Here is a 71,830-nt window from a genome sequence, read left to right as displayed (position 1 = left end):
TTACCCAACCCAAACCATTTAATTTGGTTTGAGTTTGGATAAACCCATGGGTTGTGGGTTTATGCCCACCCCTACTTTTGACTATACCAAAATAATAATAATTATAACACTTCTCACTCTTTAAGGATAATGGGAAACAAAAACATAATACTAAATTAAAGGCTCTAAGAGACTCTCCAAATAAGATTATTAAAATGAGATAAATGAGTACAATCTTATTTGAAGAATTTTTTAAAACTCTTTTTGTTGAGGTAGTTCTTCAAATAAATAGTAGGGTCTCATTTAAAAAGCTTTTTAATCACGCTTTTAAGTTTATAAAAGATTCGTCAGCATCTAAAGAACAAATCTTTGATGTTCAAATTATTTCTCCTCCTTTATACAAACTTAGCTACCTTACAAAAAGAGCATCTCCTTCAAAATTTGAATTACATTGTCTTCTCAAACGTTAACTTAAATTTTAAAACGTTATGTGATGACTAAGAATAGCAGCAGCAGCAGCAAGTTCTGAATTTTAGTTTCCACTTTAGAGAGTGGAGTCCCCCAAAATTAGAAAGAGTGAAGAATAGAGACTATAGAGAACAAAGGAATTGTATTTTTAATTTAAGGGAGCTGTGCTTTTCTTATTCATTCATTTATTTAAATACTCTTTCAAGAGAGTTACAGACAAATTCTAAAAACGGCTAAAAATATCATCTCTAACAAACTTGACAACACAGCAAAACAAAATTACAATAATAAGTAAATAACAAATTCAACACAATATCTTTAGAATATCTAAGTGTTGTAATTAGTTGCACCATCAGTCACGAACAAAATCTTGAAGTTTGAAGGGCATTTTAGGCTGTCTCTTGGGCGTAGCATGAGCAACCAGCTGTGCAATGATTGTATCATTATGTGTGAATCTTATGACTAAAATTTTGAAATCCTGAAACTATCATAGAAACTATAAAATAATATGTTGTAGTTTACAAACAAACATTTCAATTTGAAAATGACTATTGAAATTGTTTACAGTCTCATAACAATCAAGGTCGGGTACCCTTCATTTGGACATCGAAACTACTAGAGACTGTTGAAATTGCTGCTTCGCCTTGCGTCTAGATCTTGAAATCATGATGTTAAGTGTTAGCCTAGTTGGACTTTTTAATTTGTCTCGTTTGTCGAATCTGTCAATAGTCAGAAACTGTGTACTGCTTTACTTCTCATTCGGGTTCTGATGTTACAGGTACGATATATCCATCTTATTGAATAAATCCACAGCTTGAATTTGCTGGGCCCATGTCAAGGGCATTGACATAATTTATCAACAAAATTACCAACGCGTGGATCATATTAATCCAACAAAGCATTAGGCACCAGAATGAACTACTCTAATTAATTATGAATACTAAATTAAAATTAACAGTTAATGGTGGCATACTTATCTGTTTAGAAGATAAAACAAGGAATATTGACCATCATTTACACCTTAGGCCTAAAGCAAATAATGATTGACAATTTATTTGATATGGGTCCTCAAGAATCCCCTTTAAAAATTAAATAACCTTCCAAAATTGTTACACTTTATGTGTCTTTAGAGATTTTGGAATGAAACTTTTAGAGTTTTTGACTCAACAATCACGTGTAATCGATGGATATGGCATGTTTGAAGATTCAAAGAGCCCCAATTATTTGTGTTCTAGTGATGAAACTTCTAGAATTATATACATATAATATACACACGTGTGTTGGGTGGTGTTATCCATTTTTGAAGAACCATAAATACTTGAAGTGTTGAAAATTGAAAACTCATTGATCTAGAACGGATGTGTTCTAGTGAATATATATATATATATGTTACAACATTTGAAACAATACAACATCTGAAATAATGATACTCTGACATCTAATTCCATCGGTCTATATCTATTACTCACAACTAGAAGATTATTATTGTAGTCTCAAAAGCCATATTTATTGAGAGCCATAAACTAATTAGATGATAAACTGTCTGTCTCTTTTTTCATATACATGATAAGTTTTCGAATGCACCGTGTGCATTGGCAGGAGAAGAGTTTCTTCCCAAGAATTTTTTTTTTTCCGAATCAAGTATTACTCATAAATTTTTAAATAATAATAATTAAACATAATTTCAAAAATAACAATTCAGATGATTAGCAATCTTCCATCCAAATATAAGATCCATAAAAATAAAATGTAACTTGTAAGATTTTCTTCACAAGATTAGAACTAGATGAAACTCGCTATGGACACGTATATTTGAGTTATAGCATAGTACAATTAACCTAAATGATCGCAACATATTTACCAGGGCCAGCTTTAGAGTTTTTGGAGGCTTAGGCGAATTTCTTTTATAGGGCCTTTTTTTATTTTGAAACTTAATACTCAAAGCAACATAAAATATCTCAAAGTTCGGTCCACACTTAGTTCTTGAATTTCAAAAATAATTAAAAAGATCTTAAAATTTTGTAAAAACAAAACCTAAAAAATTAGTGAAGAAGATATCTTTTTTACTTCCATTAGAACCATTACAAATATATATATATATATATTATTTTAAAATAGAATATCTAGAATTGTATCACATAGAGAGTTGAGAAAATAAATTAATAATAAAATAATGGATATGGACTTTATATTTCAAGAATCTAATTTTTTCTTTTTTAAATGAACTAATGAATGTAATGATTTTCTTTGTAAATAAGACGTTAAGGAATTGTTTCATCTATTGATTTTTGAGGTAATAAGGTAGTAGAAATTAAAAGGAATACTAAAGTTAAAGATTCCAATGTTAAATAATTAAGTTTTCTTAGAAAACTGAAAAGGTAAAGAATTTAATTTTTTTTCTTAGAAAGACTAATAATGAATGAATTAATGGTTAGACAATATTATTAATTATGTCTCTTTAACACTAAGATTAGCAAATATGAATAGGCTTTCCTACGTAAAAAACACTTCATTAATTAAAGAATTATTAAGGATATACTCAAAAGATGAGGCCTTCCCAAAATATGAGGTTTTAAACAACTGTCTTGTTCGTCACTTAAAGCCACCACTGATATTTATTGTAAAATATAAAGATCAATGAATTTGTAAAATATAAATTTTGAAGAAATAAGAGGGATTCAGTTTCCCCTAGTTGCAAATTTGGTTAGTTTTTTTTTTATTTTGACCACGAGGTATCCTGGAGAGAGCCCCAACTGTGGGAGGCACCTTTAAGCCCGTACCACAATTCAGACTAGAAGTCCTCGCTCGAACCGAGAGGCACAGGTTCTTCCAACAAAAGCGACTTCCCTGCGACTCGAACTGGGGAACAAACCCAATCAAGCCACTTAAGGGGACTCCATTACCAGTGGAGCCAACACTTTGTTAAGTTTTTTTTTTTCATAGAAGTATTATATTGGTGTAAATTTTCTCCGTTGGAATTAAAATAGACGTAATTATTTCTACAAAAGTAGTATAAATAAATAAAGGAGTAAAGGCTCGATTGAGGGTCACATGTGGTCAGGTGGATGAAAGTCAGAGTAGCCATTCCATAATTGCGTTTCGAATATGCGAATCTCTTTTTAATTTTTTGCCTTATGATTATTATATACCTATAGAATTATTTTTCTGAATATTTTTTAATACTTTTACGTTATTCTTATATCTTTGTTTTTTCATGCTTTTTTTCGTTTAATTAGAGTATGACCATTCAACTTGCATCAGATCAACCGATTGATAGAAGTTGTCGGTACCTAAATTGATTGACTGAGTGGAGCATTTTTTTTTTAATTTAATAACCAAATTGAATATCATAATATAATGGTGACTATGACATCACTTATATATTATATTTCCTGGTTTTTTACACCGTTAAATAGTTAAATTTTATTGACTTTTTAATTATTTAACGATACTTAAACTGTGATTATTTGACGGCGTTTAAACTGCACGGTATGGTAAAATACCTTTTGGTCGATACATTTATAATTCAATAAATAAATTTATATGTTGTAATTTGTAAATCAATTATTAATTTCTCTTCTCTAAAACCTCCCAATTCGATTCTTGCACTCCTTTTCTTTCCCTTCCGGTCAGTATTCTAAATTGCCCGTAACTTATTTTTAAATTTGATATAACTGAAATCATATACAAGCTTGTTATAAACAGAGAATTAATACGATTAACACTAACAAGTTGAAAAAAGTTATTTTCTATAAGAAGATTATTAACAAGAAAACCCCAACTCAGTTTAATATTCAAACTAAACTATTGTAATTATTCAAAATAAGTTATGGTAAACATTTATAATAAGTTTATCATACGTGCATTTATAGTAATATACGTTTAAAATTTAATTACATATTAAACTCGGCAATGAATTCTACTTCCACACGTGGAGGTACGATACGAGCTAGTAGTCGATTAACCAAGCATTTCTTTAGAAAAATCAAGCAATTATTGTAAAATTATTTTGGTTACCAAGCAAATGTGCCGTGTAACACAAGACAAAAATCAGCATATTGTATTCCTGATTAATATTCACCATTTACGCAACATTTACAAAAATCGATTTCGATTATATAATCCTAAAAAATAAACGCCCCAAATTTGCCAATTTTCTTTCCATTTTCCCATTAGCCAAACAGATTTAAGAATCATAAATATTCAGAAATTAAAAAAAATCGAATATTTGGTAACATTACTTAAATTTATGTTCAATAACTAATTAGCCGTATGAATATCAACATATTGATCTGTATCGGTATAAAAAGTCAATAATAGCACCCAAAAGAAAATAAAAACCGCTCTAAGTATCAACAAATTAGTAAAACCACGCGGCGCGTGGTTCACAAACTCTATCCCGCACGCGCGCACGCAGAAAACGTTAGGTCTAACAAACTACTTTTGACCGGACCGGGTTAAACAAAATAATTATCATCCCCCTTTTTACCACTTCTACACCGGCACAAAGAAAGACGCCTTTATAGGCGCCGACTCGTAGCAAAACGGCGCCGCAGGGTGCTGCCACTTCTTGAACACCACCGGCTTGTCGCCTTCCGCCGACCGTTGCTCCTGCCGTGACTCCACTCTCATCGTCAGATCTTTATTGTTGGTGGTCGTCGGCGAGGTGGCCAGCGGCGATAGAAGCGGAATCGCCACGTTCCAGGATGAAGCCGGACTGATTTGGAGAGAAGCCGGCCGGCGCCGCTGCAGCCGGCTCGGCTGGTGCCGTGAACCGGAGTTATCATTTCTCGATGAATCAGCCATATACAACAGAGAATTGATGAGATTTCCTTTGAACGGAAACTTTTGTTTTTATTTGTTTAAGATTTTGGAAAGCTGAGGAATATAAGAGCGGATATTTTTTTGTAATTTTTGGCCGGGTGAACAGAAATAGGGAGGGAAGAGAGAGGGAAAGAGTATATATAGGGGGCGAGGGGCATGTGGCTAACACGTTGGGTGAGTCCAGAAAGAGTTGAGAAGGGAATGAGCTGTCACACGGCTCGACTTTTTAGCCGATTGATTTTGGATTTAATTTTGACTGAATTATGACTCGAATCTCACCCTTTTTTTTTTTTTGAAAAAAAATATTTTTCTAAATTAATTAATTTAGTTACTGTAAGCCTTTTTTTTTCTGACAGAAGGGGAAACATTTTTTGAAGTCAGAAAAGGTTGTTACACAATAAGTTAAGACAAGTAATTATGGGAGTTAATAAACGTCTCTGTTTTTATTTTATTTTGTGTTTTCATTTAATTAATTATTATTTTTTTTCATTTTTCTAGCATGCAAACCACGCTCAATTATCATTAAGCGTTTGTTTCCGAAACTTCTTATATTATTTTAAAGAGATATTACAAGAATAAGAGAAATCGAATTGATAAACTATGTGAACTTATGTGAAACTTTAAATTAGTCATATTCACAATAAGAAGTCTATTAAATAAGAATAGATTAAATTTATTTTTAATAATTAAAAGAAAATCTTATCAACAATATGCATAAAACAATTCAAATCTTCAATTTTTTTTTTTAAAATCTGCCACTTAGGTTCCATTTTATACATTTTTTCAAGTATAAATTATGTAAATAGAGTTTTTACTTAAAAAAATTTAATTATTTGGTTGTCAATGAGATCATTTATTAATAATTTATGAAATTACATTAATAGATAAGTTTTTTAAAGTTATGTTATGAAAAGAATAAAATAAGATTATCAAATAAGTAGAGGATATCTTTTTAGGGTAATTTTTAAAAACCTCCCCTGAGGTTTGGGTTTGTTGCAAGTAGATGGCGAGAATTGATTTATTTGTAAAAAACCCCCTACCGTTAGTTAAGTTTAACATTGACCGTTAGTTGACCGTGCAAAGACAATATTACCCTTAACAATAGTTTATAAACGAAAATAACTAAAAAAAAAACTAAAATTATTAGCTATTTTACACTTTTTAAATTATTGATATTTTCTTAATGTTCTTATAAAAAATTAAAATTAAAAAATTAAAAAATCCTCTTTAAATTATTGATATTTCCTTAAAATTCCTACAAGAAAGATAAAATTAAAAATTTAAAAATGAAATAGTCATAATTTTTACCTATGATATTGTAAATTTTTAGAATTGACAAGGATAAAATTGTCAAAAAATAGGATTTGTGCTTTTTGCACCAATAATTTTGGTTTTTTTTTAGTTATTTTCGTTTACAAACTATTGTTAAGGGTAATATTGTCTTTGCACGGTCAACTAACGGTCAATGTTAAACTTAACTGACGGTAGGGAGTTTTTTATAAATAAATCAATTCTCGCCATCTACTTACAACAAACCCAAACCTCAGGGGAGGTTTTTAAAAATTACCCTATCTTTTTAACCTCTACTTCTAAAAATTTAAAATTTGAGCTTTTGTTAGTAGAGGTAACATATCTTAGTTAAATTTTAAAAGCGCTACTAAAAAAATAACCAAACAATAACAAAAATTATAAAAAGAGTTTGTGCAATTAAATAAGCACTTATAACCATTAAATAAGTCATACAAAATTAATACTTAGTAAAAAGTGGTTTTTAAAATTTTAGATTAAGATAAAAAAGAATCCCCAAAATTTGTATCTCATTTTAAACTGGAAACATAGATCCGGAAATTATAAAATAAACATGGGGTGGGTAAGTTTAGTTCAACATAACAAAAAGGCTATTCAAGTCAAGTTTGTTCTTCGAAGGAGTAATTGATTATTCGAGAACTTTCATTTATGAACAATATTTTATTTTATCGTATTTAGTGTATAAAATTATAATTTGTTTTTAAATATATTAACTAATTTGTTTGAAGCCAAGCCAAGTGAAACAAGTTGAGCAACCAAACAAACCAATGGCAGCCCAAAGGCAAAGAAGAAGAGCATATTCATGGTCAGAGGCTGAGCTGGGGGTGTGTTATTTGACCCTTTTATCTGAATCAACAACAATAATAAACAGCCACGTCACCATCACCTGGGTCCCACTGGCTAACAAAATTCTATGGCTCGCTTTCAACTTTTAGTAGCTCTTACACCACCGGGATCTCCATTTTGGACCCCACCCACGATTAAATGCTTTTAATCAACGTTATTTGATCAACGACATTTCAACCTCCAAACAACCACCGTCCGATTCTCTTAGTGCCCCATGGAATATCTGACGGTTGATGTCGCAGTTACGTGTTCGACTCTGGATTAGATATGTCGACACGTGTTTGGTCCGTATTAGTTGCTATCCTCATCGTCGTTTACGTTGAATATGCGCAGTATTGAAACAATAGCTATTAGCTAATTAATGACAGCCGTGTGTTTCTTTCGTCTGGACCTGGTGATGTCGACGGCCGGTGGGGTGACTGGTGAGTCGCTTTAGTCAAGGGTAGAACTGTAATTTCAGAAGCTTCCAAATTGTTGGTTGTCGTATAGTTGGACAAAGCCGTTACCAGTCAAGGATTTCCGTGTGCTTGTTGTTGCACGGTCTTTGTTGCAATCAAAAGCTGTGGACAAAACCACCGTCAGGGTAATCATGACGGAACGGAAAGGTATTGGGTGCCGTGTGTGTATTCTCTTCTGCCATGCTACAGTCTCCGAGATTCCTGTCCGAACAGGTTAAACCCGAAAACTACGTCGTTAAATAATTTATTATTGATTTTCCTATTCTCATACTTTTAAATTTTATGACTTCTGTAATTACTTTTCAAAAATTTGAAAATCTAGAAGAAAATCAAAATATATCTAATAATGTATATTGGTGATTACAAAATCTGGATGCAGATCTAGATCTATCCATGAAAAATCTTATTTACATGAAATTTAGAGACTATAAACTTTAATTATTGACTTCAAAAGTTGAAGAGATATGAACACCAAATGAAATATTTTTAAGAATAATTTGTGTTAAAAGTATATAAATAATAATGGAATATTATTATTTTATCATATAATATTTCCTAACATTTAACACAAAAGTTTTATGACAATTATTTTTTTCATTTTACTATCAAACCATTAAAGTCAATAGAATTTCATAATAAAAGTCTATTTTATCTCTAAATTATGTAAATTCTATTATTAGTTTATGACACGATCACAATAATTTAATGTCTTTAGTTAGTTTAGAACCTAAAAGTTTATATTCCTAAATCTTAAGATACATTAAGTTCGTGATTTGGTGGCAAACATACCGAAAACATGAGCGAATAAGTAGCCTAAAATTGCGAATTGCTAGTGATTATAATTTTTTATACGAATTTTTTAACCTCCAAACATCGGTTGAGCACTTATCTAAGTCACTTTGACACTCAAATCACTGTTTCACCATAAGAATATAAAGGAAAATCGGATAAAAAAGTGAGATGTATTTTTACAAGTGCTCCCCTGTGCAGCTAGCCGGCTGCTTATTAAGGGTAAATTAGTAATCCTAGCCATTTCGGGGGTCAAATCAATTTGTGCAATTTCAAAATTGGTCATTTTAAAATCCAATTGGAGGATAGAGAGCGCAAGTGGTAGTACTTTTTCAATCAAAAGAATCCTCATTAGCAATTCTTCTTAAAATAAATATAAGTCATGGTAGAAGAAAAATCAAACTTCATGGTTTCTTGTTAACCAACTATAAACTAAACCGGCTGGCATTGGCAAGGCTAGAAAAGTTAGGCCGTTCAAGATTTGTTTCAATAAAAATTGACATGCGTTTAACGAGCAACTTATTTTATTTCTTTGGATTAATTTATTTTCTTTAACTTTAAAAAATGTCAAATAAAGGGGACTAATTAAAATCTCATTCGTTCATTTTGATAGATCCCATCATCTAATCATTAGAGCTAGCTAACTGAAGACTAGTAGAGTGTCTTATATATATTTATATATATGTACAAAATAATTCTCTAACGAGATCATCTGTATTCTGATAAAATAAGGATTCCACTCATAGATAAAAAATTTAAATTTTAATATATTAATAGATAAAAAAGCACGCGTATACACACATAAATATAATGTTTGATTTTCAATAATTGATTTTTGAAAGATTTTAATATAATTTATCTCTTCATTTCTTTACTTCAATTTTCATACACATTACAAATACATTGTCATAAGTACTTTATATTAATGGGATGTTTGGTATCCAGAAGTGATGCAGAGTAAGAAATTAAAGAATTCTTAATTAGATTGAAAGTTATAATATTTAGATATTATAATTAACTTGTATTCTAGTTTAATTAGGTTTCCTATTTAGAGTTTTATTGTTTAGGAATAGCTTATGCAAGTTATATTTCTAATTTAAATATAAGTCTTACTGAAATATGTTTTCTCGTCAAATTAGGGAAATCATAGTTTGTATAAATAAGTATCTCTTGTAACTTTTACAGGAAGGCCTTGTTTATTTGTTATTGATTATTTCTTGGATAAGCTCTTGATTTGAGTTTTATTCTTATTATTTCTCAACATTATGCAGAATTAACGAGTTTTAACACCCTAGATTCGCTGGTATTCTTAGAATCAATGTGGATTTAAGTTATTTATTAATTATGATATTATAAGAACTAATGTAATATTGAAAACATCCTTATTCTTTTTATTTCTCAACATTCTGCAAGAATAATGTGTTTTAACACCCTAAATTCAAGGGTATTCTTAGAATTAACTTGGATTTAACTTATTTCTTTATTTTAGTGTCATAAAAAACCAACATAGTATTGAAAACATCCCTATCTATCGATCACGCTATATCTTTTATCCATCAGCTGCATTGATTTATCTTTTCGTTGCATTAGTTTCACTGTAGAGTGTTTTTGTTTTAGAACCACGTTGCATTAGTTTGGTATAAGAGCCAAAAGCCTAATTCTTAACCTTTTTCATCCACTTATCCTTCCCCCATGTTTAGCTTTACAAAAAATATACATCAGAAAAAACCAAAAGAGAAAACTTCAACCTTTATGTCAGCCACCATCCATGGCCACTAGGTGCAATTGTTGTCTTATTTTCGTTGATATCCTCCACCAATCGTGACGAAGAAAGCCAGTTATCAAACCCCATAGAAGGACCACTGCTAATTAGCCACAGATAGCCAAAAAATAGCCATCATAAACTGGATTTTCGATACCACCATCATCGATTTTCGCTGTAATTTATCCAATAACACCACTAGTAATCAACTCCTCTCCACCAGCACAACCTTTCTAACCATTTATAACCACCGATTGACGTACTGATCATTGGAATTAAAGCACTTAGAAACATCACCAGCTAAAACATTGACTTTTTGAATAAATTGTTGAGTACTAGAGAATACATATTCATAAAGGGCAAACTTATCGTTTTGCACTCTGAGTCTCACCCATATTTTTACTTTTATGTGTTTAAATCCTTTAAACTTTGATTTTGTGTGTTTTGTTATAATTTGAATATTTTATGTATTTAAAGGGTATTTTACTCATTTCATGATTAATAAAAATCAAACAACAGAATATATATCATTTTTTAGCTTAAAATAGCTGAAAATCTTAGGAAGGGAATATAGGGTAAAATTATAATTTTAAGATTCTGGTGGGACCCAAACGACATGGTGTTGACCAACTGACATACCATTGACCAACTGATGTGACATTGACCAGCTGATTTGGCATTGACTAATGACATGACAGCATCCTATTGAACCGAAAAATATTGATATGGTGTTGACAGATGTGGTGGCATTGACTAAGATGAGGTGGCATTGACCGATGACGTGACACCACATTATTTGACTGAAAAATTGACTTTTGTGTTGACTGTTGATGTGACAACTAGAGCTGGCAAAATTGGTCATCGGGTCGTGTTCGTGTCGTGTCAAATTTAGGTCGACCCAAACCCGACCCATTTAATAATCGTGTCAAAATATTGAGACACAAACCCGACACGGAAAAATAATCGGGTTACCCAATAACCCGCTTAATATCTATATATTAAACAAAAGTTACATCAAATATTTACACTTTGTCATACATATGTATGCACATACATACATACATACATACATCCATACATACATACATACATAATTTATCAATATTATAAAATATACATATCTACTAAAATATTACACACACTATAGAGGTTTTAATTATATATATATAAATAATATTATATATCAATATTATAAAATATACATGTCTACCAATATTTTATACATTTACACTATTAAAGCTCTAAATGTATTTAAAATTTTATAAATAAAATATTGTGTCTATATTCATCATTTTAAAGAATAAAAAATCCTAATATTTGAGTTTTGATGACAAGAATCTGTAAATTATTTTAAATAAAAAATATAATCGGGTCATTGATCGGGTAAATGGATCAAGAATTTTAACCCTAACCCGACACGGAAAAAAATCGTGTTGATCCGGACCCGACCCATTTAATAATCGTGTTAAATTTGACGACTCATACCCATTTATTGGTGTCGTGTTCGTGTCGGGTAATTGGGTCGTGTCAAATTTTGCCAGCTCTAGTGACAATATATTAGCGGACCGAAAAATGTGTGTATAGTATGTGTATATACACGAAATGATAGCCGTGATGATATGTTCCATTTGTTTCATCCAATTAGAGCTTGCCACATGACACAATACTAAGCATCCAAATTGTTTTTATTTAATGACCATGATTTACTCATTGTATCTATAAATAAAGAGTCATCCCTTAGTTCAACAGGTCTAAATCTAAATTTGACCTCAATTTTGTCTAAATCTTATTGTATCTTGTATTGTTATATGTATTTTTTTATAAAATTACTATTTTACTTGAAGTTCGAAATGAGTAGCTAATTTAAGTTCAAGTTGTGAAGCCTCAACATGATCCATAAGCTTAATTTAGTAAGTTTATTCACCATTTCTTTTTAATTTACATGGTTTTTTTAACCAATCGTTGACAAACAATAATACTTTTGTCTAAATTTTGCATGGTATAACGGCTCCTTAGTACAAGATTGTTATTTTTTAGCACGATGAGCTCTTTACATTATATTTATTAGAGAAAAACTCTCCTCTAGGATTTGTAGGTCGTCTTGACTTAGTGTTGACAGGGAATGCATCTAAGTTATTTAGCGGATAGTCTTACTACATTGTCAACAGTAAGATCGTTATCACTTGGCACAACGTGTACTTAGCATCACATTTAGCAGAAGATTATTTTCCCCCAGCACAATGAGTTCTTGATAATATATTTATTAAAGTTAGGCTTATAAAGAGTGGAAATATCCTATTATAAATTAATTGGAATTAAAAAGGAATATTAAGCTCACAGTGAAATGTTGAGTGCAAATCAGAGACTCAAGTGCTTCATTTGCATTGTTTCATTTTAATTCATTCCCATCATTTTATTTTAAATCTTAACATAAGTAAATTACATCCAACCAATTCACATATAAACTTAGAAAATTAACTCTACATATAATTAAATTTACTTCCTCATAGGATCGACACTCCTCACCATTAATCTATATTACAATAGATTCATACACTTGCGAGTATAATAAAATTTGTAAAACACAAACCACCATATCATCATACTCATTGACCTCAAATTTTCTAGATCCACTTATCTTTATCCTATTTTCTAATCACCGTTGCGGGTAACCCTATTTTTTACTTATTTACAGTTTTAACCCAGTACTATCTCTTATTTACAATATTACATTTAGATTTTTTGATCTCATAAAGAAATCCTTAATCAAAATCTGATAAAAAAAACCCCTAAACAAAAAAAAAAAAACTTTAGTCATGAAGCCACAATATCATTATAAATATTTCGTCTTCAAGGAATATGTTTTGGTTAGAGTGTGAGGATTTTGCGTTCGATTGCTCAAGATTTAGAGAAAGTTCAAGATAAAAAATTCTTTGCATATATAGCATAAATATGAATTTGACGAAGTTGTTCATGACAATACAAGTTATAAAGATAATGTTATTGAGGAAAACAATGACTATATATGCTTCCCTTGTCAATGTTACTCCATCCAAAGAGAATATTGATTGGCCATTAACATCAACCTTAACTTCTCCCGATCCTATCATCAATTTAGATCAATCGCCTAAATTTGATCACTTTATTGATGTTGTGGAACGAGATGAGACAACTGTTAATGACATCTTGTGATCTTGTGTAACAAAGATGAGGTATTTGTCGATATAACCTTATTTTGTTCTCTAGATGGTTTGCTTGAAGAAAATAAAGAAGATTGTTGCAATTTTTTCCAATGGTTAATAGATTATGAAAATAAATCATTTTCCTCAACTATGCTGAAATTCGTCATGAAGAATGCGAGAAGGCAATATCAGAGAAATTGTTGATAGAATAATTTATTTTACATTATTGCAGTGATTGGATGGACATAATGGCAAAAGTTGGAAATTTTAAAGTTTTTTGTCTACATCGAAGCTTTGTTTTGAAAAGTATTCCTCATACATGTAAGATGTTTTTGGAGATTACAAGAAGCAAAATTCCAAGACGAATTTTATCTACTCTAGAAGGAATGATGTAGAGTAAGAAATTAAGGAAATTCTAGGTAAATTGAAATTTATAATATTTAGAAATATTTTAATTAATTTTTATTCTAGTTTAATTTAGTTTCCTATTTAGGCATAACGTATTTAAGTTATATTCCTATTTTAGGTTTAAGTCTTATAAAAATAGGTTTTCTAGTCAAATTAAGATAAGTTGTAGTTAGTATCAATGAGTGTCTTTTGTAGCTTTCACAAGCGGATGCCATAATTGTTTGCTATTGATTATTTCTTGGAATGAACTCATGCTTTGAATTCTATTCTTGTTATTTCTTGGCATTCTATAGGATCAATGATTTTTAACACCCTAGATTCGTGGGTTTTCTTAGAATCAACATGCATTTAGCTCATTTCTTTATTTCGGTATTTTCAAGAATAACGGAGTATTGAAAACACCCCTATATATCGATCTCCCTATATCTTTATCCATCGACTGCATTAATTTATCCTTTCACTGCATCAGTTTCATTGCAGAGTGTTTTGTTTTAGAACCACGCTACATCTAGTTGTGACTTTTAATCCACATAGTTATCACATGGGCAACTGCTAAGTTACATATAATATAACTTACAGCAACCCTCTTCGAATCAACATGGATTTAGCTTATTTCTTTGTTTCGGTGTTTTAAAGAATCAATGGAGTATTGAAAACATCATTCTATTTTGATCACCTTATATCTTCTATCCATCCGCTGCATCAATTTATCCTTCCACTGCATCAGTTTCACTGCAAGGTGTTATGTTTTAGAACCACACTGCAGCAAGTTGTGACTTTTAATCCACATAGTTATCACATGGCTGATAAGTGCATATTTTTCATATATTTTGCTATTAATTTCTCCATCTTTTTCTTATTTTGGTCTTAAATATTCTAGTTATTTTAGTTAATTTTTAATTTAGTAAATTATATTTTTATTGTGTTAATTTTTATCTTAGTTTTTTTTTAATTTTGTTATTTTAGGTATTTTCTAGGATTAAAGAGAAATTAAATCGGAGCATTAAGGAAAGAAATCTGATTGAGAGAATCAAAATAGAAAAAGAATTGAAGATTGAGAGATAAAAGTGCACAAAAGATCAAGAATTGAAGAAATAAAGAATATTTTCCAATTAGAGCTTGTACAGGCCAAGCAAAATTAATTTTGCTCATGGAGCTAAAATTGGAAAAAGGGGATTGCCATCCAGCACGTGAGAGGAAGAAAAGAATAAGGCCTTTTGGCTTTAAGCATAGCCAATCAAAAGAGTTTGTGAATGAAGATGAAAAAGTAAGCAAATATTTTCCATGACAATTTAAATGGCAAGCACGTTATGAAAGTGGCGGTTTTGGCTTTGGATTTAATTCTTTCCATGCAAGGATTTAAAAGCCGCAATTGAAGCATTATAAAAGGGCCAAGCGGAAGCAACACAGGGGGGGTTTTCGGCAGCACACAAACTAAAAACAATTTGCAGCCGCAAAGGAGAAGAAAAAAATCAGCAGCCGAAAAGAATTGAAGAAAAAGGCAGTCGCTTGAATTGATCTCCATGATTGGTTTTATCAATTCTCTTCCCAGTTTAATTATGTTCACCTAGATTTTCTATTTGGTTGAGGGTGAATTTAAAACCCCAAACATGTCATATGATTAATTTTTAATTTCTACCATTCAATTTATTTAATTGAGATTGTTTATGTTCTTCTATAATTAATGTTTATGATTTTATTCTCGTCTTGTTTGAATGACCAATTAGATAGGACTTGAATAAATTCTATTACTAGATTAAAATTTTTGATCTATAATTGTCTTGATATTTTAATCATAAGTAGCAGGTTGGAATCAGTGATTTCAATTGGAGAACATAACATAGGTTAAAAAATCCGAGCTTGTGTGTTTATTGAATAAATCAACCTAATATCTTTCTCTATTTAATGCTTCCATTATCTTAAATTTAAAGAGCTTTTTTTAAATTATTTAATGGTTAGAGATTAGGTGAAGAGCTTGTTTTGTCTAACGACACACTAAGGAAAGATTGAGACTAACGGAGCTTGTTGTTGTTTACGATTGATAGTTTCAATATAAATTGATGATAGAATTGATATATTATGCGCATGTTTGGTGGTGGCGAATGATCCTTTAACCAAAGTTTTCATCATTATTATTTCTTTCTCCTTTAATTAGATTTTTTATTAAATTTTTGTTTTCATAGTTTAATTTCTTTATTTCTTGCTATTTAGTTAAAAATTCAAAAACTCCCCTTTTATTTATAATTGGCATTTTCTTTAGTTAGATTAATTTATATTAATTATTTCTATTATTATTTTATTTTAAGTATTGCTTTAGAGTTGATAATAAATATAACTAGCATATTCTCTGTGGGATCGATCATTACTCGTTCTGTACTAATTATTTATACTAGTAGTAAGATTTTAAATTTGATGCACCCTAACGACACTACCAATGGCCAAGTTGTGACTTTTAATCCACATAGTTATCGCATGGGCAACTGATAAGTTTCATATAATATAACTTATAGCAACCCAAAAGTCGTTACCCAATACCAAAAAATGATAACATTTAAAATAAGTGATAGGTCATGGGTAACTATTTTTGGGTTTATCATAAGTACATATGATGTAACTTATAGCAAGACCCTGTCACATAATAGTCATACTGACTCTTAAGATATAGCATACTATATGCTGTATATGCAATTACTTTAAGAAAGAAGAAAAATTGTTCTTTTGAATTGAAAGCTAATTGATCTTGATATTTCTCCCATAGTTTATTTTTTTATTCAACAATTTTGGAGGAATTTTGCCACATTGAAAGCATATTTCTTGACTAAGATGGTATGCTCTTTCTCACTCATTCTCTTTTCTTCTTTGTCGTCTACATGCAACGAAAATTTTCATCTTATTTTCTCCTTGCGGTGTTAAAATTACATTAGCACCCACTGAAGGCCAATTTCGCATGTGCCACCAGCTCATTACGTACATTGTTAAAATAAAATCATTTTGAATACTGGAGAAATGTGAATTCAGAGAATTTGAAGATAGAGGCTATAAAGTGGTATATTTTCATTAATTGTTGTAATTCAATTAAGCTGTGCCAAGGCCTTATTGTTTTTCTTCCTTTTCTATGATGGTATTAAGCCCAGCTCGTTATGGGTTCAAATTGACTAAGACCTCTTATAATAACATGAAAGATTTTTACCGACCATAAAATTAAAGGTTTGAATCAGAATTAAATAGTATATAGTAAGTACATCTTTATAAAATGTCTGATAACCTTGTTATAAAGACATAAATGTTATATACTAAGTATTTTACCGACTATGAGATTTTCTTCCTTTTTTTGTTTTGATTTATAAGGATATAAATTTCAGATAATTATGTTTAAGATGTCTTCTATTTATAAAAAAATAAATAAATAAGATGCCACTTATATTTAGCTATTTAAGAAAGAAAAATAAATATGTTTAGATCCATTCAGACCCATTCTAATTTCAGACCATAAAAAGAAAAAAAAAACGCTACCTAAATGTGGCCATTTTCGATACTTTGATTATGCAATATTTCTTTGTGTATAGAGAGGAGAGTTGTAAACTTTGTTGCAACTTTTGTACTAGACAACAACATTAAGACCCTATTTGGCGTTGAGATGCTATGAGTTTTAAGTTATAGTTGTTGTACAAAAAAAAAAGTCGTAAATATAAAATAAAAGTGATAATGTGTGGTAAACATAACTTTTAAATAACAATTTTAACAAAAATAGTAAATTTATCATAGATTTATTGTCCTGTAAGGATATGATCAAATCAATTTTGCTTCCAAATTTTAGTTTCTAAACTATTGTAGTACATGTTCACTAAATATAAATATATTAAGAGCTGTAACTTTTAAGAAATAATTGTCCAATCACACTACCAAATAGGGCCTTAATTAGTAAAATATTGATATATGTATTTTATAATTAGAGAATATGATCCAAACTCAGAGAAAAACTTTTATTTGATGAGGTGGTAGGGTCCCTGACCACTGAAAATGGGTTGTGTTTGCCAAATTCAAGTGTTGTTACAATATATGAAGAGTTCACATTGAGTATTTTGGATTAAGTGCGGGTAAGACAGGAATCTAGTAAAGGTAAAATGTGTCTATCTTCACTTACAAATACTATTTCGATCTGCTAATAATAAAATGTAATATTTTACGTACTATAATTAAATGAAACTCATGTTTGAGCCAAATCCTAAGAATATCCGAAAATTTTTTCATTTTCTTTTGTAGGAAAACAATGGTTCCTTCCCTAGTGAATGAGCATCTAGTGAATGACAGTTTAATTGCGTGGTAAAAGACTGAGCTTGAAATTTCTGATGCACTGTAACAAGAAATTCAGATACAACTTATTACAAGAGAACGGATTTATCAAAATTTTGATTGTTTAATAATTGGTAAAGATTTTTTCTTGATTATGTGCTTGATCTTAATTGTTCTTCATTGGCAAGAAACAAAAGTTATTTTGGGCTCTATTTGTCACAACGCAAGTAATGAGTTTTGTTGGATTTGTATACTGCAAAGACATAATTAAGGGTCCCTTGACCATAAGGTTGAAGATTCACTTCAACCTTGATTATTATTTTTGTTGTATATTTATGCCTGTGCATAGACTGGGATGGGGTTATGATGTGTTCACCAATATACATATAAGAGTTTTGAACATTAAAGTTAGATATATATAGACATAAATACAACAAAAATAATATTCAATCCATCATTGAATCCCAATTCCCACATGATGTACCTCACTCTGTTGAGCTTCTATTTGTATTTATTTTTGAGGTTTTTTAACTCTTTTTTTTTTTTTAACTTAAGTAGGGTTTAATGACCGATGATAAGAATTATAATATAAATGATGAAATATTGAAGTTAAAATTACTTAATATATAATAATAATTTATGGGTGACACATTATTTAAAATAAAAACTTTGTATCAAAATTTTACAAATAGAACATTAAGAACCAGCAAAACTAAACATGTTTCATCTTTTTCCATTATAATTTGAAAATTATTTTTATTTTCAATTAAACATAATTTTAGAGTTTTTTAAAAGAATTTTAAAAGTAATACAGATAAAAAGCATAGATCCTTGTTAAATCTAAAACATATTCGAATGACAATTTTTATCATGAATTTTTTTTTTCTCATATGTCAGTAAATGCACTATAGATTTGGAGATTGTGGATGTGCCTGTAAACATATATAAAGAAATCTTAGAAAGAAAAAGCATGAGTCATGTGACAAATAAATAAACGAGAAAGACCAAATTAAATGAAAGAAAACGAACAATTGGGATTAGATCAAGAATCTCCTTTAGTTGAAAGTTTTTACAAATAGAAATATTGAACTACTTAAAAAGGAGGGATATATGGAGAGAATCAACAGATTCTCTCTCTCACGAATGGAGAGAGAAACATTCTCCCGATTCAAGCTCCTTGATTTTTTTCTGTATTTTCTAAGAAATCAAATGGTGACTTGAAATTAGAGTGCCTTTTGTAGGTACCATATCATCGCTCGAAGTTTTGAAAGCTTAAAGATGAAGGATATAATTATCATTTTTAAGTATTGAAGGAAATTTGCTCCTTCACTAGCAAAGGTCAATGCAACCTGAATCTGAACGGACCCGCACAAGTCTAAATTACAATTGGTATTTTTGAAAATACTGCTATTAAAAATTATTTTTTAATTACTTATATAGTATACATTTAAGTATTTATTTTACTTTATTTTACCTAGTAACCACCAAAAAAAAAATCCTACTTCACTCAATTTTAAATTAGAAAAAGAAATATTGAGTTGTTATAAGGACTCGAAGCACCAGCCTAATACTTGGTAGCCGAGTGGAAGCTTACTTTTAAAAAAGAGAAAAATGTTTGTTTAGTTTATATTTTGAGTTACGTGACTGTTTAGCTTTTATATTTAAAAAACTATGTTCAAAACACCTTTATTAGTAAATATGTTACACTTCTATCATTTTGTTTTTTTTCCTTTTATAGTAATACACTTGCAATAAAATTCTTCGGAGTGTTAATTAAAAAAATGATAATTTATCAAATTTACCTTAAAATCAACACAAAAAATTACACATACTTTTATATTACTATTATTTTACTTATAGGATTAGTTTGTAATTTTTTGTAAAATAATTATTAGTAAAATTGTTGTAAAGATATTAAACATTACTTTAAATTGATTGAAATTAATTAATTTATAAATAATTATTAGAAAGATTATTGCACAGGTACAAAAAAAAATTAAATTTTTATATCGATATTTATTTATTAATTTACTAAATAATTTTTTTATAAATAAATATTTAATGTCAAAAATATTGTTGGAAGGATATTATTATAAAAGAAAATAAAAATAAAGATAAAAATATAACATATTTAATTATAAAATACTTTGAGATATTCTAAAAAATATAAAAATTAATCAGACACTTAAATCAAAAATAGAAAATACTTAAAAATCAAAAATAGAAAATACTTAACCCTTAACAATTAAAAAAAATTAGTTTAAAAAGCCTATGCGAGTAGACGGCTTCAATTTAACATCTTACAAAAACTCGTAACAAATATAAGATTAAAAAATGTGCACCTCAGAGAAACACGGCGACGTTTTTGTCCTGACCTTAACTGGTTCCTCCAACGTAGACGAACACCGGTTAGGTCCATCCGCTATCGACTCGATCCTCTCGGCTATCGCTCAAGCCAAAGCCGAAGCCACTCCCGGCTCCGCTTTTATCACCACTTCCCATGGCAAATTCTTCTCCAACGGCTTCGACCTCGCCTGGGCCCAAGCCGCTGGCTCCCGAACCGGCGCCCGGGAACGCGTCAACTACATGTTCAAATCCTTCAGGCCGCTTGTAGCCGCCATGATGGATCTACCTATGCCTACCGTGGCCGCCGTCAACGGCCACGCAGCCGCCGCGGGGTTCATTCTGGCTTTGAGCCATGATTACGTCGTCATGAGGCGTGATAAGGGCGTGCTGTACATGAGCGAGGTGGATATCGGGCTCACCTTGCCGGATTATTGTGCTGCTCTGTTTAGGGAAAAGGTCGGATCGGCTACGGCTCGGCGCGATGTGTTGTTGAGGGCTAAGAAGATCAAGGGAGAGGAGGCGTTGAGGATGGGTCTCGTGGAGGCAGCATACGATAGCGAGGAACGAGTGGCCGAGGCTAGTATGCGCCTGGGGAAGCAGTTGGCTGGTAGAAAGTGGGCTGGTGAGGTGTATGCGGAAATAAGGAAGAGTTTGTACCCGGACTTATGTGGCGTGCTGGGATTGGACATCAAGGCTGTTTTTTCCAATTCTAAACTTTGAATTTGATTAAGCGCGAAAATAACTACGAAGCTTAGAGTTGAATAATAATTATTCATGCCCAAGAATTTGGGATACGAAAGAATTTCAGAATTCGGAGATTCTTGTACAATAATAAAGAAAGATTTAAAGAGATAGAGTTATATTTTTCTTTTTGAAGAAAATAAGCTAACATTTCCTTTATTACAAGTGAAAATTAGTACATCTTCACATTTAGTACAAATATGAAAATTATACAAACAATCTCGATAGATATCTTTACAATTACACAATTGTTGAATTAATATATTTTTCACACTTAAGAACAAGTGAAAAAATCAGCACATTAAAGATACTTTAGTGAAGTAGCTATTCCGACGAAGGAGATGTACCCAACAGAAAGCCATTCACCAAATAAAGTTCTTTCATGGTACCCTGTCTTTAGAATTGATACTTCAACTAGTTCAGGAATAGATTTTCTGTCTTGATCCACTTGTTATAGCCATGAAAAAGATGTAAGATACACAGGAGAAACGGTGCCTGCAGCTCTCACAAGCTGATTCAATATATTTTCCGTTAGATTTTAATTGGTAGTATTTCGGATACATCAAAACAACTACAGCCTGGAAGATGTATGTAACACGGAAGATGTTAACATAATTTTTTATAGAAATTATAATAAAATCTACTTTGTTTAAATTAAAAAATACAAAATTAATTAGATATAAAGGAATAATATTTTTATCGATTGATTGTTTTATATCTTTAAAATAATTAATTGATAAAATTATATATTAACAGATAAAATTATAAATATATATGTATAAAATAATTCTATAATATGAGGATGCACTAAGAGATTAAAAAAATATAAAGTTCAATAACAGATAAATACACACACTTGTCCAATTTTCAATAATTTATTTTTGAAAGATTTTAATATAAGTTATCTCTTTATTTCTTTACTTCAATTTTCATACATATTCCAAGAACACTATCATAAGTACTTTATATTAATGGGATGTTTGATATTTAGAAGTTGTGACTTTTAATCTACATTGTTATACATTGTTATATAAGTAACCGTAATGTTACATATAATATAACTTACCGCAACTCAAAAGTAGTTACTCAATACCAAAAATTATAACATTTAAAATAAGTCGGAGGTCATAGGTAACTATTTTTAGATTTATTGTAAGTTACATGTGATGTAACTTTTAGCAAGATCCTATTACATATCAATAATATTGACTCTTGATATATAGTATACTATATGCTGTACACGCAATTACTTTAAGAAAGAAGAAATATTGTAATTTTGAATTGAAAGCTTATTGATCGTGATATTTCTCCCATAGTTTTTTTATTCAACAATTTGGAGGATCTTTGTTGCAATCAAAGCGTCTTTGTTGACCAAGATGGTATGCTCTCGCTTGCTCAGTGTCTCTTCTTCTTTGTGGTTTATATGCAACGAAAATTTTCATCTTATTTTCTCCTTGTGGTGTTAATATTACATTAACACCATTGAAGATAAATTTCACATATGCCACCAGCTCATTACCAGCTCATTACGTACGTCGTTAAGATAAAGTAATTTTCGCCACTTAGCCTTTACCCAAGTGGTGAGCCACTTTCCTCAAAGTTAAACATGACTATAAGGATAGTGGTTCGAGTCTCTATGGACTCAACCTCCCACAATTAAATATAATTGTGTAAAGTTTATTTATAAGTCTCCCTCCCTTGCGAAATGCGAATGGAGCAAAGATATCACTTCTCTGTGAGGGTTATATGTAGGGTTGGCAATTTAAGGGCCTGGGCTGGGCTTTGCCAAGCCCAGGACCAGGCCCATATAATGTTAAATAAGTCCCGGCCCTCTCAAAGCCCATCCAAGTTGGGCGGGCCGAGCCCGGGCTTTTACGAATTTTCAAAAAAATAAAACTATAAATTTTCAAAACATAATTCTCCAATACATAATACTACAATAGGCTAAAAACTTAAATATAATTCTCTAATACATAATTAGCCAACACAAAATATAAAAATACTAACAATACAAGTACCGTACATAACATACAAATCAACCACTAATATAAAAAAAACTAATAGAGATTTACCGATTTAGGAATTTTGACATTTTGTGACAAAACCTTTGCCCTTTCCCTTTGCCCGATTTTTTTATTGTTTTGTTTAATTTTTTTTCAATTTTATAATACATTATACATTTTTTTAAAATATATAATATATAAAGCTCTTATCCATAATATATAATATATATTATATATTATTTATTATAAAGCCTAGGCTTAAGCCCGAGCTTTTCATTTAGGCCCTTGACTGAGCCCATATGTTATGAGTTTTATTAATTATGAGCCCTTACCCATACTTTCAAGCCACGGGCCGGGCTTAAAGCCCGCGGGCCTGGGCCGGCCCGGACTTTTCTGCCAACCCTAGTTATATGTCTGAGCATGTATTTTATAAAATTTAATTTAATAATGTAAGTCTCAATTATATATCTAATTGTAAATATTAGTGTAACGATCTATTGATATAGCAGTTATAAATATCTGTATAATACAATAATCTAATGTGTAATCAGTATTTAAAAAAAAAGATAAAATAATTTTCAATATTTGCGGAGAGTGCATAGGAAAAATCTAAAATCGGAGAATGTGAAATTGTGGTATATTTTTATTAATTTTTGTAATTCAATTTAACTTGTGCCAGGGCCTATTATTTTTCTTCCTTTTCCGAGGTGGTACTAGGCCTAGCTAAGACCAAGACTTCTTGTAACATCCCGAAAGATATTTACCGACTATGATCTGAATAAGGACTAAATACTATATTATAAAAAAAAATTTATAAAATATATTTATTTCCTAAACTATAAAACTTAATTTTTTTATTTGATTTATAAGAACATAAATGTCAAATAATCATATTTAAGATTTTTTTATTTACAAAAACTAAGAAGATGTCACTTATATTCAGTTATTTAAAAGAGAAAAATGAACATTTCATTCAAATATTCATATTTGGACCTGTTTAGACTTTGAAAATTTTAAATTTATTTAGATTTCAGACAAAAATAATAATGCTATTTAACTGTGGCTATTTCTGGTACTTTGATTATGCAATATTTCTTTTTGTACAAAGAGGAGAGTTGCAAACTTTGTTGCAATGTTTGCATTAGACAGCATGGAGGTCTGTTTGATATTGAGATATTACGACTTTTAAGTTGTAGTTACTATTAAAAAAAAAGAAAATAAAATAAAAAAAGTTATAGTTATGAAACAAAAGTTAATAGTGTGTGGTAAATATAACTTTTAAATAATAATTTTTAAAAAATTGTAAAGATATCATAGTATTTTGTCCTACGAATGTATAATTAAATCAACTTACCTTCTAAAACTTAGTTTCTAAACTATAGCAATAAGTATTTACTAAACGTTAACACTTTAAGTATTATAACTTGTAAGATGCAATTGTCCAATCACACTACCAAATAAGGCATTTATTAATAAAATATTAACATTTGTATCTTATAATTAGAGAATATGATGCAAGGTTAGGAAAAAACTTTGATCTGCTGAGGTGATAGTGTCTTCGACCATTGAAAATGGGTTGTGTTTGCCAAATTCAAGTGTTGTGGTTACAGTATATAAAGAGTTGAGATTGAGCATTTTGGTCCTATTTGGTATTCAAGTACCATACCTTTTAAGTTACAGGTTACCATTTGCTGTAGAAAAAAATTATAATTATAAAATAAAAGTTAATAGTATGTAGTAAGTAAGAATTTTTAAATAACAATTTTGACAAGATTAATAAAAATATAATAAATTTTTCATCATATAAGTGTAAAGTCAAACCAACTTAATTTTCAAGATATAACAGCTAATGTTTACTAAACATGCACATTAGAGTTGTAGCTCTGTTCAGCCTCAATCACAAACAAGACCTTTGGATCAAGAACGGAGAATGCAAGAATCCAGTGAAGGGAACATATGTCTATCTTCACATCCCAATACAATTTCAATCTATTATTAAAATGTAATCTTTTACATACTATAATGAAATGAAACTTAAGATTGAGCCAAATCTAAATAATATCATAATATTTCTCCATTTTCTTTTGCAGGACTTAGTGAATGAGCAAAAGAATGGGTATCTTCCCTAGTGAATGAGCAAAAGAATGGGTATCCGGTGAATGACATTTGCATGGAAGAAGACTGAGATTGGAAATTCTCTTGGAATTTCTGAAGCACTATAACAAGAAATTAAGATTGACTTATTACACTTGTAATTGACTTATCAAAATTTTGATTGTTCCGACTTGATGAATGGTAATTGGTAAAGATTTTGCCTGATTATGTGCTTGATCTTGATTGTTTTTCACTGGAAAGAAACAAAAGTTATTTTGGGCTCTATTTGTCACAACGCAAGCACTGGGTTTTGTTGGATTGAATATTGCAAAGACATCCCTTAATTATAAGAGCAGCACTGTAATCATGGGTTAAGACTTATGTTGAGAAAGTTTGGGAAGATGCACCTTCACAACACCCCTAATAAGAAAAAATAAAAACAAAACCCAAAGCGAAAAAATCCCTACGAAAATAATCATATGCTTCATAATCTATATATATTTCATGTTTCTGTCTCTTCAACTTCAAGTCTTCAATGTTCAAAACTCTTATACATGTATTGGAAAACACACCCTAACCCTATCCCAGCCAACACACAAACATAAATACAACAAAAATGATATTCAATCCATCATTGAATCCCACATGATGAACCTCATTCTAGTGAGCTCTTGTTTTTATTTATTTTTGAGAATTTTTTAATTCTTTTTCGACCTAGGTAGGGTTTCATCTCAGGGGTTCAATGACGATTATAAGAATTACAATATAGACTATGAAATATTTAAGTTAAAATTACTTAATATATAACAATAGTTGATGGTGACATATTATTTAAAATAAAAAGTTTGCACCAAAATTTTGAAAATATAATATTTTATGAACCAGCAAAATTAAACATGTTTCATTTTTTTTTCTTATAATTTGAAAATTTATTTTATTTTCAATTGACTATAATTTTAGAAGTATTTGTTAAAAGGATTTTAAGAGTACAATACGAACAAAAAGCATAGATCCTTGATAAATCTAAAACATAATCAGATGACAAATTTTATCGTGATTTTTTTTTTCCGCATGTCAGTAAATGTGCTATAGATTTGGGATTATGGATGTGCACATTAAACTTATTAAACTTAAACAAATAAATATTAGAAAGCAAAAACATGTGAGTCACGTGATAAATAAATAAACAAGAAAGATCATATTAAATGAAAAAAGAAATGAACTACTGAGATTAGATCAGGAATGATCTAATGTTCCCTAGTCGAAAGTTCCTACAAATAGAAATATTGAACTATTTGAAAGGTGGGAGGGGACAAAGATTCTCATAAGAGAATTAACAGATTCTCTCTAGAGAAAGAAAAATATTCTCTAAACTGAAACTTCTCGAACCTCGTATTTTCTAAGGAACCAAATGCTGACTTGCTCGAAGCTTTGGAAGCTTGAAGATGAAGGACATAATCATCGTTTTCGGGTATTCAAGGAAATTTGCTCGTTTGCTAGCAAAGGTAGAAGCAACTTTGAGTTGGAAATTTGCTCTTTCTCTAGCCTAAATTACAATTGGTATTATTGTAATACGACAATTAAAAATTACTTTTACACACACACACAAATATTAAAAGTCTACTTATGTTTATATATGAAATTAGATAGATCAAATAAATTATGACAGTCTCAATTTCTACTTTCATAAATATTAAAACAAAAGTCTTTATTTTGCGTACTAACCACAGGAAAAAAAAACAAAAAAAACCTAACTTCCCTGAATTTTAAATTAGAAAAAGAAATGTTGAGTCTGTTAGCAGGACTCCAAGCATCCGCCTAATACCCAGGAGCCGAGTGGAAAATTACTTTTAAAATATTTTCCCAAACAAAAAATTACTTGAAGAAGCCTATTCGAGTAGACGGCTTCAACTTGACAATCTTACAATAACTCGTAACAAATATATGATTGAAAAATGTGCACTTTAGAGAAACACGGCGACGTTTTTGTCCTAACCTTAACCGGTTCCTCCGACGTTGACGAACACCGGTTCGGTCCTCCCGCAATCGACTCGATCCTCTCGGCTATTGCCAAAGCCAAAGCCGAAGCAACTCCCGGCTCCGCTCTTATTACCACTTCTCATGGCAAATTCTTCTCCAACGGCCTCGACCTCGCCTGGGCCCAAGCCGCCGGCTCACGAGCCGGCGCCCGGGAACGCCTCCTCTACATGGTCGAATCCTTCAGGCCGGTGGTAGCCGCCATGATGGATCTACCTATGCCTACCGTGGCGGCCGCCAACGGCCACGCAGCCGCCGCAGGGTTCACACTGGCTTTGAGCCATGATTACGTCATCATGAGGCGTGATAAGGGCGTGCTATACATGAGCGAGGTGGATATCGGGGCCACTCTGCCTGATTATTTTACTGCTCTGTTTCGGGCAAAGGTCGGATCGGCTACGGCTCGGCGCGATGTGTTGCTGAGGGCTAAGAAGATCAAGGGAGAGGAGGCGCTGAGGATGGGACTCGTGCAGGCAGCATACGATAGCGAGGAACAAGTGGCCGAGGCTAGCATGCGCCTGGCTAAGCAAATGGCCGGCAGGAAGTGGGCTGGTGAGGTGTATGCGGAAATAAGGAAGAGTCTGTACCCGGACTTATGTGGCGTGCTGGGATTGGACATCAGGGCCGTTGTTTCCAATTCTAAGCTTTGAATTTGATTGGACGAGAAAATAACTATAAACCAGTTGTGTTTTGTGTTAACTGTTATCGAAGTTTAGTGATGAATAATATTCATACGTCTAGTACAAACATAGCTCCACAGACATCTATTACAAGTACACAATTGTTGAACCAATCTATTTTTCATATTAAAGAACAAGAGAAAATTAGTGCATCAAAAATACTTTAATGAAGTTTTTCTTCCCACGAAGAAGATGCACTCAATAGAGAGCCATTCACCAAATATTCGTAGTGCCTATATTTAAATTTGGGAACAGATTTTCTGCCCCTAGATCCACTTATAATAGCATAAAAGAGATAGAAGTATCGTAAGATACATGGGAAATGGTGCCTACAGTCTCACAAGCTAGCCGATTCAAAATATTTTCCGTTAAATTTTAGTTTGAAGCATATCCGATATATCAACTTGAATTACGACCATAATAGAGCAGATAGAAATGATGAATAAGATTCAGCCAGTAAGAACATTCTTGCGGGAGTGTGTACCCATAGGCTATAGCTTAGCAATTTCAAGTTGACAATCTCATATATAAAGATCCAATAAAAAGAACAACTCATGTCTCTTATGTTGTGGAAATGAGACAGCAAAATAAATAAGATAATTGAAACATACAAATATGCAAACGTGCAGAATATCAACGAAGAGTTAGAAAGGTGACAAACTACTGCATGATACACGGTAGAAAACATACAAAAACCTACCAGCTGAAAGAATGCTACTTGTTACAGCTTCTGCAAGACCAATCTTCTCTTCCTTCTTTGGCTTAGTTGTCAAAACTATGGTAGCTCTCCCACGTTGGTAATCCAACATTAATCCCAGGATAGAAGTTATCCGATATGTCAGATCTTCTGGGGAAATCTGTATGCCATGTATCTTCTAGCATATCCTCATCATAGTCGTTAAACCTGATTAAATAAACCATTACAACAGCATCAAAGTTAAATAACTTGGCTACAGACATTTCACCATGCAAATAAATAAGCAACTGATGTAAATAACCAAGAACGAGGTGGTGGAGGATACACATCTGGAACCAAAAGCTTTGGGTAGAGCAAACCCATCGGAGGAACCTATTATTAGGATAAGAGTTCAGCTAAGCTAAAATTAATTCTAGAAGAGGAAAAAAAAAGAAAAAAGAAAAAGCCAAATAGATCTTCCTTTCAAGCAAAATACGTTAAGAGCGGTTAGCCTTGTGTTGAGCCTTGATCGAATTTAATCAACCAAGATTCCCCAAGACTGCTCTAAACACTCTGATGCTTGACTAAGAAACAAAATAAAAGATACACAGAAGAAGCTAAAGAACAGCAACAAACGAGAAAACAGTTTAAGTGGTTCAGCCTGGAGATGGCTTACATCCACTGAAGAACAGAGCAACAATCTTTATTCAATCACCAGGAACAAGATACAAGTTTTAAGATGAAATTACAAGCATCACACCGCCTGACTCCGTATCCCTTAAGTCTATATATACACGCTTAAGAGAGCCCAGAAAATCCCCCCACCAGTCAGCTCTCCTCTGTCAATAAGACCCAGATTTTCCCGCTCTTGTAACAGGACATAACGACCTCTGAGCCACGTGTTTGCTTCACGTTAAATGCAGGCTCTAAAACGGCACTCAGCAAAGTCGTATGGATAAGTGGAAGCATGTGATGGCCACGTGCTTCACTTACTCACAGATAGATGAATGAACATCTTGTCATACAGCTTTGAATGATCTTAACCGACCAGTCGTATTCCGTTCCAATCACGAACTGACATGTCGTATGGATTTCTGGAAATCAGTTTCAGAGCTCACATTTCAACAATCTCCACCTTGAGCTTGAAACCCTCATGAACCTGTTACTCTTCTCTTTAACTGTCTGTCACTTATTTTTGACAGATTCCTGCTAATTCTAAGCAAAGCTTGAACTTAGCAGTTGTCACTGGTTTAGTCAGTATATCTGCAACATTTTTATCTGTATGGATCTTCTGCAGCTTCACAGTTGCTCTTAACACTTCCAGCCTTATGAAATGCAACTTGATATCGATGTGCTTGGTCCTCTCATGGTGTGTCTGATTTTTGCTCAGACATATTGCACTTTGGCTATCACAGTTTATCACTATTGACCTTTGATCAATACCAAGTTCTTTAAGCATTCCTTTAAGCCAGATGGCTTCTTTAACTGCTTCTGCAGCAGCTGTGTATTCAGCTTCTGTGGTTGAAAGTGCCACAACACTCTGTAGTTGAGCTTTCCAATTGACAGTGCAGTTGTTGAGTGTGAAGAGATATCCTGTAAGTGATCTTCTTCTATCCAGATCCCCAGCATAATCTGAGTCCACATAACCAACAATCTGACTGTCATCTTGTCTTGGTCCTCCATACATTAACCCATATGTTGCTGTCCCATTTAGGTATCTGAGAATCCATTTTACAGCCCTCCAGTGTTCCTTCCCAGGGTTTGCCATATACCTGCTTACAACACTCACAGCATAGGATAAATCAGGCCTAGTTAAGACCATAGCATACATCAAGCAACCTACAGCACTTGCATAAGGTATATTTATCATGTCAGATATTTCAGCTTCTGTTTTTGGACACAACTGATCTGATAATCTGAAGTGAGGTGCTAAGGGTGTTTGAACTGGCTTTGAGTTTGCCATTCCAAACTTGTCAATTACCCTTCTGATGTATTCTTCCTGACTGAGAAACAAAGTACCAACTTTTCTATCCCTGTGTAGCTGCATTCCCAGAATTTTCTTTGCTGGACCAAGATCCTTCATGTCAAACTCTCCTTTAAGCTTCTGTTTCAGGTCTTCAATTAAGCTCATGCTCACACTGGCAATAAGCATGTCATCTACATACAATACCAGATAAACCATCATGCCTGAATCTTCTCTGAAGTAGACACAACAGTCCAAGTTACACCTCTGAAATTTCTGCTCTAACATAAAGCTGTCAAACCTGAGGTACCACTGCCTTGGGGACTGTTTGAGTCCATACAGAGACTTCTTCAGATGACAAACCCAGTCAGCCTTTGATTTGTCTGTGAATCCTTCAGGCTGAGCCATTACTATGTACTCTTGTAATTCCCCATGTAAGAATGCTGTTTTTACATCCATTTGTTCTAAATGCATGTTGTTTACAGCCACCAGTGACAGGATGATTCTTATAGAGGCATGCCTTACTACAGGTGAAAATACCTCAGTAAAGTCAATCCCCTCCTTTTGAGTGAAGCCCTTTGCAACAAGTCTGGCTTTGAATCTCACTGGTTCCACTCCTGTGATACCCTGCTTGAGTTTGTACACCCATTTGCATCCTACCACTTTTTTCTTGTCTGGTTTTTCCACAAGTGTCCAGGTGTCATTCTTATATAAAGAATCCATTTCTTCCTTCATGGCTTTCAACCACTGGTCTGCATTCTTCCCTGAAACAGCTTCCTTGTAGGTTTTAGGTTCATCATAATCCAGTTCATGGGCTGCTGTTAATGCATATGCAATTAGATCTGCATATGCATACTTCTTTGGTGCCCTTATCTCTCTCCTTTCTCTATCCCTGGCCAGCTGATAATCATGCAATGTTGTTTGTTTTTCTGAAATTCCATCAGGATCTTCTGCATCTCTTTCTTCATCCTCTGACGCCTCATATGAAGTTGTATCTCCAGATTTTCCAGTAAGCTCCACCTTAATCTGATCTCTCAGTACACCAGTGTCTTTGTCTGAGTTTTCAAGCTTCTGCACATAGCTCTTAAGCATTTCTTGCTCATTGAAAACCACATCTCTACTGACTATGCACCTAGGTGGTTTTAGATCAGTACACCAGAGCCTATAGCCCTTCACACCCTCTGGATATCCAAGAAAGACACATTTCAGAGCCCTGGGCTCAAGCTTTCCTTGCTTTATATGTGCAAATGCAGGGCAGCCAAATATCTTTAAATCAGAATAGTTAGCAGCTCTGCCTGACCACATTTCTACAGGTGTTTTAAAGTCTATGCCACTGGATGGACTTCTATTGACTAAATAGCAAGCTGTCATCAGTGTTTCAGCCCATAGGGACTGAGGAAGTTTAGAGTGAATTAGCAGACATCTTACTTTGTCCATGAGAGTTCTATTCATCCTCTCAGCAAGTCCATTTTGCTGTGGAGTGTGCCTTACTGTCTTGTGTCTTACAACTCCATTCTGAGCACAGAAATCATTAAACAATTGATTGCAAAATTCTAAACCATTATCAGTCCTTAGCCTCTTGACTTTTCTACATGTTTGTGTTTCTACCAGTGCTTTCCACTGCTTAAACTTCTCAAAGACTTCAGTCTTACTCTTTAAGATATACACCCAAACCATTCTAGAATAGTCATCAATCAAGGATAGGAAGTATTTAGCTCCACCTAAAGAAGTTGTCTGTGCTGGTCCCCACAGATCAGAGTGGATGTAATCTAAGGTTCCTTTGGTCTTATGCACTGCAGTTTTGAAGCTAGTTCTAGAGGATTTTCCTAGGACACATACCTCACAGAACTCAACAGGACCTATCTTATCATCCCCCAAGACTCCCTGTCTTTCTAATATCTTCATCCCTCTTTCACTCATATGCCCCAATCTCATGTGCCACATTAGTGTTTTGTTTGGATTCATGCTAGTTGAGATACTAACATCCCCTGTAATGGCTGTCCCTTGCAGCACATACAAGCCATTATTCTTAGCCCCTTTCATTATCACCATGGACCCTTTAATTATCTTCATAACCCCAGATTCCATTTTAATGATACAGCCTATTTGATCAAGGATCCCTAGGGATATTAAGTTCCTTTTTAGCTCAGGAACATGTCTTACTTCTCTTAATTCCCTAATCACCCCATCAAACATCTTAAGCCTAATGGTTCCAAGTCCAACTACTTTACAAAGTGAGTTGTTTCCCATCATGACTTCCCCACCATTAAAAACTCTATAACTGGAAAAAAGATTTTTATCAGGGCACATGTGATAAGTGCATCCAGAATCCAACACCCACTTACCATTGGTTTGAGTTCCAGTGACTAGAAGAACACCAGCTGAGTCATAGCCTTCATCATCCTTTTCATCTGATGCAACAGCAGCATCTCCATTCTTCTTGGGTCCATCTCTATCCTTGTTCTTTCTCTCTGGACAATCCTTCTTGAAATGTCCCTCCTTGTGGCACTGGAAACATTTCAGATTTTTATTCTTTGATTTAGATTTGCTGCGTTTTCTATTCTTGTTACTGTAATCCTTCTTCTCTGGTCTACCTCTTGCTGTTAAGCCTTCTCCATCTTTTACTTCTGACTTCCTTGTAACCTCTTTTGAGCTGAGAGAGTCTTTCACATCAGCCATGGTTATTGACTGCCTTCCATATAGCAGTGTGTCCACGAAATGTTCATAGGAGGGTGGGAGAGATGATAACAAGATTATTGCCTTGTCTTCATCTTCCAGTTTCACATTGATATCTTCAAGATCAAGAATGATCCTGTTGAAGTGATCAATGTGATTTGCCAGAGAGCTACCTTCCTCCATCTGCAATGTATACAGCCTCTTCTTGGTGCAAAGTCTCTTGGTTAGGGACTTCTTCGTATATAGATCTTCCAATTTCTTCCAGAGGCCTGCAGCAGTTGTTTGATCCCCCACTTCCCTCAGAACTCCATCTCCCAGACTCAAGATTAAGGTGCTATGAGCCTTGTCTAATGCCTCTTGCATTTCTTCTTCACTGAGCTTGCTAGGCTTCTTTTCAGATTTTGGATCACCCAATGTTTCTTCAAGCCCTTGGTGAACCAACAAAGCTCTCATCTTGAGTCTCCATAGATGGAAGTCATTCTCTCCAGTAAATTTTTCTACTTGAAACTTAGAGGTTGCCATTTCTTGGAACAAGAATCAGAGTTGTTGGGCTCTGATACCAATTTGTTGAGCCTTGATCGAATTTAATCAACCAAGATTCCCCAAGACTGCTCTAAACACTCTGATGCTTGACTAAGAAACAAAATAAAAGATACACAGAAGAAGCTAAAGAACAGCAACAAACGAGAAAACAGTTTAAGTGGTTCAGCCTGGAGATGGCTTACATCCACTGAAGAACAGAGCAACAATCTTTATTCAATCACCAGGAACAAGATACAAGTTTTAAGATGAAATTACAAGCATCACACCGCCTGACTCCGTATCCCTTAAGTCTATATATACACGCTTAAGAGAGCCCAGAAAATCCCCCCACCAGTCAGCTCTCCTCTGTCAATAAGACCCAGATTTTCCCGCTCTTGTAACAGGACATAACGACCTCTGAGCCACGTGTTTGCTTCACGTTAAATGCAGGCTCTAAAACGGCACTCAGCAAAGTCGTATGGATAAGTGGAAGCATGTGATGGCCACGTGCTTCACTTACTCACAGATAGATGAATGAACATCTTGTCATACAGCTTTGAATGATCTTAACCGACCAGTCGTATTCCGTTCCAATCACGAACTGACATGTCGTATGGATTTCTGGAAATCAGTTTCAGAGCTCACATTTCAACACCTTGTCTTATGAGATCCAGGTGGCATGCCATCTTTGTATGAATGAACTACTGCAACAGCATCAATTTCTCCTTGCCACAAACAGGAAATACGAAATGACAGAGCAGAAAAATATAAAAACAATAAATTTTTTTCCATTAAGAAAGGATAAAAACCTAGTCCAGGAGAAAGGTTAAAAATAGTTTATTAGCTACAACGAGCGAAGGAAACTCACTCTAATCTCACGATAGGATCCTTTTACTCGGTTAAGCATCAACATGTCCATAGGCTTTGTCACAATGTCAGTAAGAATTTGTGGCCACGTCTGGTATGCCTCTGAGTCCAGAGAAGGCATCTTGATGTATCCTGAAAAAGAATGTTAATAACTTAACATGAAATGAAAACTAATTAGCAACTGAAAATTAAAAACCACCAAGACAGTTAAATGATTCTTTTACTTCAATGTGAGAACATACTAGATGGACTACTTCAATGTGAGAAAATATTGGATGGACCCTGCTGAAGTAAACAGGTGAAAAACACAAGTAGCGGGCTAGCGGCATCAATTCAGAGGACTGACATTCAAGAGATAGTCATGCTCGTCTAAACAGTGAAGCAGTCAAGAAAACTTTTGAAAGTGCAAAATATCAGTCATAAAGAGCACAGAATATCATCTTATAACTCGTGCAAAAAAAGTTCAAAAGTGGAACATATAAACCAGAATCCACACCTCCGCACCAAACGACAAAGTCTTCTCTGTATTAGGTAGAGCTACTCCATCTCGGACACCAAAAATAAACACGTAGATTTTTGGAATAAGAGTGAAACTCTTACTTCATATAATGTAGGCAGCATCCATCCCTGCTAAAAGGGGAAATAAGAAACATTCGAGAAAATAAACGGCCAAAAGAGGGGCATGAAAAAATATTAGATAAGTGATGAGAAACGTTTTCTAGCCTTTTTTTTTTTTTTGATAATAGAGGGGCTCTACAACGAGCTAAGGTAAAACATATCGGGGAGTAAGCAAATCTCATACAAATCATTTGCAATAAAACTAATAACTCCGGAGGAGGAATAGAAAAAAGACAATTTTAATAAAAATAATAAAGATATCATAACTGTTTTGTTCTATATGTATATGATCAAATCAATTTATCTTTCGAAACTTAGTTTCTAAACTATATCAATAAGTGTTTATTAAACATAATACTTTAAATACTGTAGCTTTTAAGTTATAATTGTCCAATCACACTAGCAAATAGGACCTTAATTAATAAAATATTAATATTTTTATCTTATAATTGGAGAATATGATCCAAGTTTAGAGAAAAACTTCTATCTGTTGAGGTGGTAATCTTCTTACCACTTACCACTGAAACTGGATTGTGTTTGCCAAATTCGAATGTTGTTGTTATAGTACATAAAGAGTTCACATTGAGCATTATGGATCAAGTGTGGGCAAAGCAAGAATCTAGTGAAGGTAAAATGTGTCTATCTTCACTTACAAATACTATGTGGATCCACTAATAATAAAATATAAATTTTTACGTACCACAATGGAATGAAACTCAAGTTTGAGCCAAAATCTTAATAATATCAAAATATTTCTCTATTTTCTTTTGAAGGAAAACAATGGTTCCTTAGTGAATGAGCAAAAGAATGGGTACCTAGTGAATGACATTTGCATGGTAGAAGACAACGTTACTAAGCTTGGAACTTCCCAAGCATTGTATCAAGAAATTGAGAATAACTTATTACAAGAGAATTGATTTATCAAAATTTTGATTGTTCCGACTTGATTAATGGTAATTGGTAAAGATTTTTGCCCGATCGTGTGCTTGATCTTTATTGTTCTTGATTGGGAAGAAACAGAAGTTATTTTTTGATCTACTTTGTCACAACGCAAGCAATGAGTTCTGCTGCAATGAGTTCTGTTGGATTTGTATATTGCTAAGACATCACTAGAGATCCCTTGATTATAAGAGAAACACTATAATCATGGGTTTAGACTCGGGTTTCGGAAGATTTGAACTCTAATAAGAAAAAATTAAAACAAAACCCAAGGGGAATTGTGGTTGTGCACAATGAACATAAATAAAAAAAAAAAGCTCATAAATAAAAGCATGCGAGTCACGTGACAAAGAAATAAACTAGATATTATATTAAATGAAGAAAAGAAAAGGAACAACTGAGATTAGATCAAGAATGATCTAATCTTTTTTAGCTGAAAATTCCTAAAAATAAAAATATTGAACTACTTAAAAGGGAGGACATAAATTCTCAAGAGAGAACTAACATATTCTCTCTTATGAATGGAGGGAGAAAAACAATTTCCGCACTCAAGCTCCTTCAATTTGTTTTTTAAATTTTGTAAGAAATGTCGAGTCTGTCCAAACCAGTATCGTAATACTTAGCAGTCGAGTGGAAAATTACTTTAAAAAAAAAAGAAAAATACTCGTTTATTCCTTATATTTTGAGTTAAGTATTTATTTAGAGTATTACTAAAAAATTCTTCAAACAAAATTTTATTACTTATTTGGAAATCCACATCAACACTTAAAACTCCAAAAGACACTTTAATTAAAATTTTTTAAATAAAAATAATTATCTCTTTTTAAATTTGGAGAGTTGTTTTCTCCCTCTTCAATTTATATTTTATTATTTTTTATTAGAAAAAGAGAGAAAAATATTTTAATTGTTATTGACTTTTCTTTTTAAAAAATAATTATTTGATTAAAATATTATTAACTTATTTATATTTGAAGAGTATTTTAGAGAATAATATTTTTTTTACTCTTTTATTTGCCACATAGGTAAGCAAATAAATATTTAAAGAATAAAATTTATAAGAACTTTTAGAGATGCTCTCATATTTAAAAGTATAACTCAAAACACTTTTATTGTTAAATTTATTACACTTCTACCTTTACGTCTTCTTTCCTTTATAATAATACTCTTACAATAAAATTTTTAGAGATATTAATAAAATAATGATAATTTATCAAATTAATCTTAAAAGTAACATAAACATTTACAAAAACCTTTATATTATTATTATTATTATTTTACTTCTAAGATTAATTTGATAAATTATTTTTATAAAATAATTATTAGTAAAATTATTGTACAAGTATAAAAGAGTACCAATTCTTTTGCAATTATATTTATTTTTTAATTTATTAATAAATAATTATTTATTAATTAAATTATATATATATATATATATATTAATCAATGTCAAAAATATTATTAGAAGGATATTATTATAAAAAAATAAAAAGTAAGAGTAAAAAAATAAAATTTTAATTATAAGCATATTTTAAAAATATGGAGATTAATTGGACACTTCAAGTCAAAATACTTGCCCTTTAAAGAATTAAAAAAAAAATTACTTGAAAAAGCCTCTGCGAGTAAACGGTTCCATTGAAATCTCACAATGCCCTTTAAAGAATTTCGGGAAAAAAAAAATTACTTGAAGAAGCCTCTGCGAGTAAACGGTTCAATTGAAATCTTACAATAACTCGTAGCAAATATAACACCGAAAAATGTGCACTTTAGAGAAACACGGCGACGTTTTTGTCCTAACCTTAACCGGTTCCTCCGACGTTGACGAACACCGGTTCGGTCCTCCCGCAATCGACTCGATCCTCTCGGCTATCGCCAAAGCCAAAGCCGAAGCAACTCCCGGCTCCGCTCTTATAACCACTTCTCATGGCAAATTCTTCTCCAACGGCTTCGACCTCGCCTGGGCCCAAGCCGCCGGCTCACGAACCGGCGCCCGGGAACGCCTCCACTTCATGGTCGAATCCTTCAGGCCGGTGGTAGCAGCCATGATGGATCTACCTATGCCTACCGTGGCCGCCGTCAACGGCCACGCAGCGGCCGCAGGGTTGACGCTGGCTTTGAGCCATGATTACGTCATCATGAGGCGTGATAAGGGCGTGCTGTACATGAGCGAGGTGGATATCGGGCTCACTCTGCCGGATTATTTTGCTGCTCTGTTTCGGGCAAAGGTGGGATCGGCTACGGCTCGGCGCGATGTGTTGCTGAGGGCTAAGAAGATCAAGGGAGAGGAGGCGCTGAGGATGGGACTCGTGGAGGCAGCATACGATAGCGAGGAACAAGTGGCCGAGGCTAGCATGCGCCTGGCAAAGCAATTGGCCGGCAGGAAGTGGGCTGGTGAGGTGTATGCGGAAATAAGGAAGAGTCTGTACCCGGACTTATGTGGCGTGCTGGGATTGGACATCAGGGCCGTTGTTTCTAATGCTAAGCTTTGAATTTGATTGAACGAGAAAATAACTATAAACGAGTTGTGTTTTGTGTTATTGTTATCGAAGTTATCGAAGTTTAACGATGAATAATATTCATACCCAAGAACTTGGGACACGAAAGAATTTGAGAATTCAGAAATACTGGTATAATAATGAAAGATTTAAAGAGTGAGAAGAATCATTTTTTTTAAAAAATAAACTAACATTTCATTCACTATAAATTAAAATTAATACAATATCACATTTAGTACAAACATAAAATTATACAAATAATCTCAATTGATATTTATTACAAGTATATAATTGTTGAATCAATATATTTTTAGATAATTATTCACCGACCACATTTTTTTTAATTTTTTAAAAAATACAAATTTTTTTTTCAGCGCACTACCTGAAATTAATATTTTTTTCACTGGTCCACTTCTATTATAACACTGTTCAAACTTTGCTGACATCATAGCGTAAAATTATCATTTCATAACGATATTGTTTGAAGACAGAAGTGAACATATGCAAAATAATATAGCTTTAAGTAAAGTTCAGCAAAAAAGAAAAAATTTGTGTATTTTTCAAAATATGCGAAAAAAGTGGTCGGTGGATAATTGTTCTTTTATATTTGGGGGTAAAAAAGTTATTTGCATAATATTCTATTAATTCTCTTAACAATTTGAAGACGAAAGTAAACAAGTGCAAAATAATATAATTTCGAGTGAAGTTCAACAAAAAAAATTAAGAATTGTGCATTTTTAGAAAACTGCGAAAGAATAGATTGTCGGTAGATAATTGCCCTATATTTTTCATACCGAAGAACAAGAGAAAATAAATGGATTGAAAATACTTAGTGAAGCTTCAAAGGAAATGCACCCAATAAAAAGCCATTCACCAATGTTTATAATACCCTATCTCTAAATTTGAAAACCAATTTTCTATCTAAATCCACTTATTATAACATGAAAGAGATAGAAGTATCTTTTATTTACTCCTAAGATATCGAAAGAGACAGAAATATCTATGATACAAGAGTAATGGTAAAATCCACTTTGTAACGGTGCCTACAATCTCACAAGTTGATTTAAAATTCTTTCAATTAAATTTTAATTTGAAGCACTTCTAATGCGTCGAAATAATATACTAAATTTCGGATACACCGAAATAATTTAATAAAATATTCTATTTAGAGATGGAGGGTCGGCCAAGCGAGCCAACCCTTTGAGGTTCCACAAATTATGTCGGCCATATGTCTTGATTGCCATACGGCACTCACCAAACGCGGGCGAGTGAGGCATACTTAGCCAACCGACCCTTTTAAAATTCCAATGAGGGTCATAAACTTTATTTATAAGCAGTTCTTAATGTTTTCTATTTATCCCATTCACGATGTGGGATTTCTACCGTAGCATAAACTGACGCCGATCGCTCCTCCAGCTTATAACGTCTACAATACATTTTATATTGTATGGCATCTCTGTTTCGCCCTTTATAACTTCAATTAGCGGCAAAAACTTGTTTACAGTTTGTTATACAATAAAAGCAAGAGATGAGATGGAAAAGGAAAAAATTAAACAACGTTTAATTGACTGTTTGACTTCTAAGAAAAGCTGTAAAGCCTGCTCAGCTCCTGGATTAATGGTTCAACAACCCATTAAACTTCTGGTTCAGAGATTCAGTTATGGCGGTGGTATGTAAATCAGTCAAGGATAAAGGATCAAGAAAAATTCCGGCTGCTGTACATTTATTTCCTTGTTCAGCAAATTGAAGGCGGCCTTGGAGAACAGAAAATTACTAAAAGGATAATAAAAATGTAACAAACTTTGACACTTCAGACTAGAAATGTCGTATTGAAAGTTTCCAATAGAACAGGAAACTACAACCTGGAAGATGCAACATAAATTAGAGTGGAGTGGTACACCTTGTTTTTACCTTTCAAGAATTTATGTAACACATCGCTTGTGCTTGAAGGAAATAGGAGTCCTTGTATTTTCTGCCACTTCCAATGTGAATCCCATTGCGAATCCAGTCCTCACGATGAATCCAGGCATCCCTACCGAAGTCTAGAATTCCAAGGACCTGTTATGAAAAGACATGAGCTACATCAGTGATCAAAGAATTGAGACCAGTAAACGACATCTCTGACTGCAACAATTGCAGCCTCCAGCAGGTGTGAGCTAGCAAAAGAAAATTGTAAAATTAGTTCAACAAGATTATTGCAGCCCACAGACAACTGAATTCGCTCAACGACTGAATTATGACCATAATAGAGCAGATAGAAATGATGAATAAGATTCAGCAATCAAAGAACATTCCTGCAGGATTGAGTTTAGACAGTTGCAAATTGAAAATCTCATGCATCAAAGATACAATAAATGGTACAACTCACGTCTCTTATGTTGTGGAATGAGACAGCAAAAATAAATAAGATAATTCAAACATACAAATATTCACACGTGCAGAATATCAAATAGAAATAATCAGAAAAAGTCTGGTTAAACTATGAGACTGATCGTTCTTGGGTGGATCCCGCCCCTAAATCTGGATCCCGGGTAGGGAAAAGGATCTACTGAGCATTGTCCATTTATACTTCTTTCAAAAATACAAAATACTACATACGTATTCTATGGTGTCATATTTCTGTCAAAGCAGAAAAGTCATCAAACTAATCAAATAATACAGAACTCTATTGAAATATAAACACTTTATGGGATATGGCATAACATTACTATAATAAGGGATGATAACTTACAGCTCCGCCTTTCCAAGATACATAAGTTGGATTCGTTCTTGATTGCAATACCTATTTTGATACATGAAGGTTAAACAATGCCAACATACATATACAACTGACAAAAAGACCAAGAAATGAAGCAAATCATATAAGGTAAATGTAGAATCACCACTGACAGCCAATGCGAAATAATACCTACAAAGTAACAATTTTTTCTTCAATTTGTTGAGTATTGCATATTCATGTGAAATCATTGATGGCTGAACCAAATAATTTGTAAAGACCAACAATTTGGGAATTAGTTAGATCTATTACTTGTGTGCATGTACAATTTCCAATGGTTACAACCCAATAATTCGAGTAAAACAAAGAATTTATTATTCCATTGGTAACATTATTACTCTCCCATTTGCGCATCACAAGGAGCAATGATGTTTAAAATTCCCCTTTATAGAAATAAATCAATGCACCGGTTGAATTTTTTAAGCACCAAAGCATGAAATCAACTTTATCATGAAAAAGAACAGGTGTGAACTAACCTCAACCATATCAATTGCTTCATTTGAAGGTATCGCATGCAAAACTCTGCAAGAAGAAAAGACAATGTGATGTGCGTATAATTGTTGCATTGTTGGCATCAGCCATGGAACTAACAGATTCACTGTGTTTCAACAAAGAAAATCTACCATGCAACTGAACTGATTTACTGTGTTTCCACATAGAAGTAAAAAGATGTCTTTGTAGTTGTTTTGAACTCAAGTGATTTAGGACTAGAAAGATTCACATATTTATGATATTAACTGTGGAAAATATTCATTGCTTTCCATTTTAGTCAGCAATAATGCTTTAATTTCTCATATTTTGGAGGTTATGAAATAGGGTGGTGTGTCATTTGTATAGTGTTGTTAATGAAGAATAATGTGACAGAAAATCTGCCAACCCCTAAACAGGTAATTTAGCTCGGTATCAGTTGCCCTGTAAGCTAAAAATCAATACAAACCCCCCTCCCCCCAAAACAAAACAAAAGCACCCCAGGACAAAAGCAGAACAATCTTTAATGTGAAAACAAAGGATTAAACAAACCTTTCCTCCACAGCAGGAATGAGGCCACCAGTCAAAGCCACTCCACCAATCTAAAACAGAAACCATGTCATTCCTTGCATCATATGCAAAATATTTAAAATGGGACCACCCAGAATCTACTCTTGCAGCCAAAACTCACCAATTGTATGCTACAAAACAATTTTCTCTGGAGGTCAATACGACCTATACATGTAGCAACAAAGAGTTAGAAAGGTGACAAACTACTACATGATACACAGCAGAAAACATACAAAAACCTACCAGTTGAAAGAATGCTACTTGTTACAGCTTCTGCAAGACCAATCTTCTCTTCTTTCTTTGGCTTAGTTGTCAAAACTGGGTAGCTCTCCCACATTGGTAATCCAACATTAATCCCAGGATAGAAGTTATCTGATATGTCAGACCTCCTGGGGAAATCTGTATGCCACGTATCTTCTAGCATATCCTCATAGTCGTTAAACCTGATGAAGTAAACCATTACAACAGCGTCGAGGTTGCTCACTTGCCCATGGGCATTTCATCATGCAAAAAAATAAGTAACTGATATAACTAACCAAGAACGAGGGGGTGGAGGATACACATCTGGAACCAAAAGCTTCGGGTAGAACAAACCCATAGGAGGAACCTATTATTGGAAATAAGAGTTCAGCTAAGCTTAAATTAATTCTAGAAGAGAAAAGAAAAAACAAAATGCCAAATAGATTTTCCTTTCAAGTAAAATACATTAAGAGCGGTTAGCCTTGTTTTATGAGAGCCAGGTGGCATGCCATCTTCATACGAATGAACTACAGCAACAGCATCAATTTCCCCTTCCTGCATACAGGAAATACCAAATGACAGAACAGAAAAATATAAAAACAATAAATTTCTTTCTATTAAGAATAAAAACCGAGTACAAGAGAAAGGTTAAAAAAATTTTATTGGCTATAACAAGCAATGAAAACTCACTTTAATCTCACAATAGGATTCTTTTATTCGGTTAAGCATCAGCAAGTCCATAGCCTTTGTCAAAATGTCAGTACGAATTTGTGGCCATGTCTGGTGATGCCTCTGAGTCCAGAGAAGGCATCTTGATATATCCTGAAAAAGTATATTAATGACTTAACATGAAATGAAAACTAATTAGCAACTAAAAATTAAAAGCCACCAAGACAGTTAAATGATTCTTTTACTTCAATGTGAGAAAATATTAGATGGACCCCTTTCAGCTGAAGTAAACAGGTGAAAAACACAAGTGCCGACATCAATTCAGAAGTCAGACATTCAAGAGTTAGTCATGCTGGTCTAAACACTAAAGCAGTCAAGAAAACTTTTAAAAGTGTAAAATATCAGTCATAAAGAGTACAGAATATCATCTTATAACTCATGCAAAAAAAGTTCAAAAGTCGAGCATGTAAACCAGAATTTGCACCTCTCCACCAAACGGCAAAGTCTTCTCTGTATTAGGTAGAGCCACTCCATCCTGGACACCAAAATAATCACGTAGTTTATTAGAATAAGAGAGAAACTCTTTACTTCATATAATGTAGGCAGCATTCAGCACTGCTACACAGTGAAATAAGAAACATTCAAGAAAATAAAAGGGCAAAGGAGGGGCATGAAAAAGTATTAGAAAAGAAAAGAGAAACAATTTTTAGCTTCTTGCTGCATGCTAAACTTGAAAAGGGAAAAAAAGGCATTATGGTAAAAAGCAACATCAAAAAGCAATAATCATGTGTTGGGGTGGTATTTGTGAAGCGACGAAAGAGAAGCAGTAGCTATAAGTAAATACAGAGTGACTACAGTATTTTGGTTTCAATGGTGGTGGCAACATTCTACGTAATGAGGGGCAACAATGGTGATATTTCTGGAGGCAATAACGGGGCTGATGGAAGCCGAAAAACTAAGGCCAATGGAGATGAAGATGTCTGGTGATAATGATTATGGTTGTGAGGAGCCACCTTTGATACTGGCGATGGTAGTGATGGCACCAATAAAGGATGGCACTAGAGATAGTGATGCATTTATGTTTTAAAAATGGCAATCACACTATGAAACTGAAAATATCTGATTCTCAAGGACCATTTACCTGTTTTAATACTTTCGAACTTTTTCTCTCTATCCAAATTTGCATTCACCAAATAATAAAACAAAAAAGTAATGCGTATTTTGGTCTCCAAAAAATAATTAAGGTCTGAAATGAATATTGTTTTTGTCAGATATTTGACCACCGCAGGCAAAGGACTAAATATTCTAAGGGGGCCATTTGGATCTGCATTACCTCTACGCAAATGACTGATGTGACCTGAGCACCCATATTCACAACACATGCTGTTGACAATCCATTTCCAAAAACTGCAGCAAGACCTTCCTGACTCAACCAGTGCAGAAAAAGAACATCATTTAAGGACAGGTACATACCAAGTTTAAATGATACAGCCAACACAACTCCTACAGCTAATGTGGAAATCCAGAAAGGATAAATGCAAAGAAAAATCATGATGGCATTATCGCAGACTCTTTGAGTCATACAATGGCACAGAGAAGAAACTGAAAACAAAAAACCATGTTGAAGGAAGTGCTTCAAATGATAACTTTTTTCTGTCCATTAAAGCAAAGTTATGAAAATTTATCATGCATAAAACATTTATTATGAATATATAATAAATATTGAGTTAACACTAGATTCATTTTAGATAAGTAATAATTTTATTGAGACAATATAAGGTAGACAACACCCCCTCAACAGAATGCCTAATTCTAGACCATTTTAAAGGCAAATTGCTAACAAGATGATAGAATACACTCCAGTTTTGTAAATTGGTTGGGGTCAAAATAAATCAAGTTACTATTCTATTCACATAAAGTGTAATGCAAAAGCAAATCATGAAGCCAGAAGATCTAACATCAGTCAGCAAATTTTCAGTATATTCTGACCAAGTTATCCAGACGGCAAATTTGACAGCATGAATGAATAAAAAGGTTAAAATCAGCATCTATATTCCCTATAAAGAAAATTCTCACCTGGTGTACAACTGCTGAGGCAAAGCGCAGATCTCGCAACACAATAGATAGCATTTCCTTTATCTCTGCTTGGATCAAGTAAAAACAAAAATATAGAAATATTAAGATGATCTAATAACAATCCATTCAAATGTTTTTTTATTGACTTCATAAAAATTAATAAAAGCAAAGATGTATAAAAGAAACAGAAGGTGCCAGCATATGATATTATGCTCCATGAATAATTTAATTCTGTGTGATTGGCACAGAAATCTGTTAAAGAATCCATATATCAATCTGATAGTGCCGCATATAATTTATCAATGACATCAAGTTCTATAGACCTCAACCTTACACAACTCACATACAACTGTCAATTTACATGCAAGTTACCAAGGAGACAAATTAGAGACTAAATCATTATTATTATTATTTTTTAATCATGGACAACAAAGAGATCAAACTGATCAAGCTTCAATAGTGACTTGAATACAAAGATATAACAATCATTGGCATCATTGAAACCTATCAATGACTTTAGAGAGAAAAAAAAAAAAGGAACTAAATGAAACTCCACTTTCAGTATAAGACGATGCATGCCAATACAATATTAATATAACAAGCATGGAAAAATGGAGATGCCACCATATTTGAGGATTGGAAAAAAAGTTCAACATTTTTGTTAAAATGACATGCTTGAATCATAACAATTGGCTTCTTGAAAATATTGACAAAGAGGTTTTCTACTCCTGATGCTTTTCTGCTGTTTTTGATGAATAATTTTACTTTCATCCTTTTTTCCCCCACTTCAATTTTGCTTTTAATTAGATTTTTCCAGTTACCACACACCCGCACCCCAATCCATGCACAAACACAGTAAATTAAATCTCCTACAAGGCTGGTGTGAGGAAGATTGATCCCAAGACGAATCTTACCAGGTAGGCCATCCCCTCAGGGACTTTACTTCTGTTCATCTGTAGATTCAATTTCTTTCTTTTTTGTTTTTAAACTTCTTGCTGCATAATTTTTAATTAGTGATTGCCATCATGTGATAATTCAAACAATTACAGGGGAGACAAGACTAAACTTTTATACGGTTGAAGTACAAAAACACACATAAAAGCATTTCCATACAAACATTCCAACATTTTTGAAAAAAAGAAGAAATATTTAATTTCCCTTTCAAGAAAACACATCTGAATATAAGTACCTCGATTATCAAATGATTCTGGCAAGACAAGAATAGCAGAATACAAGTTTCTTTCAGAACGTGGAATATGCAATTTTTCTGTCAAAATCCAGTCCCATATTGCATATAGGTCTTCCAATACCTATAAAACAGGTAACATCTTATTGGAAGGCACAGTAGTTCAATTTGAAACAGAAAAACTTATTTATGCCAACAAAAAAATTTTGCATTATAGGAACAGCAGATGGTGAAGAGGACTGAATGGTATCACACTGAATGCTTAACATGAAGTAAATATACTTTGTCTCCAGCTGATGAAAAGAAAATACCATAAATAGCATATGACAATCATTTTGTTGGGCACAATACGATAGAACAACACATGAGGAGAATACCTGCTGCATTGGATAATGCTGCGAAATATTTAAGTGACCTCTACGAATAGGACGGTGTATGCAATATGGCTCTGTGGGTGACACTCTTAGCGCTTCCTCACCACAAATGAACTCTCTGAACTTACGTTCACTTGAATTAAGCTCCTTAATATCAGTATTTCTGTGCTGGCCCATTGACTCTTTAATAATACCATGATTCATTGATGATGAACTTTCTGCATAATCAATATACAAAGATATGCAAACGTAAGAGCAAAGGGATATTATTAAGTAAAATGCTATTATTTGACTGGACTATAATACGCGATCATCATGGACCCAGACTACCTTACACAATCTAACTTAATCTAAGCATGAGTGGAAGTGACTAATCGACCACTATGCTGAGGCCGTAGACATCCAACACGCACAAAGGGTAAATTTTGATTCAACTTGTGCAAGACAATAGAGAACTTAATAAGTTAAACAATTAACGACCACAATATAAAATGATGGCAGTATCTAATTTAGAAATATGTACAGGGAAAATATGTTCCCTAAGGCATCAGAAAAGAAAAGATAAGAAGTTGAAAAACAGATGTAAAAGACCATCAATATGAAACATGAGAAAGTGAACCATATAACAGAAACTTAAATATATTATATTAACCACTTCTGAATCTACAGCTGCAGTTAAACAAAAAAGAAAAAGATAATTATTAACTTTCACCTAATGCTGTAGATGGCGTAGGTTCCTTCTCATATACATTAGTCCAACTGAAGGCTACATCCTTCCTGCTATTTTGCTGATTAAATGCATCAACACGGCCCATCTGCAAAATTCCATAAACCATAAGCCAAGCCACTTTGAACATTAGCTCTGTTTTGTTTCATAATTAATGCAATTACTTTAATTATATTTCCAACAACATACATCTCCTAAATTAGTTTTTTGATTTATCCTCCAGCACTCGATGAATCCTTTTACGGTACAACAGACATTAGTCAATCATAACAGAGCAACTTAACGAGAATAAATTCTACCAAAATTCAATTACAGTAATCATTCACCCTACCTTCCTTGGGAAGGAATTGTTTGCAACCTCTTCATCAAGAAACGGAATCTTCATCAGCGACGCAATCTAATAATTAAAGAAAAAAATTAATCCAAAAACAAGTTAAAAAAATACATAAACATGCCAAACAAAATGCAAACTGACTCACAACATCATAAGCCCTCTCACGTTCCACATGCTGACTTGTGGTAACCTGAGAATTAAGCATCTAAAAACAAACAACATACAAATAAACATTAAAATTTCAAGCAAAAACATAAAAATATAATCACAAACATAAAACATCAAACAATTAAAAGAAAATTAATAAACCTGATCTACGACATTTCGCTTAGGGACTTGGCTGGTACGACGAGCAATGCAATGAGGAATGTTCAACGGAGTGTCGTGCTGAGCGAGGCCGATTCTGATGTTTGCAGAACCTGGTCAAGTTTCGCGCCAAAATTAACAACCATAGCCAATTTAATTGAGCTAATAATAGGAGTTAGGGTTTTGAGTGAGTACCAGGATTGATCACGACTATATTGGAGCCTCGTTCAGCGATGAGTTGTGAAGGCACCACGGTTTTCAAGTAATCCTGCCATCATTAAAGCCAAACTCTGTGTGAATCTTTTATTAATTTAGAGAGACGTAAGAGCGAGGACTGGTGATGATGTTTGAATTTTACCATGGTAGTGAAAGATCACTGAAAATGGATGACTGATTTTGCCGCTTCTTTCTCCTCAGTTTCACTTCTTGCGCCTTTTAATTTAATTTTGTTTTATTTTTCCCGATTTCTCCGGTTTTCTAATTTTGTAATGATCCGGTTTAAACAGAAAACCGACACGCCGAAACTACGTCGTCTTGATCGAGACGAGATAGGGTCCAATTTTTTAATTCATTTCATCAGCTGAAAACTTGTTGAGTAATCAATACGGAAAATAATAATTCTGCTACAAGTTTTTTGTTATTAGACGTGATTTTAATACGGTCATATTTTAGTTTACGGTACTATTAAATAGTCAGATTTTATTAATTTTTAATCAAATAAAAAATCACGAGCTGCTAACTATGTTAGATGATCAAATTTTACTGATCTTTATAAATTTTTTGATCATTTAAAGATACACAAGATGATGTAGGATATGATATTCGTGCAATCGAATGTTGCAGCCAATATATTGTAAGACGTGACTCAACATTCAACTATGAACAATTGCCAAATCCCCTTATCCCATATTACTCATCAATAACCATCAACCGCGCGGCATGGATCGGGATGTGTAGAGATGCGCCCCGCTAGGCTTTGAAAATTTGCTTGCTGATTCATAAACATAGCCTTTGTAATATTTTAAAATTTTTTCAAAAATGCATGCCTTCCATAATTTTTATTTTCAAAATTGTTCCTTATGAGACTCAGTATTTCACTTGTATATTAACTCTCTCTAGCTCTCCCCTTTTTAGGGTTTCAACCATGAAACTAAACATCAAAAACTCGAGTTGGAAACTTGGAACATGAAGCAAAGCTGTATAAAATCCAAGACCCATGAAACAGCATTGAAAACCCTAATCTTTAGGCTCCATTCCCAAATACTTCTCCAACAAACAAATATATTGCGATCCATTCATCTTCCAAAACGACAATACACCCTTTGAACAGGGAACTGTCAGCATAACCAATCCTAGAAATGTAAAAGAATAACCAAACTTTCGGGTATTTGAAGAACCTCCACAACATATTATCTGATGCTGCATTACATTTTGAGTGGAAAACCCAAGAATATGTAACACCCGAGAGAATAAATTTGTTTCTCTTGTATATCTAATTTGCTTTTGCCTTGGGAGCCTTCTTCTTGTGTTGCCTCCGTGGAAGTGAGTTCTTCATCCCAATAAAGAAAAGCAATGCACCAAAGATAGCAATGCTCTGCGATAAGATGGATGAAAAAGTTAAAAAAAAAAAAAAAAAACACCTATTAGTATCCGCCAGTGGAATCACAAACATGCAGGAAAAGAAAAAAATAGCAGATGCAAATTCAAACAAACCTGCAAGAACTCGTTTAAGAGAGGAGTGAATTCAGGGTGCTTGGGGCTGTAGTTGTAGAAATCATACAAAAGTGGAGAGCTAAGCGCCACATAGACAAGCTGCATAACAGAGGAATAACAGATAATAATTAATACGAGTACTCATTGAGCAGTAGCTGCTAGCTGAAGTTGAGCTGTATCTTCTTCATGCTTGTGAGGTAATTAATTAATTAAGATCCAAAAGGAAGAAAATCCCTCACCAGGAGGAAAGCTCCAAAGGAGTTGCCAAATACAAATAGAAACCCTCCAACTCCTTTCAGAAAGATATTTGTGGCAACTACGTGCCTAACCTGTATAAAATATCTCCCAATCAGTAAAACAATTTAAACACAAATAGATCAAAATTAAAATAAATAACCAACAAGCCCTATAGAATTAGAAAGCTAAAAACGTTGAAGGTCAATATAAAAGATAAAATAAAATAAAAAGCTAAAGAATAAAGAGGCCATACTTCTACATCCGGTATTGCTATCCCCAGTAGTTTAGAAATAAGTTTCTTCGCAACAGCAAGCTTAGGTATCAACTCCTTCGCTGCAGGCCCTCCATCAACGCCAAAATCATTAAACCTAGATCATGCGCATGTCATGTGATTATAGAGGCTTGCTAGATTTATATAGTACGTATCCCAGCTCAGAAAGAAACCATTATAGTAAAAACAGTCAACAGAATCTAGTTTATCAAATTTAAGTAAAAATTGAAGCGCCATAATATAACTGACAGAACCACCCAAATTTTCTGTTTGTGTGAGTATACAATAATTGGTGGCAAGGCCACAGGAGAACGGAAGTCCCCAGCAAAATGCAAGCAAGGAAAATCATAGAGCAAATTGAAATAAACTAAAATCTGTAAGCCAACCAATTTCTAAGCCAGCAAGGTTCATTCCTATCCATGCACTTTAGGGCACAGTTATGTCCTAAAAATAGTAATATATTCAAATTACTCATCTCTATCCAAGTAGTAGCTATTCCTGTTTCTAAAATTTTATAACTATATCCTTCTGGTACATATTTTCTTTGTTCTGTTGAAGAAAGCATATGTGAAATATCAAAAGTGAGAGTGAGGGATGGTTAACTAGAGGAACACAGCAATTACTTGCATGTCATAATTCAAATTGAAAGAACACAACATCAAATTTTTTTTGCTTCCAATTCGCAAGTGTAGTTGGAAATATATTAATTTTGAAAAAAAAAAGATACTTCACATAATGAGGGTAGCAGTTATCAACTAAAAAAATGTTGAAGAATCTAGAATTTGATCTCTTCGTCTAATTAACCTCTGTGTGTTATGCATAGGCCACATATACAGCAGAAGGCTGTTTGATCTGTACGGCAATGATACGATACCCAAAATCAAGGAAAGATTAAATCCCGCGTACAACTAACCATCACTTAACACTACCAATGGTTCAAAGCAAACATCCCGAAATCTCAATGCTTGAGGCAGTATAATTTTAAATAACAATTTCAACCAAAACTATAAAATATCAGTTAAATAATTTATTGCAAAAGAGAAATCATACAACAGGATACAGCATCTACGCATACAAATATCGAAAAAGACGGCGTAACAGAACTAAATATTAGACAGATCTAAGGGATAAAACAGTAATAAAACAAATCTCAAACATCTTTAGCAAGCAACAACCCAGACCAATACTTAAAATAAAAATAAAAAATAAAAAGCTTTATGCCGTAGATCTATATCAAGAAAGAGAAAAAGGACTTACATTTGCCAAGCGGAGAGAATGAAGAGAGAAGCGAAGAGGACTCGTCCGAGGAACGAAAAGAAACCCATGTTCGAGTTCGAGTTGAGATTGAGTCGTGTTTTCTGGTACAGCGCGACAGTGAATCTCGGGTCGGGTTTCCCGTTCTCCTCGAAAGAGAGAATTTAAAACGAAAAGAAAAAATAAAAATTCAAATATTAATGGAGTTTATTTTGATTTGCTTGCTTTGTGTGGTTAGTGGTTTGAGTTCGTCGTGATGGGATGGGATGGGATGTCTTTCTTAAATGGTCAAATTAAAATTTTAGACGAGAGAGAACACTGCGATCGACACGCAATTATGTGATCAATTTTTTTTCTTCGTTAATCACATTGTGGTCCCTAACATTCTATGTTTCTTAATTTCGGATATCATATATCTGTTTTGTATCAAATAAGTTCCCACCCAAGCGACCTTTTTAATTCAACCATCACAAAATTACTACACCAAAGCAGTACAATAAAATAATAGAATGCCCATATTATGGTCTACAATATTTATAATTACTACACCAAAACAGTACAATAACATAATAAAATATTTATATTACAGTCTATAATATTTATAAATAGTATACAATTATAATCAAACAATTTTGATTATATTAACGAACATAAAGGAAAAAAAATGTATACAAAAGCCTAGAGATAGCTCGAAAAATAGTACATTTTAAGCTTGAAAAATAGCACATATTTGATAAAATTTGAGCTTCATTGGAGATATCTCTCTAGTTCTTTAACTTTACTTGTGCTCCTTTTTTTTTTACCCAAAAGTTTACTCATCTTCTTTTAATTAGTATAGGTATGGGTTTATTGAAATTGATCTTTAATGGCTTAGAATCTTCTATATCAAAAGCTTTTGAGGCATGAAGAAAGTAAAATTATGATCAACTTAATAAATTTTGTCATAGTTATTAAAGAACAAAAAATGAATAAAATAGGATATTAACAATAAAAATATTTATGGTAAGCTCTATCTATGGTATAATAAAAAGAAATTTTATGATTTTGTTTGCAAAATGAGAGTGCAAGGAAAAGATGGTCCCATGCCCCTAGTAGGATGGTTGAAAATCTTTTATGGTGCGTTTATTTCACGGATTGGGAAATTGAAATTCAGAATCGGAATGATTGACGAGTTTACTTCGCAAAAATGAAGAAGTAATCATAATCAAAATGGTGGGGTCCACAACTATTTAGGAATGGAGAATGGGAGATTGATTCCCATGGGAGAGGTGGGAATCAGTCTCCCATTCCCGGGACTTCTCATTTTAGCCCCAATTATATTCAAATATTCCTAAACTATCCTCATTTAAATAAAAAATATAAATACCGAAAATTAAAAAAAACAAACAAACAAAATCCCTACTAGAACCCGTGACCCGTGTTCTCCTCTTCGAAAGCTGGATGCCATCGCCTGATCGTTCCCGCCCGTTCACCGCCGACCGGAACCTTCCAGTCACCATTATCACCGCTGCAGGTACCAGTCACCGAAGCTTCCGTTCTTTATCTGCCGACGTGCTCGCTATCTGCTGCTGTCGTTCGTCACGATCTGCTGCTGTCGCGACCTGCTACTGCAATTCATCGCGATCTGCTGCTGTGGTCGCGATTGATCTGTTGTCGCTGTGGTCGCACTTGTCCTGCCGCCATTTGTTGTCGCGATTTGCTACCTCCGGTGAAGAGGAGCACAATGTTTGTTTGGGAATTATAATTTTATATTTTAAATTATTAATTTCTTATATTGTTTGGCCACTGATTGTATATTAAAATTATATAGATTGGTGTTTGTATTATTTCATTGTTTGCTTATTATTATTATTATTATTATTATTATTATTATTACTATTATTATTATTGTAGTAATAGTAGTAGTAGTAGTTGTTGTTATTTAATTTCATTATTATAATTAATTATGACTATTATTTATTTATTTATAATGTTATTATTAAATTTATTATTATTATCATTAATACCAAAGGAAAACTATTATTATTATTATTTGGGATTATTATTATTATTATTATTAACAACTAAGGGTGTTTTAGTAACTTAAAACAACTTAACTTATTCTGATTCCGATTCCTACGGTTCAAGTAAACAACTTATTCTAATTTCGATTCCAGCTCATTTCGATTCCAACCCATTCCGATTCCAGCTCATTCCGATTACTGACAAGTAAACGCACCATTAGTGTTAATTCGCATAGTACGATTGGTTGGAATTATTTATGATATTACACTTCCAAAGATTTAGGAGACTATTTGATAAAAGATAAACATCCTATTTCATATTACAAAAATTTGAAATCCTAGGGACCTTAGATGTTATTACATTAATGAGGGAGAAAGATTGTAAATGGTGCAAGTTCGGGTGTTTTGGTTTGACTTTTACTTAATTACCAATTGGGTCCCCATGAGGGCATGAGCCCCTTCCCAAATCCGCATAATGTTAGACATTATAAAACGAATAAATTCATGCCATATTTGAAAAAATAATATGATAAAAAATAGTCGAACTTGCACATGACTTTGACATGATTGGCAATGTGTATATATATCTATATATATGTGTATATAAAACAAGACTATACTTCCTAACTTCAATACGATTAGATTTTTTTACGGTAAACTCATTATACACACACACATATATATATATATATTAAGAAATTATTTATTTTAATTAAGATTTGCGGATGTCGTTCAAAATGTTAAAAGAAAAAAAGACTTGAGAAAAATACTCTGTATTATTTGTTTATTTTGTCCTCCTCAATAGATCATGATTTGAAATGCATTTTAATTATCCGAAGAATTAGTTGTATTTGGTCTACAATACTCAAAATAATGTATTATCAATGAGTATTATAAATAAAATATAATTAATTCTTCACACAATTAAAATACATTTAGAAAAAAAATTGCAGATTTTTTTTCTTTTTTATTGTAGTTCATAATGTCATGCCAATTAAACAAATTAAAAAAAATTGTCAAAAACCTGTTGATACTATAAAATTTGGTAAAAGCCCACATTCATCAAAATCCTTCTCTACAATTTTAGAAATTGTTAATCTATCTGTTTTGATCCTCTTTGTGTTGTGTAGTGAGTTGTTATCACGTGCATTGATTAATCGATCTGTTAACTCATCGGCTTCTCGATGAGTTTGTGGCATCTCTCTGCGGCTTTGCCTTTGCATCTTGAATTTGTCGATCTGTAAATTAAAAAATACAAACAAAGAATAAAGTAAAGGGCTTAAAGAAAGTGCTTTGAGTCTGATATAAGCCAAACTTAATTGAATATTTGGATCCATTGGTAACGTGCATTGATCCAACAATTAATAGTAACATGTAATGGTGGTGGCCTGACTATTAATTAAATAACAATAATTAAGATTTGGGATGTCGATTGCAAATCTTGTACATTGTTATGTTACTACAACTAATATTACATTGAATGATTATTTATATTTGTAATCACATAATTATTGAAATTAATTAGACAACTATTAGAATCAGTTAGGCAATTACTAGGATTAATATACATCGAACTTATGAAGCACTATTCAAATTTTCATCTTCACTAACATTCGAGAGACGTTTACTCCATTTACATTTCGTAAGAGAAAAGTCCGCCTCCACTTAATTAAGAGAGGAATTAAATCCCCATATAATAATATGAGTGAAACTCGTACTCTCACATGTGATATGCTAATCTGATAATTTTTTCTTCTTTTTGTTTTTTTCATCATTTTTCTCATGATATTAATACATTACCTTGGTTATGAAGATTAGCAAACTGATGTGAGTGATAATTAACCGTGATACTAAAGTTAAGCCGCAAACACTTTACTGAAAAAATTTTAAAATAAATAATTTAATCTGTATTTAATTGTACCTATTGAAAATTCTCCTCGAGTCCTTATTTGTAAATTTCCCATTCTTTTGTCAAAGTTATCCTTAGGAAAACAAAAGTTCAATAAATCACATTTATCGTCGCACCTACATTTTGACACGCTCCTATCACTTCCATATAATTAGCCAAGTCCAGAGAGATGCAAAATCATTGATCTTTCACCCATATTTTTCGCTGATCATTTCATTCAGTCATTGAAGAAAATAAATTTATTTTGTCGTCTATTCTTTTAATTAATTCCAATCCACGTAGAATTGTTGTCTATTGAGCTAAGCATTTCATATCACTTTAATTAAGATCAAGGCCTAAATTTACTGATTAGTGATAATTTTACTAAGACTAAACTTTTGAGTTTGAGTCTCATATAATGAATGTGAATGTTCAATTAATAAAAAAAGAAATTTCTTATTACTCAAATTAAACTAGAATTTAAAAGAATTAAGCGAAAAATGTGAACAATATTAAAAACGATTCATTGTAATCAATTGGACTTTTGTGTTTAATTTAGCTTGTTTATAGTGAAGTGTGATGGTCGCAATTAATTAATTAAGATATTTGTTAAAAATATTAGAAATGCACTTTTTTTATTTAATTTAATTTAGAATGGACTTTGATGGAAGGTAAGTAGCAGATCCCAAAATTAAATAATTTATTTATATTTCGGCAAGTGGCAAGTTCGTGGGATGGATTCGCACCGAACTTATTGAACAACTCATAAAGTCTTTCAACATTCAAATTTCAAACTGTGAACACGAACAACGACTCGGCAACAAGCAAATAAATTCCATCCAGGGACTCATTTGTAATTTCATCCGACAAACATGATGTCCATTTTCCTGACACCATCCCTCAGAACTCACACCAAGAAAATCACCTCCCCACGCTCCCGCCACAAACTCCATTCAGCACGCGCTCTCTGGTCCGTCCACATCCCCGCAACTACCCTTCCCCATTGGCTAGCCGAACGTGTCTACCCCACCGTCACACCACGCCCCAAAAAGTCAAGCAGGGTGTTTCCTTCTTGCCTACTCGCGCAAAGTGGGGCCAAATCTTGAAAAAAAAGGGATTTAATAAGATTATTGCTGTATATATAACTCGCCGCCCCTTGTTTAACTCCGCGGTGTCTTGATTTGAACACAAAAACTCGGGGTTAGATTTTGATAGTCAGGCCCTCGCGATTTTTTCATTTTCATAAACCGCAACTGCGTGTTCTGTTTTTTCGGTCACTTTGGTTCGGTTCGGTCTGTCCTGTCCGTACTATTGCAACGGATCAAAAAAAAAAAGATGGCGTTCGTTTCATTCGTCGGGAGAGTCTTATTCGCGTCGATTTTTCTTCTATCCGCTTGGCAAGAGTAAAGCGCTAAACTTGCATCAGATCTGCTCTTTTGTTGTACTTGAATATTTTTAATTTACGTGCTTCTAAGTGTTTTTGAGTGTTGCTTTTTTTGGTTGCCGAGAAATGGAGGGAAAATTTTGAATCTTTGGTGGTTACGAGCTGAAAAGCTAGGGTTTTGTTGCTCATTTTGGTCTGTATTTGCTTGGATCTGTGATGAATGGATTTGGAACTAAAGAGTTTACTTGACTTTCCCGAAATTTTGCTGCTCGGAGTTAGTTTTTACCCTTTTTAGTGTCAGTTTCTAATGAATGGATTCATAGAACAGATATGCTCAAGTAGTTCTATTTATTATTTATTTTAAATGAATTGTCAATTGTTTGCTTGATTTACTTGGTATTGAATTTTTTAATTTTTAATTTTTTTCTTTTGTTTGTTGGAATGGAGTTTGCTTGGATGGAAAGGAAAGGAACAAAAGGTGGAAAGTTATTATGATTACCTCTTAATTGCATTAGGTTTGAATGGATAAGAAAGGAAAATCAGGGATGCTTGATTCCTTTAAACGCAATATCCTTTCTAGTCATGGGTAGTGGAAGTAGGAGGAAAGTAAAATAATTCACAGTTTTTATTTATTTAATGATATGTAATAACGTGAATTAAAAAAAAAATGATATGTAATAATGTCATATTGACTATTGTTTCTTGAGTAATGCTACTACACACTTGCACCACCATGTGGCAGTGAGGTGAGGAGATGAGTAATCACTTGATGGATGGTAGTTTGTAATTATGCTAACCGGTTCTTTACTTTTTTTTTTAATTTTTTTTTAAAGGTTAAGATTAGTCCTTCTTATTCTATTGTCACTCTGTGCTGCTGTGTTTCTAAAGTCATGTCTTGCATCTCTATTTAAATAAGAAACTGGAAAGATGAATAAGAAGCCTTTGTTATTAAATTTTAATTTTGTGTTCAGTGCGTAGAAACCCTTAGGAGGTAGGGCGATTATTTTGAGCTGGGTTGTTTGATTCATGGAAGAGATGCTTTTTATTTTTCAGTGCTAATGATTGGCTGAAGGGCTGGTGTCATAGAAGAATATTGGCTAAATATTTCCCAATAATGTTAACAGTGCCTTATTCAATTTGTTGTATTTCGGAGCAATAAGATTTGGCGGCTACCTTAGCTCAGGATTTCAGGTTTTAAATAGGACAATATGAATGTGTGTTTGCAAAAAATAGATGAATGCTTTTTTGGTAGTTGCGATTGTGAGGACAAACAATTTCATTTGTGAGCAATGTCCTGTTTCAACTGCAGTTTGGTTATCTCTATGCTTTTTTAATATTGTGTATTGTTCCTGCTTATAGGTTCAATGAATTTGGCGTCGACGGTGGGCCAGCAGCCAAGTCTTTGGAACCTAAATTCCACATCTTCTCAAAGCATGTGTTATCTCATACTGGGGTGCAAGTTCCAGATGTTGAAGTGCGATATGCTCAAACTTTCTTCAACTTAGTTATTTGATGGATTTTAACTTTTAATTTTGCATTTTCTATCAAATGAATTCATTATCTGTTGTTCTTCACAGATTAAGTATTTGGTTGCCGCTGCAATAGCCTTGAAGGGTATCGGTGGCCTTCTTTTCATCTTTGGGAGTTCTTTTGGAGCTTATCTTTTGGTATGTACCGTAGCCTCTGTTTCTTAAATTAGTATTCAACTGATTAATTATTGAAGCCACTTTTGTTCTTGGTTGCAGCTTCTGCACCAGGCACTTGCCACTCCTATATTGTATGACTTCTACAACTATGATGCTGACAAGAAGGAATTTGGCCAAATCTTCATTAAGTTTACCCAGGTTAGCACTTACGAGCTTTCCCTTTCCTTTTCCTGTAACTTTTATACTATGGTTTTTATTTATTTATTCCGTATTGTCATGGCTATGATTGAATGAGTCGAGGCCCTGTTCATTTGTAAAATACTTTCTCTCCCCTTCTATTTTGCAGAGCTTGGCGCTACTTGGGGCATTGCTTTTCTTCATTGGCATGAAGAACTCAATGCCAAGGAGACAACTCAAGAGAAAGGTTCCCAAAACCAAAACTGGTTGAAGATATCTTTGCGGTAACGTGATGGTCTAGTTTCATGTTCAGTATCTGAGGTGGATCTATGCATATGCTTCAAAGCTTGTATCAGGGTTTTCTTTATTGTTTATTGAGATTCAAAAAAAAATTTCTACTCTAAGGGCGTGATCTTAGTGAGTCAATTTACCGTTATTGAATTGAATTTAGAGTTAATATTTTAGTCTTTTAATCATAGTGCACTGCTTTCTACTGATGAATCTAGGATTGTGGATGGATACTGGTTTATTGGTTTTACATTATGAGAGTAATTAGTTATCGTAATTTAACTTCCTCACAAAGACAGCAAAGTTGTGGGACACATTTTATTTTTCAATTAAGAATTAACTTTAATAATTACCTCCCTGAGGTTTGCCTTAACCACAAAATATAGAGCTATTTTTTTTTTGGCAAAATATAGAGCTAGTTTTGTTCATTAACGTATGCCCCCGTGTCTGTCCGCGGGTGCTTACTCGGTAAAGCTTCGCTATTAAGGGCAATACAGTAAAATCACTGGAGCAACTGAAAGATCTCGCGACCGTACTCCTCTAATTGTCCTTTTCTCATACAACAAAGTACAAAATTCGACTTTCAAAGACGTATTACGTAGTAAGCTCAAAGCTCGAATGAGAATTGGTGTGTTTCTGGTCCGTAGGTTCTTGACTGGTTGTGGGACCCTTTGAAAAAACCAAAGCCAGATCCGACGGTTTCAATATGTACTTTTATTTAGGGTAATTTTCACTGCAGCCCCTGTTGTTTGTTGAAAACACCAAAAATATTGTTAGTTCCCATTTCATATGAAATAACTCCTTGTATCTCTTTTTGAGCGCTCGAGTATTAAGTCCATATTGATTGATCAACTATCCGTTTTTGATCAATGCTGAAGTGGGTAAATGACAAAATGCGGGGGGGTTTAATATTTTGCGTGTTGTGATGGAGGCACTTGATTGCCGCTGTTTTGTCATAACATAGAATCACTGTGGAGTTTAGATGGGTGCCGGTGCATGTTAGATAATCAAATTTATTGATAAGCTTCGACGGTAAAATCTCTAAGCATGGAGAAGATAAGACTGTCAATATTGGATCACGACTTAAAATTTTGAACAACTATGTGGTTTGTTCACGTTTGGTGTCATTAGGGGCTTCAGGTTTTGGTCTAGTGAACAACTAGAGATACCCACAAAATCGGATTTTTATGTACTTGTGGCATTGCTCTAAGAAATCCAAAGGTGGAATTATGAAATTGACTAATCGTGTTATATAGGTCATTTAAATTAGACCTACATCAGTCTGATACAAGATTCCGAATAACATGTAGCTTTTTTTTTGGCGGTATATAGACTGATATTCCATTTGCTCAGATGAAAAAATATTCTATCTTCCGACCTTTGTCTTGAAGTAAATTTTTTCACAAATTAAGTACGCCCACTTGCAAGTATTCATTTACTATATATATATGTACTTTATAAAATATGGACTTAGTGTCTTCATAGCCCTATAACGTAGAAAGGTATTGTACTGGATGTTAGGAAATTGGTGGGTGCAGCAGGACCGCAGCTAAAATGAAATTGGAAGAAAAATAAAGAACCAGCACAATAGAGGACACCAGAAATTACGTGGTTCAGCTTTTAGCCTACATCCACGGGCGAAGACAAAAGGAAATATTTTACTAGTGAAATAAGGATTACAAGTATTGTAAGATTTTAGCTCACTACCCAAAACCCCAATACACCCAATCTCTCACTCACTAGACATGCAAGAGTTTATTGAACTCTTGAAAACTCTCAACACTCAAAGAAATAAAGATTTCTCTCGATGGAATTGAATGCACCAATCGAAAATGGGAGCTCTCTCATTTTATAGCCAAAATTGGCTATTAAAATAATAATTATTCTTTTTCTTGTCAAAATCGTGCTCCCCATTTTCTTCTTCAAATTTCTTCTTTTTCCATTTTCTTCATTCCAAATTTGCTGCTGCCAAATTCTTCTTCTTCTTCTTTGAACAACTTGTTGCTGACCATCTAGATGGCTGCTTCAAACCATCTAGATGGCTGGCTGCTTTTGACATTTCTCCCACTTGGAGATTTGATTGAGGACCAATCAATCTCCACACCATCCTTCTGCTTCGCCATAGTCATGTTGCCTACGTTGTTGCTAGGCCACAGGAGGATCTACTCCAGACAAACTTATCAGTATTTATCGGCTTGGTCAAAATATCTGCTAGGTTCTCCTTCGTATGGATTTTCTGTAAATCCACACTTCCATCTTCCACTACTTCTCGAACGAAGTGATACTGAACTCCTATGTGCTTTGTCCTGGAATGAAAAGCTGGATTCCTTGCAATGTGCAAGGCACTCTGACTGTCACAAAACACATGAATTTTCTGTTGTTTGTGCCCGAGCTCCTCCAATAATCTTTGTATCCAGATAGCTTCCTTGCAAGCTTGTGTAGCTGCCATGTATTCTGCTTCTGTTGTAGATAAAGCCACAACGGTTTGCAGTTTCGAAACCCAGCTTACAGCTGCTCCCGCAAGTGTAAACACATAACCAGTAGTGGATTTCCTTTTATCAAGGTCTCCTGCAAAATCTGAATCCACATAGCCCCTGACAGTAAACTCTGACCCTCCATAACATAATGCAACATCTGAGGTTCCTCTGATGTATCTCAGAATCCTCTTCACAGCTATCCAATGCTCTCCGCCAGGATTCGCCATGTATCGACTGACTGCTCCCACTGCTTGTGCAATGTCCGGTCTTGTACATATCATAGCGAACATTAAACTTCCCACTGCTGATGCATACGGTACTCAAGACATCTCCTTCCTCTCTGCTTCATTGCTAGGACACATACTTGAGGATAATTTGAAATTAACAGGAAGTGGGGTAGAAATTGACTTACAATCTTGTATGTTGAAGCGCCGCAAGATTTTCTTCAAATAATTCTTCTGTGAGAGCCAAATCTTCCTGTTATTTCTGTCTCGGTGAATTTGCATCCCTAGAATCTTGTTTTTGCAAAACCTTCTGGTTGGAGCATATATATTTCTTCTTCAAGTTCTCCATGAAGAAATGCAGTTTTCATATCCAACTGCTCAAGATGTAAGTCAAATGTAGCACACAACGCCAAGACTACTCTGACTGTTGTGAGTCGAACCACCGGCGAAAATATCTCGTTGAAGTCAATACCTTCTTTCTGAGCATATCCTTTCACTACCAATCTCGCACGATACCGCTCCACTTGGTCATTGCCATCACGTTTGATCTTGTAGACCCATTTGTTTCCAATGGCTTTTCTTCCACGTGGTAGTGGTACAAGTTCCCATGTCTTGTTCTTGTGTAGAGCTTCAATTTCTTCCTGCATTGCTGTCATCCACAAAGCAACATCTGAGCTGTTTAAAGCTTCATGGAAAGTTGAAGGCTCTCCATCCTCTGTTAGAAGACAGTATGCAACGTTGATCTCTGTGACATACTCCGAGTGCCACGTTGGCGGTCGTCTCTCACGAGTTGACCGACGAACTTCTGGAGCCTCGGACTCAACTGGTTCTTGTTCCTCGTGCTCTGATGCTGCTTCAGAAGAATCTGAATTTTCTGGATTATTTTCGACATATACCGGCACAGTCTCTGACTTTTCTTTTACAGTGCCATTATCTTCATCTTTTCTTTGCAGTTGATCTTCTACAAAAATAACATCTCTGCTAATGACGATTTTGTGGGCAGTGGGGTCCCACAGACGATACCCCTTTACTCCATCAGCATACCCCAAGAAGATACATCTTCTAGATTTTGCATCCAGCTTTGTTCTTTCTTGGGCATTGTACATCACGTACACAGGACATCCAAATGCATGTAGGTAGGAATAATCAGCTGGCTTTCCAGTCCACATCTCCATCGCTGTCTTCAACCCAATAGCTGTAGATGGCGACCGATTTACTATATAACAGGCGGTTTTGGCTGCTTCTGCCCAAAATGAATTGGGTAAACCAGCAGTCCTCAACATAGCTCTTATTCTTTCTGTAAGAGTTCTGTTCATCCGCTCCGCTACTCCGTTTTGTTGAGGAGTGTATGCCACCGTGAACTGCCTCTGAATACCTTCTTGCTTACAGAAAGCAAGAAACTCGCCGTCTGTATACTCTCCACCATTATCTGTCCTCAAGCACTTGATCTTTTTACCAGATTCAAGTTCCACCCGCGCTTTGTATTCTTTAAACACTGGAAATACATCTGACTTTTTCTTAATTGGATACACCCAACATCTTCTGGAATAATCATCAATGAAAGTCACCATGTACTTTGCACCTCCCATGGATATATTCGGTGATTCCCAAACATCAGAATGAATCAAGTCTAGAATGCATTTACTTCTAGCAATAGATCTACTAAATTTTAATCTATGCTGCTTACTTGTAACACAATGCTCGCAAAATGGTAAACTTACCGATTTGAGCCCCGGAAGCAATTTTCGCTCAGAGAGAATCTTCAAGCCTTGTTCTGACATGTGGCCAAGTTTGAGATGCCACATCATCGTTGATTCTTCTCCATTTGATGCGACACACGCATCAGCCTCCTGTAGTGTTTCTTCTTTAAGCATGAATAGATTAACACAGATCTTTTCTGCCTTCATCAATACAAGCGCGCCTTTAACGATCTTCATAATTCCATTCTCCACATGAGTTTTGCACCCATGACTATCCATTTGTCCCAAAGACAATAGATTTTTCTTTAGGCCGTTGACATGTCGTACCTCCCCAATTGTGCGAATTGTACCATCAAACATTTTTATTTTGATAGTACCAATACCAGCGATCTCCAAGGCATGATCGTTACCCATATATACAGATCCTCCTGAGATAGGTTCATATGTGTAGAACCATTCTCTCCTAGAGGTCATGTGCCAGGTAGCTCCTGAGTCTATAAGCCAGACATCAGAAAGTCGTTTTCTGCCTTCTGAAACAGTTGTTGCCTCACTGTAGAGTATTTCGCCATCATCCGAGGTACTTGCTACACACCCCTGAGCATTTGATGACTCAGGTTCTTTGCCCTCTTTTCTCTTCTGGTTACTCCAACACTCTTTCTTGACATGCCCTTTCTTGCCACAGTTGTAGCATTTAACATTCTTCTTACTTCTGGATTTTGATCTACCATGACTTTGACTCCCACTGGGGCCACGTTCTGTTGATCTCCCTCTCGTCACCGATAGCGCATCCGCATGCTGCGAACTTGCTTGTCTGTTTTCCTTATTTTTCCGCCTGCTCTCCTCATTTAATACGGAGGCTGCAACATCGTCGAAAACTAAACTGTCCACTAGATTGTTGTTCGTCAGGTTGATGATGAATTGATCATACGAATCTGGTAGACTTTGAAGTAGAAGTTCTGCACGTTCATTTTCCTCTATATTATGACCCAACATTGTGAGTTGTGAAAATAGAGTCTTCAAGGTGTTGATGTGGTCGGTCACCATTGTAGATTCTGCCATTCGAAGAGTATAGAGTTTTCTCTTCAAGAAGATTTTATTGTGTAGTGACTTGGCCTCGTACAATTTTGTGAGAGTATCCCATATTTCCTTCGCTGTATTTTTCTCTGCCACACTGGATAATACTCTATCTGCAAGTGCCAAGTGTAGATCAGAAATGGCGTTGCCGTCTACCTCGTTCCACTTGTCATCAGTTATCTCCATGGGCCTTTCTCCAATTGCTACCAAGCAATTATTTTTCCTCAATACAGCTTTCATCTTCATTTTCCACAACGAAAAATTATTTCCGTTAAACTTCTCAATTTCATACTTTGCCGCCATTTTGTTGATAAATACCGCACACAAGCTAGTGTACCACCTTGAATAGTTGTGAGTATGTGTGAGAATGCACACCAGGAAAGTTCCCAGGAAAGACTGGAGGGGTCACAATGGTCCCACTTAAAACCCAGACTCCTTAGGCTCTTATCGCCTTTGTGACAGAACTTTCCTAGACATGTACAGAACCACACAATTGTTTTACTCACACCACTATTCCCTGCTTTGCACCGCAAAATTCTTGGATCGCTTCCACCGTTTCACGTGAATAGTACCGTATACGTGAATAGTGCCGTACACCGTATACGTGAATAGTGCCGTACACCGTATACGTGAATAGTGCCGTACTCCGTATACCTGAATAATGTCGTATGCCGTATACGTGAATAGTATCGTACGCCGTATACATGAATACGTGAACAATTCCTGACTCCAAAAATACAACCAATAGCTCTGATACCACTGTTAGGAAATTGGTGGGTGCAGCAGGACCGCAGCTAAAATGAAATTGGAAGAAAAATAAAGAACCAGCACAATAGAGGACACTAGAAATTACGTGGTTCGGCTTTTAGCCTACATCCACGGGCAAAGACAGAAGGAAATATTTTACTAGTGAAATAAGGATTACAAGTATTGTAAGATTTTAGCTTACTACCCAAAACCCCAATACACCCAATCTCTCACTCACTAGACACGCAAGAGTTTATTGAACTCTTGAAAACTCTCAACACTCAAAGAAATAAAGATTTCTCTCGATGGAATTGAATGCACCAATCGAAAATGGGAGCTCTCTCATTTTATAGCCAAAATTGGCTATTAAAATAATAATTATTCTTTTTCTTGTCAAAATCGTGCTCCCCATTTTCTTCTTCAAATTTCTTCTTTTTCCATTTTCTTCATTCCAAATTTGCTGCTGCCAAATTCTTCTTCTTCTTCTTTGAACAACTTGTTGCTGACCATCTAGATGGCTGCTTCAAACCATCTAGATGGCTGGCTGCTTTTGACACTGGATCCACACCTGAAAGTAATTCTGTATAAAAAATAAAAATATATAAATAAAAAGTTTATTGTTGCTTTACTTTCTGATCTGCTCAAGAAGAAATTCTTATACGGGATGGACACATAAATTCATATACATATGCTGCTATATTGCTATTTGCCGTCTTATTTAATCTCGAGGGGGAAGCAGTGACAACGTAATTTCTTATTTTAGTGTTACAGTATAAAAAATCTACTGATATTTGCAATTATAAATGTATTTTATTTTTCTTAGATAAACTCATCAACTATGTCATGATGATATAGTTCGAATATTTAAATCGATTATGAGTCGGATCAAGTTGCAGCTCTTAGAGCTCTACATAATAGTATTCGAATTAACTGAATGGAGGCCACCATAGGATATTTGACATTGTTTGAGCATTAAAAAACCTTTTTGTTTGCAGTAACAGACAGTGAAGATGGATGTTGAAGTGATCTCCAAAGAAACAATCAAACCCTCTACTCCAACTCCCAAACACCGTCAAATTTACAAATTTTCTTTCACCGATCAAATATCCCCATCCTTCTACATCCCTTTGATCTATTTCTACAATCTTAATGATCACAAACTTGGCAACAATATCATCTCCGGTGACCTAAAAAAATCTCTATCCAAAGTGCTAACTCACTATTATCCACTGGCCGGATGCCTTAACGATGACTATGTAGACTGCAACGATAAGGGTGTCCTTTTCTTGGAGGCTAAAGTCAAGTGCAATCTCTCACAAATCATCGGAGAACCAAATCCTAGAAAGCTCAACAAGTTCCTTCCTGATCATGTAAAAAATTTTATTCTCGCTATCCAAGTTAATTTCTTTAACTGTGGCAATATTGCAATTGGTGCATGTGTTTCACACAAGATTGCAGATGCTTCAACGTTCATTACATTTATCAAGAATTGGGCAGCTGCTGCTAGTTTTGGTGGCGGTGGTGGTGATGATAGTGTCAAAATTTGTCCAGAACTTTTGTCCGCGACGCTCTTTCCACCGCGGGATGTTGGAGAATCTTGCAGAGTTAGTCTCCCTGCGGAGAAGAACATTGTGTGCAAGAGTTTTGTGTTCAGGGGATCCAGGATAGCTGCCCTCAAAGAAAAATATGCTGGTGGGATACATCCAACGCGCGTTGAGGCCTTATCAGCTTTCATATGGAGCCGGTTTGCTGCTTCTACTGAAATAAAAATAGGGCCTGAAAGGGTTTCCATGTTAGTTCATGCGGTGAATTTAAGGAAGAGGATGGACCCGCCACAGCCTGATGATTCTTTTGGGAATATTTCAGGACCAACGGCAACAATTATTTCGGAAGATATTGGGGAGGAGTGTTATGGGTTAGTTAAAATGTTCAGAGACGCCATAGGCAAAATCAACAAGGACTATGCGAAAAAACTACAAGAGGGTGTCTTCGAACACTTTGGTTTGTTGGGAAGCATTAATGATGACGGATTCGACAGAAGAGAAGTGGTTAATTTTTACTATACAAGTTTATGCAGGTTTCCTCTATATGAAGCCGATTTTGGGTGGGGGAAGCCTATATGGGTAGCTTGGGGGGGCTGGCCTTACAGAAATATTGCTGTATTAATGGACACCAAATGTGGAAACGGAATTGAGGCATGGATTCACTTGAAAGAGGAAGATATGGTGAAATTTGAAGCTGATAAGGAGTTTCTTTCTTATGTTTCCCCAACCTCATGTGCCCAACGTATGTATTGATCAGGTACATTGTAGCTATTCCTGGATTGAATAATGTGCAGGCCTTATTTTGGCTGTATTTCACTTTTTTTGTATCCAAAGAGACAATAGTTTCTTGCTTCTTCATTTTTTATTTTATTTTAAACATGGTGTAATCAATTAAAAGTAAGTTTTTGTTTTGATATATCTTATTTAATAATAATAAGTGTTTATTTAAATCGATAATTTCTTATTAAAATTTTTGTTGTTGTTTGCTTCCTGTTTTAGTAGAGTTTTTGAAGATTAAATAAGTTATTTTAACCCTGCTAATAAAAACTCAAAATTTGAAATTTTGGGAGTAGAGGTTGTATTTTTTTAAATATTAAAATATTTGAAATATTTCCTACTTATTTGATAATCTTATTTTATTATTTTCATAACATAATTTTAAAAAATTTGTCTATTCATTTTTAATAAAAGCTCTCATTGACAGCCAAACAATAAAAATTTGTTTGGTAAAATCTCTATTAATAAAAGCTCTATATAAATAAATTCTACTTGAGAAATTATATCAAATGGAGCCTAAATCTAAAAGTTCCTCTATTTCAAGTGAGTGGAATTTGAAACAAAACCTATGGCTCTTATCACCAAATTAATAAGGAAAAAGGACAGTGAGCCCTTTAAGATTTCAGAAAAGGGATATTAAAACCCCTTAATATTTTAAAAAAGACATATAGCTTTGATTTTGTTAGTAAATTTTGATTGTTTTAATAGTAAATTTATTATTAATTTACAATTACTATTATGTCTCTATAATAAATAAATCAATATACTGACTTAAGACATGTCGTGTATAATGAAATCAACAACTTCTTATTTACAACTTAAAATTAAGATATAATTACCTTTTGCCCAAATTATTCACTCTAAATTATGAATATACACTTCCCAATGATAAATTCCGAAATAGGGAGATAATTTTACTTCCCATTTGCCCAATTTACCTTTCATCCATATATAAGCCTATTTAACATCTCATTTTGCCCAATTTACGAAGAAAATAAATCTGATTTTAATTTTATCTATTATTCATCACTTTTTATTATCCTATCATTGGGAAGGGTATATTCATAATTTAAAGTGAATAATTTGGACAAAAGATAATTATATTTCAATTTTAAGTTTTAAATAAAAAGAAGTTGATTTCATTATATTCGTCATCAATGACATGTCTTAATTCAATATATTGATTTATTTATTATAGGGACATAATAGTTGTTATAAATTAAAAATAAATTTATTATTAAAACAAATAGAATATACTAACAAAAATTGGGGTTATACGTCTTTTTTTGAAAGTTAAGATATTTTTTGTTCCTTTTCACAAACGATAGAAGGTTCATTGTCTTTTTCGCAAGTAATAATTTATAAATGATTTGGATAAGTGTTATCTAAGTTTTATATTGAAATTTTAATAGGATTTGTAATTAATAATAATTGGATAAAAATATTAATGTTATAAAATCTTAACAACTACTGTTATAAAATACACACGTGGCAAAGATAAACACAAAATCTAAATAAATTTGTGCATAACTATCTAATCTCCATGATTCAATGATTTGGTTGTGTGAACTGTGAAGTGCACCTTCAGTAATTAAAAAGCCCCTATACCAGCATATAATCTGATACATATTATTCTTTACAATGTCCATGGGGTCTGGTCACCGGTAAATATGACATTGCGTTTTTATAGTAAAATATAAGGCCTATAATAAAACCAATCAAACCAAATTTGTAAAGACAATGTCAATCATAATGCTATGGGCATAAAATTGACCGTCAAACCATGACGTGTAACGATTGAAATAATTATTATATTAATTGGTTTAATAAGCATACAATATCAACTCTGCAATATATTCACCATAGAGCCATATCTACCCATGCATATTGTGTTTTAAGAATTCAAAATTTGGCTTTATATGATGATGGCGTTCACGTTGTGTCCGCCTATTTTGCATGGCTGACAGCTAGCAACGATCACAAGTTTTTTCATTTATTTTCAGAAGCAAATTTTCCGTCACCAGTAATAAGTTTTGTGTTACAGGTAACAAATGTTCCATAAAACATCTTAAATTTTGGTAAGTACCTTTAAGGTTAGTTGCCAAACACCCAACTCAAGTACCAAACTTAAAAAGTACTTTTAACCTCCTTTTTAGCATTTCCATATGGTCTATCAAAAAAAAAAAAAACATTTCCATATGGGCTTATAATTTAGTCCGAAGAAGATTATAAACCGATTGGAAAAACAAATGTCCTAGATTATTAATTTAGCAAACCTTAAGATTATCACCAGCCGCTCATCGCTCGCCGGCACTCATTGCTTGCCGGCCACTCGTCGCTCATCACTTGCCGCTCATCTCTTCTCTTCTCTTCTCTTTTCTCTCTGTCATTGGAAAAGGAACAAGCGGAGGCACTAGAACTCTGATCTCTCTCTTTTGACATCTGTGTATGTAACTCAAAATCGCTCTCTTTTTCTTCACTTGCGCTCCTCGAATTTTGTTTGATTCATTGCGTTTGATCTGAAGTAATAGCAGACTCTGCTTCACTATTAGTTTTTATTTTTTCTTCTCTCTCTTCGCTTCTCTTCTTTCTCGGCAGCTCTCACATGGTCTCACCATGAATTTTTTCAAATTTTCTCCTTTAAATTTCAATTTATTATAATTATAAAATTATTCATCACACACACACGAGCACTTAAGATGTGTCCATAAAAGAGTCCGTGTGTCTGGAGAGGAAAACAGGCTTGAATAGAAGAATTTAAAAAGAAAAAGCAATGAAAGAATTCATAATGGATTCTTAGTGTAGTCTAAAATACAGACAAAACTATGTGGTTCAATTGTTATATAACTTTGCATTCTATGTTGCCGTATATTCCTTCAATCTTGCAGGTCACTATCAATAGATTTGTTTCAATTTTTTTTTCTTTTATTTTGTTGTTTTGGCTAAATTAATTCCACTTTATTCTTCCTCTTTGTTTTCCTTCGATTTTCTTCTATATGAATGGTAAATGGGCCATTCATTAATCCTGTTCAGATTTGCTCTTCCTCTGGATTAACTTCCTTTCTTCATGATTATTATAATTTTCTTTTAAAAAAGAAAACGTTTCCCAGTTTACATTAACGCAGTAGAAACTAAAAGCTAACAACTGTGTGGCTTGATGATTTTCGAATCTAAGTTGCTGGGGTGGGGTGAAAGCAAAGTATTTTTCTTTTATAATGGATTAGATTAGAGAAATATATTTGAGAATATTAGTGTTGAGTGATTCTAATGTCTTTAATAGTAAATTCAATTAAGACTATTTTAATAATATAATTTTTTTTTATTGAAATTAGAGTGTTCAAAGTTATATAATTGAATTTATATAACTTTGGATTCTTATTTTTTTTTTCAACACTGATATTTCCGGTTTCAAATTTGATGATTCAGATCATAAATCTAATGTGTCAAGTTTCAAATGAACGTTTTTAAAAGTGAAGCAACTTGAAAAGAAAAGATCATAATTCTTAGCAGTTTTATTTTTGTTTCTTTTTATTTGATTAATTTTGGGTTTTAAAATTGTTCAATTTCAAGTATTATGGCTTTTTTTTTTCCTTACTAGAAATATTTTTGCTCATTTTTTGTATTGAATTTTGAGGAAATTAATCAACTTCTTATGATTAATGGGCTCTGCTAATTGGTTAGTTTTTTTAATTTGGTTTGCTTAATTGAAAATTTAGTTATTTTTATTAC

At 33.6% G+C, this 71,830-nt stretch overlaps 8 protein-coding genes and 1 non-coding gene across 12 annotated transcripts; 5 read left to right on the top strand and 4 right to left on the bottom strand.

Annotated features, from left to right (window-relative positions):
- Nucleotides 1-4,674: 4,674 nt before the first annotated feature.
- LOC102628090 (hypothetical protein) lies at nucleotides 4,675-5,392 on the bottom strand. The gene has a single exon (XM_006489495.4). The coding sequence runs from the start codon at nucleotides 5,251-5,253 to the stop codon at nucleotides 4,942-4,944; it is 312 nt and encodes a 103-aa protein (XP_006489558.2). The 5' UTR covers nucleotides 5,254-5,392; the 3' UTR covers nucleotides 4,675-4,941.
- Nucleotides 5,393-20,584: 15,192 nt separating this feature from the next.
- On the top strand, nucleotides 20,585-21,513 carry LOC102628379 (enoyl-CoA delta isomerase 2, peroxisomal-like). The gene has a single exon (XM_006489496.4). It carries the CDS (start codon nucleotides 20,652-20,654, stop codon nucleotides 21,381-21,383), a length of 732 nt encoding a protein of 243 aa, XP_006489559.2. The 5' UTR covers nucleotides 20,585-20,651; the 3' UTR covers nucleotides 21,384-21,513.
- A 5,646-nt stretch (nucleotides 21,514-27,159) lies between these two features.
- Nucleotides 27,160-28,285, top strand: LOC102628681 (enoyl-CoA delta isomerase 2, peroxisomal-like). The gene has a single exon (XM_052435288.1). It carries the CDS (start codon nucleotides 27,457-27,459, stop codon nucleotides 28,186-28,188), a length of 732 nt encoding a protein of 243 aa, XP_052291248.1. The 5' UTR covers nucleotides 27,160-27,456; the 3' UTR covers nucleotides 28,189-28,285.
- Nucleotides 28,286-38,078: 9,793 nt separating this feature from the next.
- On the top strand, nucleotides 38,079-39,090 carry LOC102629431 (enoyl-CoA delta isomerase 2, peroxisomal-like). Its single transcript, XM_006489499.4, has one exon. The coding sequence runs from the start codon at nucleotides 38,234-38,236 to the stop codon at nucleotides 38,963-38,965; it is 732 nt and encodes a 243-aa protein (XP_006489562.2). The 5' UTR covers nucleotides 38,079-38,233; the 3' UTR covers nucleotides 38,966-39,090.
- A 1,053-nt stretch (nucleotides 39,091-40,143) lies between these two features.
- On the bottom strand, nucleotides 40,144-40,270 carry LOC112495713 (U11 spliceosomal RNA). The gene has a single exon (XR_003062042.2). It is a non-coding gene; the product is annotated as a U11 spliceosomal RNA (small nuclear RNA).
- On the bottom strand, nucleotides 40,144-49,210 carry LOC102628953 (actin-related protein 9). 4 transcript variants are annotated; one of them, XM_025102747.2, is made up of 21 exons: nucleotides 49,056-49,210; nucleotides 48,893-48,965; nucleotides 48,701-48,810; nucleotides 48,537-48,596; nucleotides 48,389-48,454; nucleotides 48,037-48,145; nucleotides 47,334-47,548; nucleotides 46,960-47,080; nucleotides 45,771-45,835; nucleotides 45,028-45,117; nucleotides 44,179-44,229; nucleotides 43,716-43,847; nucleotides 43,491-43,580; nucleotides 43,322-43,392; nucleotides 43,029-43,228; nucleotides 42,907-42,950; nucleotides 42,768-42,817; nucleotides 42,224-42,269; nucleotides 41,703-41,753; nucleotides 40,883-41,029; nucleotides 40,144-40,725 (listed from the first exon to the last, which is right to left on the bottom strand). In XM_025102747.2, the coding sequence occupies exons 1-20, from the start codon at nucleotides 49,056-49,058 to the stop codon at nucleotides 40,886-40,888; spliced, it is 1,791 nt and encodes a 596-aa protein (XP_024958515.2). In that variant the 5' UTR covers nucleotides 49,059-49,210; the 3' UTR covers nucleotides 40,144-40,725; nucleotides 40,883-40,885. The 4 variants fall into 4 exon arrangements, with proteins under 4 accessions (XP_024958515.2, XP_052291244.1, XP_006489560.2 ...); XM_052435284.1 differs by having other exon boundaries at nucleotides 40,144-40,686; XM_006489497.4 differs by having other exon boundaries at nucleotides 40,144-41,029.
- A 714-nt stretch (nucleotides 49,211-49,924) lies between these two features.
- Nucleotides 49,925-52,458, bottom strand: LOC102629724 (hypothetical protein). Its single transcript, XM_006489500.4, has 5 exons — nucleotides 52,176-52,458; nucleotides 50,901-51,015; nucleotides 50,650-50,739; nucleotides 50,411-50,509; nucleotides 49,925-50,291 (listed from the first exon to the last, which is right to left on the bottom strand). The coding sequence occupies exons 1-5, from the start codon at nucleotides 52,241-52,243 to the stop codon at nucleotides 50,190-50,192; spliced, it is 474 nt and encodes a 157-aa protein (XP_006489563.2). The 5' UTR covers nucleotides 52,244-52,458; the 3' UTR covers nucleotides 49,925-50,189.
- Nucleotides 52,459-57,211: 4,753 nt separating this feature from the next.
- On the top strand, nucleotides 57,212-59,835 carry LOC102629998 (hypothetical protein). The gene is made up of 5 exons (XM_006489501.4): nucleotides 57,212-57,466; nucleotides 58,807-58,921; nucleotides 59,025-59,114; nucleotides 59,193-59,291; nucleotides 59,440-59,835. Exons 1-5 carry the CDS (start codon nucleotides 57,399-57,401, stop codon nucleotides 59,539-59,541), a joined length of 474 nt encoding a protein of 157 aa, XP_006489564.1. The 5' UTR covers nucleotides 57,212-57,398; the 3' UTR covers nucleotides 59,542-59,835.
- Nucleotides 59,836-66,790: 6,955 nt separating this feature from the next.
- Nucleotides 66,791-68,077, top strand: LOC107178428 (stemmadenine O-acetyltransferase-like). The gene has a single exon (XM_015533624.3). The coding sequence runs from the start codon at nucleotides 66,791-66,793 to the stop codon at nucleotides 68,075-68,077; it is 1,287 nt and encodes a 428-aa protein (XP_015389110.2).
- Nucleotides 68,078-71,830: the final 3,753 nt, after the last annotated feature.

This window comes from Citrus sinensis, chromosome 1 (genome assembly GCF_022201045.2).
Source record: "Citrus sinensis cultivar Valencia sweet orange chromosome 1, DVS_A1.0, whole genome shotgun sequence".
NCBI lineage: Eukaryota > Viridiplantae > Streptophyta > Magnoliopsida > Sapindales > Rutaceae > Citrus > Citrus sinensis.
Note: the sequence above shows the minus strand (reverse complement) of the source record. Positions and strands in the feature narration are given on the sequence as shown.

Bases quoted from the DNA above. Each gene is read 5' to 3' on its own strand.
- LOC102628681 (XM_052435288.1), top strand. From the start codon at position 27,457: ATGTGCACTTTAGAGAAACACGGCGACGTTTTTGTCCTAACCTTAACC.
- LOC102628090 (XM_006489495.4), bottom strand. From the start codon at position 5,253: ATGGCTGATTCATCGAGAAATGATAACTCCGGTTCACGGCACCAGCCG.
- LOC102628379 (XM_006489496.4), top strand. From the start codon at position 20,652: ATGTGCACCTCAGAGAAACACGGCGACGTTTTTGTCCTGACCTTAACT.
- LOC102628953 (XM_006489497.4), bottom strand. The intron at 45,836-46,959 runs GTACTTATATTC...TGATCCAAGCAG, and splicing joins AGAATCATTTGATAATCGAG to AGATAAAGGAAATGCTATCT. The intron at 42,951-43,028 runs GTAGGTTTTTGT...CTACATGTATAG, and splicing joins AAGTAGCATTCTTTCAACTG to GTCGTATTGACCTCCAGAGA.
- LOC102629431 (XM_006489499.4), top strand. From the start codon at position 38,234: ATGTGCACTTTAGAGAAACACGGCGACGTTTTTGTCCTAACCTTAACC.
- LOC107178428 (XM_015533624.3), top strand. From the start codon at position 66,791: ATGGATGTTGAAGTGATCTCCAAAGAAACAATCAAACCCTCTACTCCA.
- LOC102629724 (XM_006489500.4), bottom strand. From the start codon at position 52,243: ATGGGTTTCTTTTCGTTCCTCGGACGAGTCCTCTTCGCTTCTCTCTTC. The intron at 50,740-50,900 runs GTATGGCCTCTT...TATTTTATACAG, and splicing joins TAGCAATACCGGATGTAGAA to GTTAGGCACGTAGTTGCCAC. The intron at 50,510-50,649 runs GTGAGGGATTTT...TCTGTTATGCAG, and splicing joins CCTTTGGAGCTTTCCTCCTG to CTTGTCTATGTGGCGCTTAG.
- LOC102629998 (XM_006489501.4), top strand. From the start codon at position 57,399: ATGGCGTTCGTTTCATTCGTCGGGAGAGTCTTATTCGCGTCGATTTTT. The intron at 58,922-59,024 runs GTGCGATATGCT...TGTTCTTCACAG, and splicing joins TGCAAGTTCCAGATGTTGAA to ATTAAGTATTTGGTTGCCGC. The intron at 59,115-59,192 runs GTATGTACCGTA...TCTTGGTTGCAG, and splicing joins CTTTTGGAGCTTATCTTTTG to CTTCTGCACCAGGCACTTGC.